We start from the raw sequence: 72089 nt of genomic DNA, 5'->3' as shown, positions 1-72089 counted from the left end.
GTGCTCATGTTATTAGTAAAGTTGAACTGTTAGAAAAAGACTGTGACTCTGCAGTGTTTAACCCCTTAATCCCATATGACGTACTATCCCGTCGATGTGCCCTGGGACTTAATTCCCAGGGACGGGATAGTACGTCATAGCGATCAGCGGCGCCCACGTGGTGAGCACCGCTGATCGCGGCCGGGTGTCAGCTGATTATCACAGCTGACACACGGCACAATGTGTCAGGGGCGGTCACGGACCGCCCCCGACACGTTAACCCCTTGCACACCATGATCAAACACGATCGCGGTGTACCGGGGGTTAAAGGGAAGCATTGGCAGGGAGGGGGCTTCCTCTGTGCTTCCCTGAGCAGCGCAATGTGCAGCGCTGCTGCGGGGGGCTCCTTCCCTGCAGGCCCCCGAATCCAAGATGGCGACGGGGACCTTCGGGGGCTTGCAGGGAGCTGACTTCCTCAGTGCCTGCAAAGCGCATGCAAGGAGGAAACCTGCACACTGCCTGTGACAGATTGCTGATCTGTCACTGTGATCTGTGATGTGACAGATCAGTGATCTGTCACAGGACAGTGATATCCCACCTGGGACAATGTAATATAGTTAAAAAAATGAAAAAAAGTGTTAAAATAATTTTTAAAAAAATCGCCAAATAAATTAGAAAAAAAAAAGAAAATATTCCCCCAATAAATTCATTTTTTGGAAATAATAAAAAAACAAACAATAAAAGTACACATATTTGGTATCGCCGCGTCCATAACGACCTGCCCTATAAAACTGTCCCATTAGTTAACCCCTTTAGCGAACCCCTTAAAAAATAAAAATAAAAAATGAAGCAAAAAATAATGATTTATTATCATACCACCGAACAAAAAGTGCAATAACGCGCAATCAAAAAGACGCATATAAATATCCATGGTACCGCTGAAAACGTCATCTTGTCCCACAAAAAACGAGTTGTCACACAGCATCATCAGCGAAAAAATAAAAAAGTTATAGCTCGTAGAATAAAGTGATGCAAAAATAATTATTTTTTATATAAAATAGTTTTCATTGCATAAAAACGCCAAAACATAAAAAAACGACCTAAATGAGGTATCGCTGTAACCGAACTGACCCGAAGAATAAAGCCGCTTTATCAATTTTACCACACGCGGAACGGTGTAAACACACACCCCCAAAAGAAATTCATGAAACGCTGGTTTTTGTTCATTTTGCGTCCCAAAAATCGGAATAAAAAGCGATCAAAAAAGTCAAGTGCCTGAAAATGTTACCAATAAAAACGTCAACTCATCCCGCAAAAAATAAGACCTCACATGACTCGGTGGGTCAAAATATGGAAAAACTATAGCTCTCAATATGTGGTGATGCAAAAACTATTTTTACAATAAATAGCGTCTTTTAGCGTGTGACAGCTGCCAAACATAAAAACTCGCCATAAATAGTACATCAAACCCCCCGTTATCACCCCCTTAGTTAGGAAAAAATAATAAAATTAAAAGAAAATGTATTTATTTCCATTTTCCCATTAGGGTTAGGGCTAGGGCTATGGTTAGGGCCAGGGTTAGGGTTAGGGCCAGGGCTAGGGTTAGGGCTAGGGTTAGGGCTAGGGGTGTGTTGGGGTTAGGGTTGGAGTTATAATTGGGGGTTTCCACTGTTTGGGCACATCAGGTGCTCTCCAAATGCAACATGGCGTCTGATCTCAATTCCAGCCAATTCTGAGTTGAAAAAGTCAAATGGTGGTCCTTCCCTTCCAAGCTCTGCCATGCGCCCAAACAGTGTTTTACCCCCACATATGGGGTATCAGCCTACTCAGGACAAATTGAAAAACAACTTTTGGGGTCCAATTTCTCCTGTTACCCTTAGGAAAAAAAAAATTGGGGGCAAAAATATCATTTTTGTGGAAAAAAATGATTTTTTTATTTTCACGCCCGGGCGTTATAAACTTCTGTGAAGCACTTGGGGGTTCAAAGTGCTCACCACACATCTAGATAAGTTCCGTGGGGGGTCTAGTTTCCAAAATGGGGTCACTTGTGGGGAGTTTCAATAGTTTAGGTACATCAGGGGCTCTCCAAACGCACATGACACCCGCAGACCATTCCATCAAAGTCTGCATTCCAAAACGTCACTACTTCCCTTCCGAGACCCGACGTGTGCCCATACAGTAGTTTTCTCCCACATATGGGGTATCAGCGTACTCAGGACAAATTGGACAACAACTTTTGGGGTCCAATTTCTCCTGTTACCCTCGGGAAAGTAAAAAAATGGGGACTAAAAGATCAAGTTTGTGGAAAAAATACGATTTTTTTATTTTCATGCCCGGTCGTTATAAACTTCTGTGAAGCACTGGGGGGGGGGTTCAAAGTGCTCACCACACAACTAGATAAGTTCCTTTAGGGGGTCTAGTTTCCAAAATGGGGTCACTTGTGGGGGTTTTCACTGTTTAGGTACATCAGGGGCTCTCCAAAAGCAACATGACACCCGCAGACCATTCCATCAAAGTCTGCATTCCAAAACGTCACTACTTCCCTTCCGAGACCCGACGTGTGCACATACAGTAGTTGTCTCCCACATATGGGGTATCAACGTACTCAGGACAAATTGAACAACAACTTTTGGGGTCCAATTTCTCCTGGTACCCTTGGGAAAAAAAAAATTGGTGACTAAAAGATGATGTTTGTGGAAATAATACGATTTTTTTATTTTCACGCCCGGACGTTATAAACTTCTGTAAAACACTGGAGGGGTCAAAGTGCTCACCACACATCTAGATAAGTTCCTTGTGGGGGGGTCTAGTTTCCAAAATGGTGCCATTTGTTGGGGGTTTCCACTGTTTTGGTACATCAGGGTGTGACGGACTCAGTTCCTGCTGAGCCCATTTTTTGAGTGGACCCTCTGGGTCGTGGCACCCACCCACCGAGGGCGAGCTAACCTTGTGAGAATCCACCCCCTATACAGGGAGTGTCAGGGGCAAGACCAAGGGGGTGAGCCACCACGACTGCTGGGACCAGACGGCCGGCTCAGGGGACACTAGACGAGTGTCTGACGACAAGGACGAGCAGGAAGCAAGACGAGACTAGACGTAGGTGCAATGTATCTTCATTAGAATAAGTCAGGATCACATACAGTGTAAACAAGCAAAACGTGCAAGGTGCGCGCGTGGGCACGCCAAGGTCCATAACATGGTACGTGCCAGGTGGCACGCCTAGGTACAGGTAATGGCATGATGCCATCGGACTCCAGACTGCTGGCAAACCGACAGGGTCCAGGGATCAGGCTGCGGACGTCCGCTCCGGACATCAGGCCGTAGTCATCTGGTTCCGGACCTCTGGCAACGGTCGGCAGGTTCCGGGCATCCGGCAGGCAAACCAGGGTCCAGGCAAGGAGGCACGAAGATATCCAGGCAGGGCGCGTGTTAGGGAACACGCCAAGGTCCAAGGCTAGGTGCGTGTGTATGTGACACGCCAGGGTTCAATGCTAAGTGCAAGGCAAGGTGCGTGTGTAGGGGACACGCCAGGGTTCAAGGCTAGGTGCAAGGCAAGGTGCGTGTGTAGGGGACACGCCAGGGTTCAAAGCGAGGTGCGTGTGTAGGGGACACGCCAAGGTTCACAAACGAGACAGGGTGCGTGTGTAGAGCCCGCCAAAGCATAGGATAAGAGAGTGCGTGTAGAGACATGCCAAGGCACAAGACAGAGTGCGTGTAGAGACACGCCAAGGCACAAGGTAAGACAGAGTGCTTGTAGAGACACGCCAAGGTACGACAGAGTGCGTGTAGAGACACGCCAAGGCACAAGACAGGGTGCGTGTAGAGACACGCCAAGGTTCAAGGCAGGGTGCGTGCTAGAAGCGACGCCAGGGTTCAAGGCAGGGTGCGTGCTAGGAGCCACGCCAGGGCACAAGGAAGGGCTGCGTGCTAGGAGCCACACAGGGACGCACACCTCACTGGCCAATGCACACGGCTGTAACGCCAGCACGAGGCACGACTAAGGCACAGGAGGGGGCAAAGGAACCTTCGTGCTAGGAGCCACGCCAGGTTCAGGGCAGGGTGCGTGCTAGGAGCCACGCCAGGGTTCAAGGCAGGGTTCGTGCTAGGAGCCACGCCAGGGTTCAAGGCAGGGTGCGTGCTAGGAGCCACGCCAGGGCACAAGGAAGGGCTGCGTGCTAGGAGCCACGCAGGGGGCACGCCACACTGGCCAGTGCACACGGCTGTACACAAACACGTGCCACTTACCACGGCACAGGAGACGGCCAAGGGGAACCCACGCCGGGGTTCAATGCAAGGACAAGGCAGGGAACAAGGCAAGGAATACAGGCAGAAACAGAGCCAGGTCAGAGCGAGGACAGAGTCTAGCAGTGAAGCCTAGGCAGAAGCCCAGAGCCGGGCCAAGGGAAGACCTTGGGACTAGACATAGAAACGAGCACTAAGGAGAGGAGAAATGGTGCGTGTGCCAGGGAGCACTACAGAGCACCATAGGAGAGAGCGAGGCAGAGAAAGCAAAGACTGAGACCATAGGGAGGAACACAAAGCAAGGAATAGCAAGGCAGAGAACACAGGGAGGACTACAAGTCAAAGCATAGCTAAAGCAAGACATGGCAAAACAGGAGAGGCAGAGAACACAGGAAGGACCACAAGTCAAAGAATAGCTAAGCCGAGACATAGCAAAACAGACCAAGACAGAGAACAGCAGAAGGACTACAAGGCAAAGACAAACATGGCACGAGAGACAACACAAGACATGGCACCAGACAAGAGGCGGAATACGAGCACGGAGCGTGTGCAGAGACGCACTACAGAGCAAAGTGCAAGGGCACAGAATAGAGGGAGCAACCCCACAGACCCAGAGCCTTGCAGGGAAGCAACACAATAATCAGGCCCTGAGCATAGGAAGAGGCGGCCTGATATAGGGCATAGCACCTCCTCCTCCAGGTCAGGACCAGGGGAGCACTTCCGGGATTCTAGACATGACGAGATGATAGCAGAACCAGACAGTGCAGGATCTTAGGAAACGTCACATGATCAGGGTTTCAGACATGACGAGATGATCACCGAACCAACCAGTGCAGGATCCTAGGAAGAACACATGATCCGGGATTCTAGACATGACGAGATGATTGCAGAACCAGACAGTGCAGGATCTTAAGAAACGTCACATGATCAAGGACTCCAGACATGACGAGAAGATCACAGAAGGCAGAGCAGAAACGCAGGCATCCTGCAGCTCAGACATGAGGTGAGTCTGCACACTGCTCTAGGGAACATGCAGGACAGCAGACAAAACATGCGCATGCACATCGCTCCAGGAGTTCTTGAGACAAACAGACATGGCAGACATGGCGGACGTGACACAGGGGCTCTCCTAACGCGACATGGTGTCCGATCTCAATTCCTGCCAAAAACGTCAAATGGCGCTGCTTCCCTTCCGAGCTCTGCCATGCACCCAAATAGTGGTTTACCCCCACATGTGGGGTATCAGCATACTCAGGACAAATTGCACAATAACTTTTACGGTCCTGTTACTCTTGGGAAAATAAAAATTGGGGGTGAAAAGATCATTTTTTTGGAAAAAATATGATTTTTAATTGTACCGCTGTACGTTATAAACTTCTGTGAAGCCCTTGTGGGTTCAAAGTTCTCACCACATATCTAGTTCCTTGGGGGGTCTAGTTTCCAAAATGGGGTCACTTGTGGGGGGTTTCCACTGATTAGGTACATCAGGGGCTCTCCAAACGTGACATGGCGTCCGATCTGAATTCCAGACAATTTTGCATTGAAAAAGTCAAACGGCGCTCCTTCCCTTCTGAGCTCAGCCATGCGCCGAAACAGTCATTCCCCCCCACATATCAGATATCAGCGTACTCAGGACAAATTGCACAATAAATTTTGCAGTCCAATTTCTCCTGTTACCCTTGGTAAAATAAAAAAAATTCAACCTGAAGTATTTTTTTTGTGAAAAAAACTTAAATGTTCATTTTTTTAAAATATTCAAAAAATTCCTGTGACGCACCTAAAGGGTTAATAAACTTCTTGAATGTGGTTTTGAGCACCATAAGGGGTGCAGTTTTTAGAATGGTGTCAATTTTGGGTATTTTCTATCATATAGACCACTCAAAGTGGCTTCAAATGTGATGTGGTCCATAAAAATAAAATGGTGTTGCAAAAATGAGAAATCGCTGGTCAATTTTTAACCCTTATAACTTCCTAACAAAAAAAAATTTTGGTTCCAAAATTATGCTGTTGTAAAGTAAACATGTGGGAAATGTTACTTATCAAGTTTTTTGAGTGCCGTATCTCTGTGATTTAAGGGCATAAAAATTCATAGTTGGAAAATTGCAAAATTTTTGCCAAATTTCCGTTTTTTCACAAATAAACGCAAGTTATTTGTATGAAATTTTACCACTAACATGAAGTACAATATGTCACGAGAAAACAGTGTCAGAATCACCAGGATCCATGGAAGCGCTTCAGAGTTATTACCTCATAAAGGGACAGTGGTCAGAATTGTAAAAATTGGACCGGTCATGAACGTGCAAACCACCCTTGGGGCTTAAAGGGTTAATGGAACCTGGAAATCTGAAGCTGGAGTGATAGAGACGGAAGGGACTCCAGCAACTGAAGTGAATACTCTACTGCACACATCACACAAAGAACAGAAATGACTTTGTATTTCATCTGTAGGGCGCCAGGTTGTGGGAACACTACAGCTTGTTGCCATGACTAACACCCTGGCCCCCTTACATACTCATGGATCAAGAGTAAAATTCGATCTCTAGCAATACAATAGCGGGTCCAAAATGCGTCTCTTTGCTCAGAATTAAAGCCAAGAGTTCGTCTGAAGCAAGAAGTCCAATGTACTGTCCCCACCCTGTATCTAAATATCCCAGCCTCGACAAAGTGGCTTGCTGATGCCTCCTGATATCTAGCACCAGGGGCAAATGCATCTCCTTTGCTTAAAACTTATTGGAGAATCCTTAAAGGTGTGAGAAGATAGAAAGCAGTGAATATGACTGTTCAAACTCACCGGCTACTCCTGGGCCTGAGAGAAGCAAAAGCATATTTTACGCTGACAAAAGGAATAGCAGCCATTTTAAATGTTACCTTAAAAAACCTTCCAAAATGTAATGTATTTATTTGTACGACACAATTTGGAGCATGCAGCTTTAATTAACCACTTAAACCCTGAGCCTTAGATGATATTATTAACTAATAATTCAAAGAAACCAGGGGCGCTAGCGTAATCCAGGATATTTGCTGCAAATAATAAGACAATACCACACTTTTGTCCAACTTAAAATTATTATAATAAAAGATATAATTTGTGCTATGTAAAACCTGTATTATAAGCAAAGGGAAGGAAAAAATTGCATTAATAGATATAAAAACCTTAGTTTTAATGTGATGTACTTTGTGCTGATATACAGTTAGGTCCATATATATTTGGACAGAGGCAACATTTTTCTAATTTTGGTTCTAGACATTACCACAATGAATTTTAAACATAACATTTCAGATGCAGATGAAGTTCAGACTTTCAGCTTTCATTTGAGGGTAGCCACACTAAAATTGGATGAAGGGTTTAGGAGTTTCAGCTCCTTAACATGTGCCACCCTGTTTTTAAAGGGACCAAAAGTAATTGGACAATTGACTCCAAGGCTATTTCATGGACAGGTGTGGGCAATCCCTTCGTTATGTCATTCTCAATTAAGCTGATAAAAGGCCTGGAGTTGATTTGAGGTGTGGTGCTTGCATTTGGAAGGTTTTGCTGTGAAGGAAACATGCGGTCAAAGGAGCTCTCCATGCAGGTGAAACAAGCCATCCTTAAGCTGCAAAAACAGAAAAAAAAAACCCATCCGAGAATTTGCTACAACATTGGAAGTGGCAAAATCTACAGTTTGGTACATCCTGAGAAAGAAAGCACTGATGAACTCATCAATGCAAAAGGACCTGGGCGCCCACGGAAGATAACAGTGGTGGATGATCGCAGAATAGTCTCCATGGTGAAGAGAAACCCCTTCACAACAGCCAACCAAGTGAACAACACTCTCCAGGAGGTAGGCGTATCAATATCCAAATCTACCATAAAGAGAAGACTGCATGAAAGTAAATACAGAGGGTTCACTGCACAGTGCAAGCCACTGATAAGCATCAAGAATAAAAAGGCTAGATTGGACTTTGCTAAAAAACATCTAAAAAAGCCAGCACAGTTCTGGAAGAACATTCTTTGGACAGATGAAACCAAGATCAACCTCTACCAGAATGATGGAAAGAGAAAAGTATGGCAAAGGCGTGGTACAGCTCATGATCCAAAGCATACCACATCATCTGTAAAACACGGCGGAGGCAGTGTGATGGCTTGGGCACGCATGGCTGCCAGTGGCACTGGGTCACTAGTGTTTATTGATGATGTGACACAGGACAGAAACAGCCGAATCAATTCAGGGTTATTCAGAGCCATACTGTGTGCTCAGATCCTGCCAAATGCAGCCAAACTGATTGGTCATCATTTCATACTACAGATGGACAATGACCCAAAACATAAAGCCAAAGCAACCCAGGAGTTTATTAAAGCAAAGAAGTGGAATATTCTTGAATGGCTAAGTTAGTCACCTGAACTCAACCCAATTGAGCATGCATTTCACTTGTTAAAGACTAAACTTCAGACAGAAAGGCCCACAAACAAACAGCAACTGAAAACCACCACAGTGAAGGCCTGGTGGAGCGCCCCACCCAGGGCCTATCGGGGTACTCGGTACCTGGCCCGTTGATCTCAATGGGAGTTGTCACGGAAGCTGTGACCCGGTCCGTGGCCCTGGGGCTCCATGGCAAAAAGGGGATGAATGAACAATGAAATGAAGTTTATGAATAGTTCGTGACGCCACCTGTGGTGTTCGGCAAGTGAGGTGTTAGGCCGAAGCTGCATGCAGATCCTCTGGGACTAGTGGTGGGTTGCAGCCAAGATGGTGAAGCTCCCCACAGGTGGAGCTGTAGTCCCAGGGCAGTGTAGATGTAGCAATGGAGGAGAGGCACAGGCGGTGTAGAGGCCGGTGCCCAGATGTAATAGTGCGGGGTGTAGTGATGCGGGAATAAGTGTAGGACACCAGGGCGTGTAGTTCCAAAGCTTTACTCACAGTCTGCAGTTCACACAGATGCCTGCCTCCGTGCTGTGTCCTCCGGGTCCTGGGCTCAGTCAACCTTCAACCTCAGTCTTCCCGCTCTTTATGTATTCTAAACTCCACCTGCCTCCCAGCACGTTTTGTGTTCCAAGCAGGGAACCACCAAAGGTGCTCTGCTACTCTCTAAGCAAAGAGCCGCAATGTGGCTTTGCTGAACTACTGTGTTGTGTGGGATGCGAGTGTTGGAGCATGGTCAGGAGTTCTCACCTTACCTGGATGGTGGGGCACCACACCTCAGGAGGAGGTGCAGTACCGCTGTGGCGACTGAAGCCTCAGGGGCGACACATTCCCCCCCGTTAAACACAGCATGTCTGCGGGCTGCAAAGCAAACACAGTTGGCAATATAGGAACATACAAAATTTTGGTAATGCTGAATAAACATCTCTTATACTAAACTTCCTAATATAGGAGGCACGGTTTCTTGAATGTTACAAACAAATTAACTGTCTAAACTTTTTAAATTACACTACCTAATGGAAAGTTCTATCTAAGCAAACTCAATATCAATTCACATTTTCTAGCAGCACATCTCTTTCCATTATCTTTCACATTTTCTACTTTTCACTATCTCTTCTAGATTTAGGACGACAACCGTAGATACTTGGTTCGTCACCTGTAATTTTCAATTCTGCATTCACATTCTCAACATCTTTATTCAAAAACTCTGTAAAAAATTCACTATGTCTCTTTCTCAATATACTTCTATAAAATCTGTCATTAATACTTTCATTATACACTATTACGTTCTAGCTTCTTATTCAGAGACTAACATTAAGCATTATTATCAAGTGCAAAGATAGACACTGGTCCGGCCATCGCGTCTGGAAATGTCCCTATGTCGAGGTAGATCGTCTTTCAAAAAGAGAGTCCTACGTAAAACCAAGAGAGAGCACCTAAAGAGGTGAAAACTATATACAATAACAGTTCTGGACCATTCAACGTTCATGATCTCCACAGTTCAAGTGTGAAGGCTGCCAACAAAACAGGGCAACTCTGGGAAAATAAACTAGGACATGATAACCAAAAATAGGAAACTGGTGCAAAAATAGAAAACAATGGCACAACTGTGCAAATACCCTCCTGGGCAACGAGATTCACTTTAAAGTAGCATTTGGACTAATTGTGGTCCCCTCCTGGGGTTTCTGGACTGGAACTGCTACCAGGGGTGAAGCTTTGGGTGTCTTCATCTTGTTGCTGGTTGCTTGCCAAAGGGCATGGTGGTGGCAACTGGTGCGATTGCCGCCTAGGGCATGGAAGATGTGGTAAAGGGAACCCATGATGCATATCGATACCCATCAACTGTTCCTCATGGGTAGATAGCTCTGCTGCTCTGGTGTGTGGCCTAGCGGCGGTGGACGCTGTCCGGTGGGACACTGGGGACGGCGGTGGAGATAATGGCGGCTCCGGGTCTGCAGGGGTCTCTGGTGGGACCTGCGCGGCCGCGTCAGGTCTGGGCAGGAGCTCCTCTTCTTCCACTTCGGCTCCCGGGGCCTCATACAACTCCTCCAGTGGTGGCGGCAGAGAAGGGACTCCGGATGCTGTTGGTGGTGTGGCAGCGGCTGCAGGCTCCATGGCGTCTGCCTGGGGAAGCTCCGGTATTGTAGCGACGGGTACCGATGAGGCCTACCTCCTGGGCATGCTGCCTGTTTAGCCTCCACAAGGCCTCCTGCCTCAGCTGCAAACGTTGGGTCAGCCAGGCAACCTCTTCCTCTAGCCGCCGGCGATTCAGCCTAGAAGCAGGGTCCGAGCCTTCAGCCATGGTGCCGGGGAGATCCAGCTCAGCCTCCCCACGCTCCACAGGCCTCCTTCCCTCTTCTTCCATCATGGCGTTCTGGCGTTCTTCTTCCTACCTCGGCCCATTTCCCTGGGCTCAGTCAACCTCCAGGCAAGATAGGATGCTCCCTTCCAACACTCCGCCAACATGTACCTTTCTGAACTTCTCCTCTATAGTGCCTTTAAGTGAAGCCCTCCTAGTTCTGAGTTACACTGGAGTGCCTCCTGACAGATGTTCCCAAGAACTATACTTGTACGGCAGACAGCTGTAGCCTGCTTCGGGGACTCCTTACTCCTGAGCTCCGGCTCACTATCCAAGTTGCTATTGTGCCCCCAAGTCTTAGATGGGAGTAGTGCATTTACAGCTCAATACTCCACCGGTGTCTGCTGCAGGACCTTCAGTATCCATACAACCTTGGGGACCGGGCCCCGGCCTTGTGCTTAGAACTTCTAGGCAGGGTTCTTCCTCTAACCCACGTCCTCTGTGTTCCCTTTTACTCCTTCGTTCCGTACTAATCCCTCTTTCTCTTAGAAGGTCAGGTTTCAGTCTAATGTCTTTCTCCTTCTTTCCTTTCCTGTGCCAGCAGGCTCAGATCACTGAGGCAGCAGCAGCACTCCATCCCTCTTCCAGGGATCCTCACTCCTCTCTGGTGATGTCCATGAGTTCAAGACTTCAGGCAGTCATTGCCAACAAAGGGTTTTCAACCAAGTACTAGAAATGAACATTTTATTTACAATTATTTAATCTGTCCAATTACTTTTGGTCCCTTTAAAAACAGGGTGGCACATGTTAAGGAGCTGAAACACCTAAACCCTTTATCCAATTTTAATGTGGATACCCTCAAATGAAAGGTGAAAGTCTGAAGTTCAACTGCATCTGAATTGCTACGTTTAAAATTCATTGTGGTAATGTCTAGAACCAAAATTAGAAAAATGTTGTGTCTGTCCAAATATATATGGACCTAACTGTATATTTTATGTACCATGAAAAAGAAATTGAGGATACAGCATAGATTATGCAGAACTCTAAAAAAGCTATTTTTTGTATAGAGAAGTGAGTCAGGCTTATAGGTATATTACCTTTAACATGTCCTGAGATGATGATCTCAACTTGAAGCAGCATTCTCACAGAGTATTTAGTTTCAATGCTGCGATCAGTGTTGTGAAGGCAGGTGCTTAGTTAGTGATCCTAGCTTTGGGCAACATCCTTACAGGAAAAATAAAAATAACAAGAAGGGTCATGTATGACCTTATGGGGCGCTGTCCTGGCTGGTGACAGACGTCCCTCCTAGAGTGTACCCCGCTGCCGCGTGAGTACAATGTCCGTGATTACAGCCAGCAAGGTATAATAGAAGCAGATACAGAGAAGCTGCAGGACCTTGCGTGACGTCACGGTCACGTGATGACTTACGTGACTGGCTACGGAGCGCGAGCAGGACCACAATCCAACGCCTTTCGGAATTCACTGATTCTTTCATAAGTAACGAAGGAATCAGTGAATTTTGAAACGTGTTGGATTGACTTTTAATTGTTTTTAATTGGTCATGTCTGTTTGTATCCAATAAAGTATTTTGTATATTGAGGTGATTCTGGTTGTAGTCTGTAGCTTTTCTTCCTATCATTCACTTCCACGCTGCGTTTATCTCCCAGCCAGGAAAAGGACATCTTCTGGGGAGTGTTCTGTGGTTACTTACCACTGCTCCTTTCATTTGTGGCGCCCCTGAGGCTCAGTCGCCACAGAGGTACTGCACCTTCTCCTAAGGTGTAGTGCCCCACCATCTAGGTAAGTTGGGAACTTCTTTCCACACTCCAACACCAGCATCCCACACACAGGATAGTTCAGCATTGACCACATTGCGGCTTAATGCTTAGAGGGTAGCAGAGCACCTTTTGTGGTTCCTTGCTTCATAACACGAGATGTGCTGGGAGGTGGGTGGAGTTGGATATAAAAGAGTGGGAAAGTTTAGAATTACAGGTCAGTCTGATGGGAGGTCAGATGAGTCTAGAGGGTCAGTCAGTCAGGAGAGACTGAGGATGGATCCCTGGAAGAAGGGATGGAGGAAGGAGTGCTGCAGCTGCCTCAGTGACCTGAGCCAGCTGGCACGGGAAAGGAACAGAAGGAGAAAGACGTAGAACTGCAACCTAAGCTTCCATAAGAGAGAGAAGGAACAGCGTGGAACGAAGGAGTAAGAGAACTGAGAGGAGTTGTGGGTTGGAAGAGGAACCCTGCCTATAGGTTCTCAGTGCAAGGCCGGGGCCCGATCCCCGAGGTTGTATTGACACTTATGGTTCTGCAGCAGACACCGGTGGAGTAGTTGGCTGTAAATGCACAACTCCCATCCAAGACTTGGGGCACAACAGCACAACAGCAACTGAATAGAGAGCCAGGACTTCAGAGAAGGGAGTCCCCGAGAGAGGCTACAGCTGTCTGTCATACAAGTAGAGTTGTTAGGAACATCTGACTGGAGGAACTTCAGAGTACCACGGTACTGGAGCTCTTCACACTACAAGGTGCAATAGAGGAGTCGTTCAGGAGAGGTACATGTTGGCGGGGTGTTGGAGAGGAGAATCCTGACTTGCCCGGGAGGTTGATTGAGTCTCTACCCCGGAGGACACGGCACGGAGGCAGGCACCAGTGTGTACCACGAACTGTGAGTAAAGGTTTGGAACTACAAGCCCTGGTGTCTTCCATTCCTTTGTGCGCCAACACCGTCAGCACTACTACATCTGGGTACCAACATTCCTCACACCGCCTGCGCCTATACACTGCCCTGGGGTTACAGCTTCACCTGTGAGGAGCTACACCATCTATGCTGCAACCCACCATCAGCCCCAGAGGATCTGCATGCAGCGATGGCTTAACATCTTGCTTGCCAAACACCACAGGTGGTGTCATGAACTATTCCACTTCATTACTACATCCCCCATTGCTTGGGTGCCCAGGGCCACGGACCGGGTCGCCGCCGCTGCGACACATCCCACTGACACCGGCCCAGTACCGAGTACCCCACAGCCCTGGGAGGGCGACCCACATTGCCACCCTCTGTAGATGTCTTGAATTCATAGTGCTGGCAGAAGCTTCGGCAGAAGTGACTGAGGCTCCTGCACTCTGCTTCCTTTAGAAGCACAGTGAGTGACGCCAGCGCTGCCCCACAGCTTCAATCACCGCTCTCAAATTGTCATCATTGGGTGGAAATAAAAGCAGCTGTGTTTTTAAAGGGAACCTTTCATTCTGAAAATGGTTTGTAATCTCTAGGCATCATGTTATAGAGCAGTATAACGTGTGTTTTAATTATTTATATGTCTACTCTTTCAGGGATTTTCGGTCCAGTGTGCAGTCTTATCAGCGACTGACAGCTTCTTTGTATATAAGCTTACAGAGATAGCCGTCAGTCATTGATAATGCCACCCCCCAGGATGTATATGACCTATTAATATGGGCATACAGGTAATAGAAATGTCACACTAGTCCTACCTGTACGCCTCATATTAATGGTCTTGATGCTGATAAATGTTATATTCTGTCTTTATGTTAATCATTTCTTCCAGGCTCCAGGGTGTGCAGTGCCTGGAAGAAATAAAAATAATAATAATAAAAAATAAATAGAACCATTTCTTGACCTGCTTTTCCAGATTTGTTTATTCTGCTTTCCAAAGATCGTAGTAAGGCTAGGCTCACATTTATCCTGCACTCTATGCTGAGCGCTTACACAGGGGATTCCATGTAAATCTCTGAAATATGTGATCCAAACAAAAGCCCCAGCGAAAGATTTCCTATAATGAGGCAGATAGAGGCACTGTGAATATTGTCTGGCCTATGTTCCAGCGGTGTCCATCTTTTTAAGTGTGCATAAAAGTGTAGTTGGCCACAGTTTTGTGCATTTCTGAAACAAAGTACTCTGCTGAACTGAGGTCAGACAGAGTCCAGAGTCCTTTGGGGCCTTCATATGAATCATGTCATTTGGAGTTTTATATGGAAATCCCAATGTAAGTGCTCAGCGTAGAGTGGAGGTAAAATGTGATCCAAAATGTTATGTAAAGTGTTCCCAATAGAAGCTTCAACTCAATCTACAAAAAGAAACAAGTCACCATTTATGTCCATCATCGGTCAATGGAAACATAGGGAATTTCCATGTTACTGCAAACACAAAGGTTCTGGACATGCAAAATGGCTCCTCACCTCCCAAAAGAAATCCAGAGAATTCTACACTCCCAAATCCTAAAGCCCCCTCCCTTCTGAGCTCCACAGTGTGCCTAAACTGCAGTTAGCATCCACATGTTTGGCATTTTTGTAGCAATGAGAGCCCACTTAATTTATGGGGTCAATATCTCCAGTAGTACGAACTGGGCACAATATATGGGCACTACAACATACTGGGCAGTACAATGTACTGGGCACCACAATTTATGAGCAGTACAATGGCAGATTTGGAATTTTCACTCAGCAACATCCATAGCTGCTGGATTCTGGAAAACTACACCTGTAGAAAAATACCCAGTGGGAAGTGTAATTTTCAAAATGGAGTCACTTAAGGGGGGATTTTGTTCTTCTGGCACTTAGGGGCTCTGTATATGGAGTCCACATACTATTCTATGAAAATTTGTTCTCCAAGAGTCTAATGGTGCTCCTTCCCTTCTCAGTCTCGCCTTGTGGCTAAGCAGTACTGTAGAGCCACATGTGGAGTACTGTCACGTTTAGCAGAAATTATGTGACAATTTTTGGTGCCATTTTTACCCATTTCCACATGTGAAAATGTAAAATCTGTGGCTAAAACAACATTTTCGGTGGTAATTATTTTTTCTTCATCGCCCAATAGAATAAAATCCTGTGACACACCTGTGGTGTCAATATGATCACTGCACCCTTAGACAAATTCATTGTAGTGTAGTTTGTAAAATGTGGTCACTTATGGGGAGATCTTCTGTTCTTGCCTCTCAGGGGCTCTGCTGATGTGTCATAGCACCCAAAATCCATAACAGCAAAATCTACATTATAATATGGTGCTCAATCCATTCTGAGTTTTCCACAGTGCCTGAAAAGTATTTTTCCGATTACATGTAGGGAATTGGCACACTCATGAGAAATTGCACAACAAAATGAGGTCAATTTTTTTTATCAGTCCATATCAAAATTAAAACCTTGAGGCTAAAACAACATTTTAGTTGTAAAAATGTAATTATTCTTTCTTCACCACTCAATGGTATAAAATTCTGTGAGGCATGCAGAATGTGGTGTCAATATCCTGACTACACCTCTTGATGAATTCCTTGAGAGGTGTAGTTTGTAAAGTGGGGTCACTTATGTTGCTTTTCTGGCACCTCAATGGCTCTACCAGTGTGACATTGAACCCTCAAACCATTACAGCAAAACTTTGCACTCCAGTAAGACATGCCTTCCTTTCTGAGATTTGCACTGTGTTTCAGAAGTAGTTATCGACCACATATGGGGTATTGACATACTCAGGAGAAATTGCACAACAAATTGTAATGTTCGTTTTCTCCTATTACCCCTTCTGAAAATTAAAAACTTTGGGCCAAAGCAACATTTTAATGGAAAAAAATGGTAATTTTCCATTGACTCAGCCCAGTGTCAAACAATACTGTGAATCGCCTGAGGTTTGAAAATGCTCACTGCACACTTAGATAAATTGCTCGAGAGGTGTAGTTTCCAAAATGGGGACACTTGTGGGGGTTTCTGGTGTTTTTTCATGTCAATGTCTCTTCAAATATGACATGGCGTTTGCAATCAACTCCAGCCAAATTGGCGCTCCAAAATTCGATAGCGTTCCATCCCTTCCAAGCCCTTCTGTACACCAAACAGTAGCTTTCCATTACATATGCGGTCATTGTACAGGACAAATTGCAGAACAAATTGTAAGGTCCATTTTCTTCTGTTACCCTTGTGAAAATGAACTTGTTGGGGGTTTCCAGTGTTTAGGCACTTCTGGTGCTCTGCAAATGCGACATAGCATCTGCTATCTTTTCCAGCCAATTTTGTGCTGCAAATTTCAAATGGCGCTCCTCCCTTCTGAAAACTGAGGGGCGCAAAAACAGTTGTGTTCCAACAAATATGGGATACCGATGTACTCAGGAGAAACTTCACAAGAAATTGTATGGTCCATCTTTTCCTGTTACCCTTGTGAAAATGAAAAACTTGGGGCAAAGCCAACATTTTTGTGGGAAAAGATGTATAGTTTAGTTTTCACGGTTCAGCAATATACAATTCTGGGAAGCAAATGTGGGTTCAAGGTGCTTACCACATTTTTAAATAAATTCCTTGAGGGTATAGTTTCCAAAATGAGATCACTTGTGGGGGGTTTCCACTGATTAGGCACATCAGATGTTCAACAAACAGGACATGGCATCTGCTATCTATTCTAGCCAAGTTTGCACTTCAATGGTCAAATGGTGCTCCTTCTTCTGACCCTTGTGAAAATAAAATAAAAAAATTGGGTCTAAACAGCAATTTTGTGGGGAAAATGTGATTTTTACTGTTCAATGTTATAAAAAACTGTTAAGCACTTGTGGGTTCAAGGTGTCTCTTGTAAGGGGATTCCACTATTTAGGCATATAAGGGGCTTCGCAAACTTGACATGGTGTCAGCTATCTATTCCAGCCGTATTTGCACTGCAAAAGTCTAATGGCACTCCTTCCCTTTCGAACCATGCCATGTGTCCAAACAGTAATTTTCCCCCATGTGTCAGGTATTGTCTTAAGGGCCTGTCACACTAAGCGATATCGCTAGCAATATCGCTATAACATCACTGGTTTTTGTGACGTTATAGCGATATTGCTAGCGATATCGCTATGTCTGATACTTACCTCCGACCGCTCCCCTGCTGGTTATCGCTGATCGCGCGAGAACGTCCTGGACCATGTCTCGTCGTCAGCTTCCTGCTGGGCTTCCTGCTGTGACGACGAGCGACGCGTGGACGCGGGCGGGAGGACGTCAGGATCGCCTCGTCTGACAGGTAAGTAGCGACCCCCGACCCCTGTGATGTCGCTGGTGAGATCTGCCTGTGTGGCAGCTCACTAGCGACCACTTAGCGATGTACCAGCGATCCTGACCGCGTCATATCGCTGGTCAGGATCGCTGGTACATCGCTAAGTGTGACAGTACCCTTACTCAGGAGAAATTGCACAACAAATTGTTTGGTCCATTTTCTCCTGATACCCTTGTGAAACTTGGGGCTAAAGCAACATTTTTGTGGGAAAAATTTAAATTTTCAAATTGTTTTCATTCCTATGAAGCACCTGAAGGGTTAATATACTTCTTATATGTGGTTTTGAGCACTTTATGTGATGCAATTTTTAAAATGGTGTCACTTTTGGCATTTTCTGTCACATAAGCCCCTCAAATCCATTTCAAATGGGATGTGGTCCCTAAAGAAAATGGTATTGAAAATTAAAATAGAAATTGCTCATAAAATCCTAAATTCCTAACAAAAAAAAATCATGTTTAAAAAATTATGCTTATGTAAAGTATGCATGTGGTAAATGTTATTTATTAACTATCTTGTGTGATACAACTATCTGTTTTAAGTTTCCAAAATTCCAATTTTTTTATAAATAAATGTAAACAATAATTAACTAAATTTACTGCTAACATAAGGTACAATATGTCATGACAAAACTATCTCTGGGAAAAGTTGATGTATTCCAGAGTTATTACCACATAAAGTGACACTGGTTAGAATTGTATAATTTGGCTTGGTCAGGAGGGTGAGCTAACAGAAGAATGTACAAAAAAAGCGTGTTTGTAGGCTTACTATAAATAACCCTTATAAAAAATAACTTTTATTAAGTATATATAAAAAAATTGACCCAAAAGAGTGAATAAAGTGCAAAGGTGCAAAAAAGGTGCTTAGGGCTAGTGACTAATCTGACAGAGGGTGGTCTGATCAGATGAATCAAATCCCAGAACACACTTCCCTGTCCACAGAGGTGGATATAACATCAATAGATTAATGCCTCTGCGTGGTCATCGACTATTCCTAACCTAAAGGGCGCGTTACACATAGCGATATCGCTAGCAATATCGCTGTAACGTCACTGGTTTTGTGACGTAGCAGCGATATTGCTAGCGATATCGCTACATGTGATACTTACCTCCGACCGGCTCCCGCGCTGGTTATCGCTGATCGCGCGAGAACGTCCTGGACCATTTCTCGTTGGGCGCTTCCTGCTGGGCTTCCTGTGGCGCCGACGAGCGACGCGTGGACGCGGGCAGGAGGACGTCAGGATCGCCGCGTCTGACAGGTAAGTAGCAACCCCCGACCGCTGCTATGTCGCTGGTGAGATCTGCCTGTGTGGCAGCTCACTAGCGACCACTTAGCGATGCACCAGCGATCCATATCGTTGTCGGGATCGCTGGTGCATCGTTTAGTGTAACGGCACCCTAAGAAGATTGACCTAAATAAGGGGCAGATAATGGTCAGTGAGAGCCCTAATAAAAATGCCTCAACTATAGAAAAATATTCGAATAGGAATGTATAGCAGGACCGATAAAATTGCAGAGCGAATCAGTGCAACACATACACACACAAAGCCGGTGTGACAAAGAGGTGCACTGTCCCTGTAACTGCAGCCTCATCTTTAGGACATTGATCCGCTATTAAGCACATGCATCTTTGAATCTCCTGATGAATCCAGATATGGGGGAAAACGCGCTGAGATCGTTACTCTGTATCTGATGAGGAGCATTGCCAACCAAAGATAAGTTACATGGTGACATTTTTGTATAAATAATGATTGCTCACTACTAAGTCAAATCAGTGAGACTAGATTATATTATCTTTTATCTTCTTTTGTACTGTTCCTTTATTATATAGTGAGTATGGAAAGTATTCAGATCCCTTTAAATTTTTCACTCTTTGTTTCATTGCAGCCATTTGGTAAATTCAAAAAAGTTCATTTTTTTTCTCATTAATGTACACTGCACCCCATCTTGACTGAAAAAAACAGAAATGTAGAACTTTTTGCAAATTTATTAAAAAATAAAAACTGAAATATCACATGGTCATAAGTATTCAGACCCTTTGCTCAGACACTCATATTTAAGTCACATGCTTTCCATTTCCTTGTGATCCTCCTTGAGATGGTTCTACTCATTCATTGGAGTCCAGCTGTGTTTAATTAAACTGATAGGACTTGATTTGTAAAGGCACACACCTGTCTATATAAGACCTCACAGCTCACAGTGCATGTCAGACCAAATGAGAATCATGAGGTCAAAGGAACTGGCCAAGGAGCTCAGAGACAGAATTGTGGCAAGGCACAGATCTAGTTCCTAAATGAAAAATGCCTAATACAAATGGGAGGAGTGCTGGCACCCAGCAAACAAAAATAAAAAATGAGGGGACAGATTATGCAATTACACCACAGGTGTAAAAGAAAAAGACAGTGACTGTACATCTAATATTCTACTACATCTTGTTACTATTATGATCAAACTGCATAAGCCCACTGCCATTGCAGTGATTGTAAAGAAAATACAGGCTGGAGGAGCGCTGCCAGGAAGGAGGTATCCATTAAGGTAAGTATGAAATGTTTTATTTCAACTATGGACAAACAGACCCCTTCATCAGGTATGATAAAACAGGAAAGTGTTACAATTCGACGAAACAGGCTCAATATACACAGTAAAAAAAACAACAATAATTATTATAAAAACAATATTAATAATGCAATATTAATATTGCATAATCCCACAGTATCTATTAGTTACTAAGATTTTTTTACTATGTGATTTGGAGCTGTAAGAATCATGTGGGAATAGTGGATGAGGGCAGGTATATCTCGCCCAGATACCTTTCCTATGTGGCCTAGTCTGGTCAGTATCGCACCTGGTGACTAATGAATAATGGGAGGTGGATATAAAAGGATGCCAGGTGGTTGTGTGAGTGTCTCAGCCTGGGAACACAGAGAGCCTGTCAGTGTGAGAGACACACGTGAGTGAAAGCAGTGCCCACTGCAACTGTGGTTTGGCTGGACGGGAGAAGCCCGCCAGTTGGTAGTTAGGTTGTCCATTGTTTAGTTAGTTACACCCGTATCCCAGCTCTGCGCCTGAGTTTCATGCTGAACGCACGTGACCTTTGACCCCAGCAAAGGCGATCCCCGAGTGTTTTATCACAGAGCATAGACATTATGACTTAGCACTATCTTTATTATGCTCCATCAAATAGTGTTTAGATAAAGTGTGGTTAATTATTCTGTTCCGTATATATGTCTGTGTTTATATCAGCTACTGTAGAATGTAATATGGACCATTATCAACAGAATAACACTGTAATGGTGTTTCAATATCAGCAAATGAGACGTGACAAGGGTTAACACTGAAGATGTTGTTGACTAGATGGGTTTACGAACTAATCCATGGTAGTACTATGTTACAATGTTTATGCTCGGAATCACATAGTAAAAAAAATCTTAGTAACTAATATATCCTGTGGGATTTTGCAATATTATATATACATTTTTAATAAAAGTTTTTTTATATTTTTTATTGTGTATATTGAGCCTTTTACATCACATGGAAACCCTTATAAAGATTGGGCTATTTCCTGTTTTATCATACCTGACCCTTACTTCCATGAATACCTCCTTCCTGGCAGCGCTCCTCCAGCCTGTATTTTTTTTTTACAGTCGCCAGTTCACAGTTCTGGTGCTCCTAAGTCCAGGAACCAGAGGGCATAGCTGCAGCCTTTTGGAGTAACTTTGCATGCGATTCCCAGTATTGTGTCTGCCTTCCACAACAAGAATAGGTGAGTGGAACCATCTACCCCTTCTCCTCAGCTTGTCTGATCTACACCAGGACAGCCTTCCTTCTCTTTTCTATGCAACATTATGACAACCTCTTTACTCAATTAAGTGGAGTGCTGCATGGCTGCTACAATGTGTGCTGGAACACCCAAGCTCAACTCACAGACATAGCACCACAGGAGAAATGGTGCAACACATCAAAAGAACTGATCTCAGAAATTTAACTTTCCATGTGGTTTCAGACAAGAAACTGAGTGTAAGTTGCAGTCTCTTGCTAGATTAAACATGCCTTTGCTTCAGTTTCCAAAAATTGATATGAGAGTCTTAATGTTTCCATGAAAGGTAACTTGTGGGGGCCATTGTTGCTGCTCTGCTTTGTCTGTAGGGTTGATGGAGGGTGTGAGGCTCAGGGTTTTTTCCCCATTTAGGAGAGCTGCTGTTGAGTACCTGAGTATCTCTTTCTGATTGTTCGGTGTTCCATTGGCAGTAGCTGCCATGAAATGTTAAAGTTAAAAGTGTCCTGTACTTTTATAATAATGGCATATCCTTAGGATATGTCATCAATATTTGGTCAGTGGGGATGGGAGTCGTGCCCCACACATTCACGTCTATTGATATGAATAGGTAATGGACATCCCCATTAACAGAGTAGGGCCCTATTGTATGACAGTGGGCTTATTCGCTTTAATCAACTTTGATTAACTAAGAACCTCAAGTTCATTTTTGAAAATGTAGACTCAGCCTCAGAATGTCAATGTATGATTTTTCAGGTGCAGTCCATGTCTTTTTTTTAGCGTTAATATGTTAAGACATTAACTTAACCTAATTTTCCTGAGTTCACCTAGGTGAAAGCCTCAAGTATCCTTTATCCTGAGTCCTTAGCAATAAAGACATGCTAAGTCTAGCTGTGAGCGGTCAGTTCATGCTTCATATAAGATCTTATTTTTTAGAGAAAAGTTTTAGTATAGTTTACAAGAACAATTGAAGAAACTTAAAAGAATCCTTCTAGTACACAAAGGAGGGTACATTCCAGGGTGAGAATACATGGCAAATGTCCTTTTCAGAATTCTTTAGTACTTTGGTGGATAAAATGTTATTTTTAGTGTGAATCTTTAAAGGTTTATCCAACCCATAAAATGTGTCCACAATATTAGTTTGCACATCAAACATCCTCCCACAGATCCCTTTAACTACAGTTGATATACTCTAAGCTAAATATACAGATTAATCCAAACACAACACACTTTTTAACTCTCTTGCAGCAATTTGTCATGCTTAAGCTTAATACACTGGATCTCTTAACTTTACACTATAAAAGGTGACAATTTTTATATTGCACTTACCAGCAGGACATGTTCATGCCGCTTATGGAGTTTAATATAAAAGATAGCACTTTATTTACAACGTAAACTGTCAAAGAGTTGGCTTTAAGGTTACAGAGCAGAGATAACGAAGATAAAAAAAATGCTTGCAAAATGATAAATATTTTCATTAAAAAAACTTTAAAACTCCAAAGTTCAAAGATATGTTTTTCACTCCTTATATCTTCTCCCAAACTAATCTAGTTTCAATTTAATTCCATATTTCAGAGCTGTCAGTGTTCGTACTACAGGTTTTCAAGCACAATCCATTTTTTATGAGGCTGATCTTGGCGACAGCTTTATTTCACAAAGCAATCTTAAACTTTGTCTGGCAGGAGATGGGTCACAAAAGGTCAAATATTCTGTGCTGGTAGGCAAAGGAACGTATTAAATATGGCGTTTGTTAAACTGATGGGACAACTTCAGGATGGATGACATGTGAATGTTTTGAAATGAGAACTATATACTCAAACTGGTTTCTGGACATGCCATAGATAGGCCTTAAAAGAGTGCAACCAGAAAGAACTGGTCAGTTGGTGTGAACAATAAAATCATGGACTTCAACAAAGCCAACCTTTTTTAGAGAAGCACAGAATGCTGGCCTTGATGTGTCTTCACGAGGTGTCTGAGAATGAGTTGCTAAGTTACTACAGTAGGCACATTTCTGTATATGCTACGCATATATCTACTCAGTTTAGGCCAGAGGAGGACAGCTAAAAAACCACTAGGTGTTCATTCTGCATCCCCTGCTCAGAACTTCATCTTTAAAAGTTCGAATGTGATGATGCAGAACAATGGTCATTATAGTAAACAAGAGATATGGAAACTTATCACATTACTCCATTTCTGTGTCCCTCATAGGCAATAATAGAAAGTGGGTATGCAACAATTTCCCCAATTCAAAAAAGAACGTAGAACATTGAATATATATCATGAAGTGAGGGGTTGTTTCAAGGGTCACATATGAGGCCATTATTATGTGCTAGGCTGACCATTATAGCTCAGGTCACTTTGTATACTTCTGCATCTACATTTCACCATTAATGGATCACATATATGACATATCCAAAGAGACACAGGAAATAGAAAGAGAATTTTTAAATATGGAGGAAAATAACAGGAAACCTGTCAATAGGCCTTTACACCCCAAACTAACATCATGTATGTAAAGTCCCCGTAATGTTGAATACATCCAAATTTTTGTTTTATAAGCCAATGTGCCCAGTTTACAGAAATCTATGAGCACATTTTTATTCAAATGAGCTGCAAATACAGGGAGCTTAGCCTGCACTTACACCTCTCCAGCCTCTTTCCTGCCTTCCCCATCCACCACTGTCCTCCTTTCAGTGACTGACAGTTCACCCTTTTCTGTGAAATACTCTCCCACCCAAGAACTCATAAAAGTGTGGCCATTCCAAGGATTGGCATATGCACAGTAAGTTTCTGATAACGATGGAGGAGCTGGACTATCCATCTTCTGCACATGCGCCTCATGACTTTAACAGTACTTTTTTTATTTTAATTCAATAAAATGTTCACATAGATAAAAGATGAGGTAGAAAAACTGAAATGTTTAAAATTTTAGCATTTCTTGCTCATTTTTTCATGACTGTGAAGAACCTTGACTGCAGCAGCAGAAAGAGAGGAAGGACAAAGGACACATCACTATTTGCAGTGGTGAGAATAGGTAGACCAAAGTCTCTATCCTAAAGGGGTTGTCCAGTCATGTTATATTGAAGACTTATCTGCAGGATAGGTCAACAATATCAGATCGATGGAGCTACGACACTTGGAATGAAGATGATCTGAATATCTATGGATAGGGGCAGTTTATCAATATGATGTGACTGAACAAATCCACAAGAACCCCATAGTCGTTAGACTAAAGTCTGCTGAATCTGCTAAATTTTAATTTGGCTGTGACTGTCCAACCATCTAATGCAGAGTTAGGCAAGCTAATAGATTTGAAGATCTCCCAGCTAAAAAACTGAGAGCATGTAGATGATGAGTTTTTGATCTACTTTCATTTGGGGTTGGTTCTGTGTGGCAGTCATTGTTGCTGTGGTGCTGTGCCTGTTGGTTGTTGTGGCCTGGAGTTATGGGGGTCAGCCTTGCAGCATGAGTGCTGTGGGGTACCAGGTCATTCACCTTACTGGTGCTTTATCGCTGCAGTGGAGGTTAACACTTGGCGTCATACCTTTAGGGTCAGGGTCACACTGAGAGGTTCACCATGACGTGGTGGTGGGCTTCATAGAGTCTGATAAAAATGCTAAATTAAGAACCTCATGTTAATGTAAGGGGAAGACCCGGACCAGGCCTACCTACTCCGTGACGGATCCAGAACTGTCGAGGCTGTCACCCAGGTTTCACGGGGGGGAGCTTAAGGCCCCCAGGGGTCCGGACCGACCTCTGCACCTAGGAGTAGGGGGCGTGGCTAGGATAAAAGGGCCATAGGATGCGGGAAATCAGTTAGTTGCCACGGGAACGTGCAGCGCGCAGGAGGGCAGTGTCAGGGCTCCTGCAGGATAGCCAACTGCCAGAGCAGGTCTAAACCAGCAGAGGCTAAAAGCCGCTATCAGAGACTGCTTACAACAATGTAACTGGTCCCTGCTGACATCGCTGACCGTGAGTGGCAGGATGCCCAGTTAGGACATAAGTTCTCTCATGCACCGACAGGAGAAATGGGACACCTGCTGTGAGAGGTTTCCCTTTGTACCTGAATCGAGTTGCTCGTTGTCCCTGTACACTGACAGGGGGACAGACTCTGCTCTGCCCGGCTCATTGTTTCCTGACTCATTTATCACCAACTGGACCACAAGGAATCACCGCCGCCACCAGGATCCAGGACGCCGTCTTTTCCAAGATCATACCGAACCTCTTATGCACCACAGCTTTGGCACCAACGTCCTCATCCTGAACAAACTGCATTCTGAAGTCGTCGGACTGATAAGTTTGCTATTCTTGAACTTCCCACCCTATTCTTCACACCCATTTCCCCTGAGTTACGTACTCTGTGTTCCTTTATACTGTTTTCCCTGAATTCTCCCGGCGAGGAGTATACCTGTTAAATTAAACCCCATGTTAACCCTTGCTCTGCCTCTGACCCGTTACTACATCTTCCTACCTGCTCACACTTGCCGTAGTCGGCAGGATGCAGTCTACTGGCACGGAGGGGGCAGACCAAGCGTCTAGGGAGGGCCCTCGGTCCAGCATTTCTCTGGGGCAATGTTAAGCAACCTACCTAAATTTAATGGGTGTAACACCATGTTGTGGAGCTAGTCTGAACGTATTAAAGGGATGATGAGAATGCACTCTATGATACCAGCCTTACAGGCGGAGGTCGCCATGATGGCCCTGGAAGGGGAGGTGAGGGATTCAGTGATGCTACGGCCCCCCAGACCATGGGATATGCTTGACAAGGTGTTATATATACTGGAGGAAACACATGGAGACCCCACAGATGTAGGACAGCTGCGCATGCGACTGTTTAGCCGGATTCAAAAAGTGGGGGAGATGGTGACACAGTTCATGAACGTATTGCAGGAAATACACACTGCCATATTCCGAAAAGACAGAGTGGGGGTAGGGTCGATTGACGTGGTGCTGCGTGATCAGTTAGTGACCAGGCTGAGAGATGCACTGCTGAAAGAGGCCCTGCGGAAGTGCTTGCGTGTCAACCCACACATGACTTTTGCAGAAGTTGGAAGTGAAGCGTACGCATGTGTGCAAGAACAGGGGATGACAGTTCCGGTGGCGGAGGTCCGGAGCAGAGAGGTGGCCGTGAATGCAGTGGCTGTGCCCGGATGGGTGGAAGATTTGTGGAGAGAAATCCAAGAAATGAGGGAAGACTTGACAAAAGCTAAAAAGAAGGTGATCTCGCTGAGCTCATCTGGGACCAGAGCTTTCTCAGAACCGTGACGGGGTGGAAGAGTGTCTAGATGGGAGGAACTTCCTTACTGCTTCCTCTGTGGAGAGCTGGGGCACATGGCCCGGATGTGCCCACAACAGGGGCAGCCTCTCCAGCGCCGCCCGGAGCCAGAACAGCCAGTAAGAAGAACCAGAAGTCCCACCAATATAGTTTCAATGTCCTTTAGTCTGGGCCACAATAGATAGACGGGCCGTACGCTGTCTGGTAGATACTGGTTCTGAGGTAACCACGATGCCCGAGAAGTATTTCAGAAACCATTTCCCTGAAGCGATGAGGCCTGGATGGGGACAGGTGATAAAGTTGATGGCCGCCAATCAGCTCCCCATCCCGGTCGCAGGGGTGGCATGGATGCAAATTAAAGTCTGCGGCAAAAACTTGGGCCGCAGAGGTGTGGTACTGACTTTGGGTGACACTGACCATGGATATACTGATACCCTGGGGATGAATGTGCTTAAGGAGTTCAGAAGTTTGCTTATCAACGAGTCCCCAGACCTGTTTCTGAGACAATGGAGCCCCCAAACACCTCAAAGGAAAATATTTCAACAGTTGATTCAGACAGCTCAGGCGCAAGATGTCTCCTGCAATGGAAAAGAGCTGAGCGGAGTGGTCATTCCTGCTGCGAACAGTCTTGAAATACCTCCAGGGCAGACCGTGCGCTCCGTCTCTGTCCGGGCCTGCACCCATCTGGAAGGAATGGAAGTACAACTAGAACCAGCTACTATAGAGAACCTACCACCCAGACTCCTAATTGCCCGAACATTGGCTACAGTACGAGATGGGAAGGTGTCTGTGAGATGTGTAAATTTGAGAGAGTACACACTGACATTTTTCCCCAGGCGTGAAATAACACAAATAGTCGGCATGCTGGAGGAGCTGATACCATCACAGACCTACAGTTGACGGTAAAAAACAGAAAACCCTTGGACTGTAGCAGTAGAAACTCATTCACTGTCGGAACCCCCACAGCAAAGAAAAGGGCAAAGAATCTTAGAACAAATGCGGGCTGAACTAACAGAGCTCACACAGGGACAGATACAGCAGGAGGAAGATGTACTCAGTTGATATCAAGTTGTATTTGCTCGTCATGAGGACAATTTTTGCTGTACCACTGCAATTGCTCTCGAGATCCCAACAGGTAATGCTGCGCCCATAAGAGAACGCTATCATCAAATTCCTCCACAGCTGTACTAGGAGGTGAAAGGAATGCTCTTACAGATGTTACAGAATGGTGTCATCTGGGTAAGTCAAAGCCCATGGGCTGCTCCTATAGTCCTAGTATGAAGAAAAGACGTCACTCTGAGATTTTGTTTAGACTATCGCAAGTTAAATGCCTGCACTGTGAAGGATTCATACCCGCTATCCTGGATTGAAGAGTCCTTATTGATGGAAGCTTGCATGGACTAGGAGCTGTATTGTCGCAGGTTCAGGACGGGAAGGAGCGAGTGCTTATGCAAGTTGTTCCCTTCATGAATCCGAACGGAATCTGGACAACTACAGTTTGTTCAAGTTGGAGCTGCTGGCGTTAGTGGGCTATGATGGAGAAGTTCGCGGAATACCTGTCGGGGTCTGAAGTTCTAGTGTGTACCAACAACAGCCCACTGGCCCACCTGGAGAATGCTAAGTTAGGGGCCCTGGAACAACGGTGGGTGGAAAGAATGGCTAAATACTGGTATAAGATCGCCTACAGAAGGGGAGCTGAAAACACTCACGCGGATGCGTTGTCCAGAGTGACACATGAGAAGCCTGGTCCTAGCCGAGATGAAGAACTTGAGACTGAAGAGGTTCCTGGGTTCTAGAGTCCTACCAGGATGTTGGCAGCCACGCAGGAGCAGGTACAAGCGGAGACCCAGGAAAATGTATTGGGACAGCCTCAGGATGAGTGGGTGCGGATTCAGCAGGAAGACGGAGATCTTACACAAATTTGGCAGTGGGTGGCCCGCAAACATCTGCCTAGCAAGAATGAGAGGTAGGCCCTGTCTCCTGGGACCCTACAAATTCTTCGACAATGGGAGAGATTACATCTAAAGAATGGACTGTTGTACAGGAAAATTCAATTACAGCGAGCCCTATCCATCACTTGGCAGGTGGTGGTTCCCGTGACCCTGTTGCACAAAGTGGCCTTGGAGGCATACGAAAAAGGAGCACATTTCGGCCAAGAGAAGACCTATCAATGGCTACAGAAATTAGTTTATCATCCCTTAATGACGATGAAGGTAGAAGAAGTGTGTCAACAGTGTAGAAGCTGTTAATTGTCCAAACCCTTGGAACAGAGGGCCCCCATGCAGACTAATCTGCCCCACTGGAGGTCTTGATGATCGACTATTTGACAATTGGGCTGGCCCATCAAGGGTATGAACACTGCTTGGTAATGGTGGATCATTTCACCAAATTTGCAGTTGTGACTCCCACCTGAGACCAAACTGCGGAGACTGCGGCCTATGCTATCTGTGAAAACTTTATCCAGGTGTACGACTGTCCGAAAAGGATACACTCGGACCAGGGAGCCTGTTTTCTAGGATGAGCGATGGAGGAACTACATTGTATGTACCAAATTGGGAAGTCTCGAATGGCACCCTATCATCCACAGGGTAATGGAGCGTGTGAGCGATTCAACCAGACTCTCATTCAGATATTGAAAACTCTGGAGGAAGATCGTAAGATACACTGGCCTGATTTCGTAGCAGAACTGGTGTGGGTATACAACAACCGAGTACATCGCACCACAGGGTATACCCCTTACACCCTGCTCTTCAGCAGACCAGGCAAATAGATCACAGAGCTGGAGCTGGACCCAGAGGAGGACTACCCATGGACGCGGTTGTCCACCAGGGTTCGAGAACATCGCCATCGGCTGCAACCACTACATCGCCTGGTACAGACCCGGTTTCAAGAGGTGGAGCATTCTGAGAAAACTCCTCTAAAAGGGACAGCTCTACAGGCCGGAGACCAGGTGTTGGTATGAGAGAAGCGCCCTCAAGATAAACTTGACTATCGATGAGAAAAAACACCTTACCCGGTAAAGGGACGAGTCAATTCTGAAGGACCCATCTACAAAGTCCAGCTTGAGGGCAAAGAAGATGCCCCCACTCGCACGGTACACTGAAACATGCGCCGCCCCTGCGTGTCCAGAAATCCTGCTTTAGAAGAAGAAAAACCCATTGTTGCCGAGAGCCCTCCCTTAGTTCATAGCGATTGTGAGGAAGAGGAATGTCCGAGGCTACCGATAGTGAGGCCGGAAGGAGAGCTAATATCTGAGACCCCTGGAACTTCTGAAGTTCCTGAAATAGCTGCTTCACTAGAACTGGGCACGTCCCCGCCCCCATCAGTCCAACCTGATTCAACTACTCAAGTGGATTTGATGGAAACTCCAAGTTTATGACGTTCTGAGCGTTCAACAGCAGGAAAACTCCCTAACCGGTATGATCAGGATCATTTTGTTTAGCGACAAATCGTTCAAGGAATGGGAGAATGTCAGCGCTTACTGCAGGAACTCTCGTCAGTGGAATGGCGAGCACAAAGAGTGAGGGAATGTAAGGAGAAGACCCATACCAGGCCTACCTACTGCGTGATAGATCCGGAACTGTCGGGGCTGTCACCCAGGTTTCACAGGGGAAAGCTTAAGGCTCCGGACCGACCTCTGCACCTAGGAGTAGGGGGCGTGGCTAAAGGGCCAAAAAACACATTTGAAAGGTTGACTCACCAAACCCTGACTAATGCACTAGGGAATTTTTTCCTTATGTGTGCTGTTCAGATTTAGTGTTAGCGACTCGCAAAATTTGGGGACCCTTGACGTTGGGTTGCGAGCTAATCTGCTTTGGCCAAAATAGTAACTAATACCCCATATCTTTTTATCTTTTTGCACTTTTTATCATTTTTGCAGGATGCAGCTAGACATCTTTATGTTGGCTTGTTTTTTTCTGTGTGATGCATATATATAGTGCTGAGCAGCCCACCTGCTAATACTATGGGCGTCATTAATAGGCTGTTCAGACACTTTGCACCACACTTTTCTGTGTGACTGATGTCCTATGCAAGCCCTATTTGTGTGCATTTTTTCCACTAGGCAGCCAGACCCTCTTGGGTTACTGGCTGTTTTCATCAGTGGTTTGCACCTGTGCTGCCCCAGCCTTTCTCAATGGAAGTCTGCTGCATTCTGCTAGTGCATTAGTTAGGGTTTAGTGAGTCAACCTTTCAAATGTGTTTTTTTGAATTTTTGGGAATTGTTTCCTTATGTGCGCTGTTTAAAATAAAAGGGCCACAGCGCGTGGGAAATCAGTTAGTCGCCGCGGGAACGTGCAGCGCGCAGGAGGGCAGTGTCAGGGCTTCTGTGGGAAAGCCAACTGCCAGAGCAGGCTTAAACCAGCAGAGGCTAAAAGCCGCTATCAGAGACTGCCGACAATGACGTACCTTGTCCCCGCTGACATCGCTGACCATGAGTGGCAGGACACCCAGTCAGGACTTAAGCTCGTGCACGCACCGATGGGAGAATTGGGACACCCGCTGCGAGGGGTTTCCCTTTGTACCTGAATCGAGTCACTTGTTGTCCCTGTACACTGACGGGGGATAGACTGTGCTCTGCCCGGCTCTTTGTTTCCTGACACACGGATCACCAACTGGTCCACGAGGAATCACCGTCGCCGCCAGGGTTCAAGACGTCATCTTTTTCAGGACTACACTGGACCGCTAGGAATCATCACCGCCACCAGGATCCAGGACGTCATCTTTTCCATTACCATACTGGACCCCTTACGCTCCACAGCTTTGGCACAAACGTCCACTTCCTGAACAAACTGCATTCTGAAGTCATCGGACATATAAGTTTGCTATTCTTGAACTTCCTGCCTTATTCTTCACACCTGGTTCCCCTGAGTTACGTACCCTGTGTTCCTTTATACTGTTTTCCCTGTTTTCTCCCTGCGAGGAGTATACCTGATAAATTAAACCATCGAATGCAGGGTTAGGCAACCTAAAAGAGGTGAAGACCTCTCATCATTTCTTTTGAGAGTCTGGGGACTTACATGGTACCAAAATTGAGGGAAAGAGCTGTTGCCAGGTTCCTAATATATGCTGTCCTTGGATGGATTACTTTTTAAATTAAATTAAATACTGCAGAATATGCTAGAAAATACCAGCCACAAATGACGTCATACTAGAGATGTCACCCATGCTGTCATATAATACATACCACACATAACATCATATTTTACCAGCTACAAATATCATCATACGTTTTCAGTTTCACATTCCGTCTGAAGTTTTCAACCCCACATGCTGTCAAATATTACTAGATGTACATGGCCAAAAACTAATCTGACACCCATGCACTAAACCTTACCAGTCACATATGTCATCATACATTTCCTTACACATATGCTGCGCTACAATGACTGACACATGTCCCCTCCCCATACACTGCTACCTACAGACATTTTCAGACACTGCTGTCCAAAGTGTCAAATTTACTTGGACAGCAAATGCAAGTATATCAAATAAGGAAATGGTTGCACTCAAATGCATTAAGGCATATCAAATATGAAATATGTGAAATACGAATAGCATAATGGCTTTTGTAATCTAGAAAAACATATGAGATACTTAGCACAAAATTTGACCAAAAGATGTGAGCCCATTCACCAACGTCAAGGTGATCTCATTGAACGGGTCCCTATACTAACTGCCTAGTGTGAACTAACCTCTGGCTAATAACATGGTAAAGCCTGTATTTATAGGAAGATAGGAACCAAAATGTGATTGGATGTAATTAAAATCACAGCCTGATGAATAGCCATTATGCTATTCGTATTTCACATATTTCATATTTGATATGCCTTAATGCAATTGAGTGCAAACATTTCCTTATTTGATATATAAGCTGTTTTTTGGTATGCACCTATTCAGACTAGTTCTAGATGTGCCGTCAGTTTTTTCTGTCATTTGTATGTTAGCTTTCTGACTGAGCACTCCGCCCTTCATCAGGCTGTGATTTTAATTACATCCAATCACATTTTGGTTCCTATCTTCCTATAAATACAGGCTTTACCATGTTATTAGCCAGAGGTTAGTTCACACTAGGCAGTTAGTATAGGGACCCGTTCAATGAGATCACCTTGACGTTGGTGAATGGGCTCACATCTTTTGGCCAAATTTTGTGCTAAGTATCTCATATGTTTTTCTAGATTACAAAAGCCATTATGCTATTCGGATTTCACATATTTCATATTTGATATGCCTTAATGCAATTGAGTGCAACCATTTCCTTATTTGATAGTTAGCTGTTTTTTGGTATGCACCTATTCAGGCTAGTTCTAGATGTGCCATCAGTTTTTTCTGTCATTAGCAAATGCAAGTAGTCAGGATGTCCTGATTTTCCCTTGTCCTGACCTCTCCAGGAGCCAAAAAATTTAATTTACTGTCCACCAGGAGCAGGCAGTCCACTGACTGTGTTGTATGGTGGGCAGACACAGTGGGGTATCAGTCATGTCTCTACTTTCTTTAGATAAGCTACCATCTGTCATCTGATACTGCTTGATATGGAAGGGCATAGAGACAGTGTTCACTGCAGAGGTCTGTGATCTATCAGGGAGATGTCAGTGATTTATTTGTTGACCGTGATTGACAGATTGTTGGCCCATGGTCTAAAGCCCCCGTTAGACACTGCGATATCGCTAGCAATATCGCTGTAAAGTCACCGATTTTGTGACGTTGCAGCGATATTGCTAGCGATATCGCTGCATGTGATACTTACCTCCGACCGGCTCCCCCGCTGGTTATCGCTGATCGTGCGAGAAGCTCCTGGACCATTCCACTTCATGCTGAGCTTCCTGTGGCGCCGACGAGCGACGCGTGGAGCCGGGCGGGAGGACGCAGGATCGCAGCGCCTGACAGGTAAGTAGCGATCCCCGTCCCCAGCGATGTCGCTAGTGAGATCTGCCTGTGTGGCAGCTCACTAGCGACCACCTAGCGATGCACCAGCGATCCTGACCGCGTCATATCGCTGGCCGGGATCGCTGGTGCATCGCTAGGTGTAACGGTACCCTAATGTGTATGGAGTCTCCAAAATCTCTCCCACAACAGATAATCTCAGGGTAGAGGAGGAATAAGCAGTTTTAATTTAAATGGGGATCCATATATTGGAAGATATTGAGCAAGTTCCTGTTGGGTCATATATTTAGCCACATATAAAAATTATTATCCATTTATTTTATCACAAAATTATACTTTGATGCAAAATTGCATGAAGGTACATGTGTATCTAAATTGCTGATTGGCATTTTGTCACCGTGCCAGATTTCTACTTTCAGAGAATATATGAAATGCAGATATAGTGTTTTTTGTTATTTTGTGATTTAGGTTTTAATTGCAGACTTCACAAGTGTGAAAATTGTCCAAGCTAAAAAGGTGTGGAGTGTCCAAAAGTCCCTGGAAACTAAAGAGTTAAGATTAATGGGGGAATTTATGGAATAATGTGTTTGTTAAGTATTTTCATTAATATGTTTTGTTTCTAAAATGTAACATATCTAATAAAAAATAGTGTGAGAGTTATAAGCCATACAATGTTACTAATATGTAGTTATAGTGAAATCTCCATGTTATATTCATAATATTAATGAAAAGAAATCTGAATTTGTCTCCTATCCATAACCCATCTCCTTGCACATAATTCCTCCTGAGATTTGTTCTCCTTTATCCTGTATCTTGCACACTTTATTGCCTTCATCAATATTACATTTCTTTGCCCCTTCCCCCACTTCTTCATAGATTGCTATTTGTGGTATAAAAGATTCTTCCTGGTGAAATAGTCCCTCAACATGTCTTTTTAAGTTTTAACCAAACTCCTCAATTCATCCATTTTATTGCTTCTTGTGACACTGTGTACTACTCACTATCAGCCTGGAAGTGAGAGAGAAGAATTAGTCTATCTTTAAGACATTTTTACATTACATTCTTAACCAGTCAGTCTGTGTTTGCTTGTATGAAAGATACATGGATACTTTTTAGAGATTTTTCTTTTGCAACATATGTCTTCATGAAAGTTTGAATTATTTTACTTCCTTTTAATGTTATCTTCTTAAGCAAGCACTACAGCGTGGACTGCTTCTATAAAGACATTCAAAAATGCATAAAATTATTGTGCAAAAATCAGACACCACTCATTTTTACATTTCCAGCCCAAACATTACATTAAAGGTATTCCTAATGTAAGTAACGGAAAAGTAGAAAACAAGTTTTTTCTTTTAAATAAAAAAATATTCGGAATTGAGAGTCCTCAGTGGTTGATACCTTTTAATGGCTAACTGAAAAGATGGTAACACATTGCAAGCTTTCGAGACTACTCAGGTCTCTTCATCAGGCATAGACTAATACAAAATCTGAAGAGTCACATATTTATGCACAATACAGCACAGAAAAAATGCAATAGATGAGACAAGTGACGTGAAGCAGAATTATGATTATGGGAGAGGGAGAAACATAAATATTGGACCAGTTCATAGATAAGGAATCCGGATGTTTTATTGCCCTCTGATTGGGGTCTCCTAATGTGTTGTGATGCCCCCACAAGGTCTTAGGAGCAAATTCCTTAATCGATGTAAAAAAGACATAAATCCATGCGACACATTCATTCCAGCATTGAAAGTTATCAACCACTGAGGACTCTCAATTCTGAATATTTTTCTATCTACTGGCTAACACGGTATGAAGATATACTTCTTTTAAATAGTAATTAATGACATTAATCCTTAGTGTTAAACATATTTATAATTTATGATAATTTAATCTCACTATACTCACAGATCCACTGCTGCTGTTTTTGTTCTGAGAATGGATTGGACAAGATGAAAGCTCTGGGAGATGTTTTCTAACAGAGTATATATGAGCAGCAGCACTTATACTCTAGTACAAACTAACAACTCCCACATTGTGCATGTCAACCCATCCCTCCTCTCCTCACATCATCTGACACACACATAGCAGTTTAAAAATTTGGACACACTTATTCATGCAATGGATCACCAACAGTGTCACCAACTAAGCACCCCTACGCTATCACTCCCCCCTCAATGCTTCACAGTGGACACCACATATGGAAACCATCTGCTCACCTTTTTTACATCTCACAAAGTTGTGGAGATTGGTACTAAAATATCAAATTTTGACTCAACAGACTATACGACACATTTCCACTACTGTCATGCGTAATCTATGTGTAGCTTGGCCAAAATAAGTCTCTTCATCTTGTTAATGGTTCTTAGTAGGAGCTTCTTTGCAACAATTTGTTTATAAAAACTTTTGAACTTGCAGTTTGTGCATGATTTAGGGGGTTCTTATTTGAGGAGCTCTCAATTTGTGGTTTCTTAGGCTTGTAACTCTGACTAACTTATCCTCTGCAGCAGAAGTAATTCTTGGTCTTCCTTTCCTGAGACAGTCCTCAAGAGAGGCATTCATTATAATGATTGATCATTTTCATGACTAAACTTGTTGATATCTTCAAGGTCCTACCAATTTTTTCTATATTTACAGATCTTCATAACTTAAAATAATGAAGGACTGTCATTTCACTTAGTTGAGTGTTTCGGCTTACAACAGTTGTAGAATAGGACTTAGAACTGTATAGAACTGTGAACTGTCTTTGCGAAATACAGGTAGTATGACTTTCTGAAGACCCATGATTCCACAAATGAACTTTTGATGAGGCATACCTGTTCATTGGAAGCCATTTACGATGACTAGCTGTTGAAGCTGCTCAAGACAATGCGAAGAGTGTGGACTCTGTCCTCAGAGTAAAAGGGGGGTACTTTGAGTAATCTAAGGTTTAACACATATTCTGGTTTGTTTCACATTTGTTCTTTTCTTCCTTGTTTCCATAAGTGTTCTTTAGTGGTTTTTCTGCCTTTAGTTTGACTCTATAATGTGCACATTCCAGTAAGAACAAGGAAAACCACTGCATGAATAGATGTGTCTAAACTATTGAACATTGCTGTAGCTTCCTGCTCTTCAGCTGAGATGCTGTTTCAGCTTTGTTAAATCCAAATTCACTCATGTCCATCCTCATAGCCAACAGGCTGGATAAAGCCGCAGTGCTTTCTCTATTCACACAACCCACACTGCTGTGTGTTTAAGATGGATTTTGCTTTCAGTAATGTGATAGCAGCCATTTTGAACTGCCTTCTGACGGCCTGTAGAGAAACCAAGCATAAATAATTAAATTATATAAAAATGCATATTTTCTGTTTAATAATTTTCTTCATTTCCCGGAAGACCCTTTTATTGTAATTGTCGACATCACTGAAGGAATGTTTCTCAAAGTGTTTGTGTGATAAGCACACTATGTGCAATGCATGTAGTGTAAATACCCTGCAAAACATTACAGGTAAATTCAGGAGAAATACAGCTCTGGCAAAAATTAAGAGACCACTGCACAGTTTTATAAAAATCTGCTTCCCTACATGTTTGTCAGCCATTCCATTCCAGTGTCAGTTGAATTCCAACCAGAGTACACCTCATTCTACTTAATGTGCTTCTGATTAGGTGATCACCTGAACCAAATCTTATTTAACAAAGGAAAGTATAAAAAACCCTACTGTGGGGTTCACAATCCTCTTGCAATAGGACAAGCTGGATGGCAAAATAAGGGCTAGTAATATCCCAAAAGAAATAGGAATGAAAAAATAACTTTTAACCATGCCAAAGCAGTTGAAAAGAAAAGTCTTGAGTGAGGAAAAGAAGGGCTCAGTTCTGGCTTTACAAGCAGAGGGATACAGTGAGTGTCATGTTGCCTCCATCCTTAAAATTTCTAAGATGGCAGTCTATTACAACAAGATCAAGCTGCAGACATTGGTGACAATGAAGCTACAGACTGGCAGAGGGCAAAAACGAATCTCCACTGACCGGGATGTCCGTCATCTTATTCGAATGTCACTCAGCAACCACAGGATGACATCAAGTGGCCTACAAAAGGAATGGCAAATGGCAGCTGGGGTTAAGTGCACGGAAAGAAAAGTTTGTAAGAGGCTTCTAAAGGCAGGGCTCAAGTCATGTAAAGCTAGAAAAAGCCTTTCATCAACGAGAAGCAAAGGAGAGCTAGGCTGAAGTTTGCCAAAGACCATAAGGATTGGACCATAGAGGTCTGGAGGAAGGTAATCTTCTCTGATGAGTCTAATTTTCAGCTTTGCCCAACACCTGGTTGTCTAATGTTTAGACGGAGACCTGGAGAGGCGTACAAGCCACAGTGTCTTGCACCCACTGTGAAATTTGGTGGATGATCGGTGATGATCTGTGGATGCTTCAGCAAGGCTGGAATTGGGCAGGTTAATCTTTGCTAAGGACGTATGAATCAAGCCGCATACAAGGTTATACTGGAAAAACAGTTGATTCCATCTGCTCAGGCAATGTTCCCCAATTCTGAGGACTGTTTTTTCCAACAGGACAATGTGCCATTCCACACAGCTAGGTCAATCAATGTGTAGATGAAGGACCACCACATCAAATCCCTGTCATGGACAGCCCAATCTCCAGACCTAAACCCCATTGAAAACCTCTGGAATGTAATCAAAAGGAAGATGGATAGTCACAAGCCACCAAACAAAGAAGAACTGCTTAAATTTTTGTACCAGGAGTGGCATAAGGTCACCCAAAAGCAGTGTGAAAGACTGGTGGAAAGCATGCCAAGATGCATGAAAGCTGTGATTAAAAATCATGGTTATTACACAAAATATTGATTTCTGAACTTTTCCTGAGTTGAAACATTAGTATTGTTGTTTCTAAATGATTATGAACTTGGTTTCTTAGCATTATTTGAGGTCTGCAAGCACTGCATTTTTTGTTCTTTTGACAATTTCATATTTTCTGAAAATAAATATAAAATGTATTGCTTGGAAATTTGAAGACATGTTGTCAGTAGTTTGTAGAATAAAAGAGCAATTTACATTTTACTGAAAAATATACCTATAAAGAGAAAAATCAGACAAACTGGAAATTTGTCAGTGGTCTGTTAATTTTTGCCATAGCTGTATGTGTCTTACCACAAAAATTTGCATTGTCGGGTTGTGGTGAAACCCTTCTTGTGCATGCTCAGGGTTAGAAGCACTGAACCATGCTATAAAGATGAAAAAACTGAGCATGCACCAAGGAATTAGCTTAGAGTTGTTTAGTCTGCACTGACTACGCTCATGGCCTTGAACCCATCTCTGCATCCTTGTCCTGTAGACCAAGAACTACTACAGGACGTAACCAATATTAACTCAGAAGTCATTAAAAACTTTGATAAGACGTGACTTGTAGTACTTGAGCAAATTATTTTCTGGAGAGCTCATTTAGAAAATAAATGTCAATTAATATTTATTGGATAATTTTGATTAACAGATTAACTTAATAGTTGTTTAACCCCTTCAAACCCTTGGCAATGGCTCCCGTAGTCCCGTAGAACCTTTCAGCAACAAAATATGGAATGGGCTCAGTAACTGAGCCCACACCTTACAGTATAGTCTCGGTGTGTTGTGCTGCATAGTTAGCACCTAAGCGTAATTAATATGATTAGAGCTAGCTCATATCACAACAATTTAACTTTTTAAATGCCATTGCCAAGCGTGAAAGAAGCATATAAGAGGCTTCAGTATAATGGCAGTCCATTCTGAGATCCATCAACCAACCGCCCCAAACCCTGTGCAATGTGATTGCAGAGTTGTCAATGAGTTGCCATATCAGTTATGGGATTATTAAGGACCTCTGTGTCTGGCGTGTTAGAAATACATTTAAAAATATTAATAAAAATTACAAATCATTCGCTTTTACCTGAACATAAGTATCAATGTTTAAAAAGTAATAAATAAAATTAAAAAATATTACCATATGTTGGTATTGTTGCATGCATAATTGCCCAAAGTAGTAAAATGTAAATTGTTTATTCCCCCCCAAAAAGCTGAAATTTCAGAATTGCCATTTTTTGTTGCAACACCTTCACAAAAAATGCAATGAAAAGAGATCAAAATGTTGTATATACCCCAAAACTGATACTTGTCTTATAAAAAAGAAGCCCTAACCCCTAGACAGAAAAATAGCTAAAGTTATGACTTTTGGAAGAATGGGAGTAAAAATCAAAATTACTGAAAAAAAAAATTGCTTTATGTAAAATAATGCTTATCCTGTAAAATACTCAGGACTAGTTACCAGATAAAAATGTAGTGGTTTATTTGGATTCTTCCATCAAAGTAAAAGATTATTACAGAAAAACATAAAAATAGATGAAAGAGAGATTGTCCATTAGTTCATAGCAAAGCTACATTTATTCTTCTTCTCTCCGGGATCCTGAATAGCAATTGGCTGCTGTCTCTCAGTTAGGCTTCTCACATAGCCGTCAAGTAATATCCCAGCTGTCTGTCCATTCAATGCTATATCCGTGCCGAGATGTCATCCTCGCGTCTGTGTCTCATGATGGGGAGGGAGCAAGAGCGACCTCTACAGTTAGCCATGAATTATATACGTCTCCTAAAGCACGTGGTCTCTACATATATGGAGCTGTCTTTCTACCATGAGCCAAGCTTAAAAATAGCCTATGTCATTTCAGCTAGCAATGTACAGAACTGGGTGTAATAAGAAATATTTAACGGATTATTAATATTTAACAATTCCCCCTTTTGAGGGAGACAGACATTAATTGGAACCCTCAAAATATAACAAGATTTTCTTTCTTCTTTTCTTCTTCTTTGACAAAATAATTTAATATTAATAATAATAATAATAATAATAATAATATCAGATTACCGTTATAAGTACTCAATGACATAATTGAGGTGGATTCATGTTATGGTAAGCCGTGAACAATATTCATATGCAATACGTATAATTATACTTCCCTAAGTCTAAATTGAAGCATCTCAGGTCCAGTCATCATCATCTGATGTCATCTGGTCGTCATTTTGATGTCTTCTGTCTTCTTCTTGGTTCTTTTTAAAACCACAGTTTTTCTCTAGCATATAGATGTTGTAGAAATCGTCTTGTATATCAAATCAAAGTCCATAATTTCAAATGTTAATACGAAAACAAAGTTTATAGATGCAGCTTTAATATCTGTGCAGTGTCACCTTTAAAAACCTGGGCTTACATTGGCTCGCCTTGGATATTCTGGAATCCTTCATCAGTATTGGTCTTTGAAAAGGTGTGACGTCTTTGGTCAGTAAAGCAAGGGTTAAAATGACTCTTCCTTGCTAAACATAGCACCATAACCAGTCCTTGTCCTAATGCACAGGACACATGTCAGGGTTGTAGCTTCCTGACAATTACCTTATTGTTCACCAGCCTTCATCGAAGCTTTTCAGGTGATTGAAACCTCTGGAACTTGGTAAGAACGTGATAACACAGTTCATCTCTGCATCATAGGATCATCGTCCTCTGGTTGTCAGGTTAGACACTTTAATTGTGACTGTCAGTGGTGGATACTGCACTTGTAATTAACACAGTTACTCAGTAATCATAGCTTTGTTACCTTCTTGGACTTCTGGATCGCGGCATTCTTCTTCTTGCAACTGATAAGAATCAATTTTAATATGAAAAGTCTTTATTAACGTAATTTCAATATCTTGCTTGAAGTCTTCTTTCCCTAGTCTATACCAAATCTGGTAATTTTCCTATCCTATAATATCACAGCGTACCATAGCAATCAGTAATATCCATATAATTATTATCAGAATTTGTACCATATATAGATTTCAATATTTGAAATAATAAACCAATAATAAGTGATAATACATTATTATCCATATTTTTTCCATGTGATAGAACATTTTTTTATGTCATAGGTGTAATTACCTTTTTCAACCCATAGGTGTCACTGTGTTTTATGTAACCAACGTTATCATCTTTATTAATAAGGAATATATTTATTATACTAATAATATGTAGGAATGTAAAGCCATGAACCAAAATAAGTATATATGAGTGAGCGAATGAATGAATAAAAGAATTGTTGCATATAACTCAGAAGTGAAACATTTTTCTTTGTAATGAAACCGTATCATTGTTATATTTAATGAAGCAAAATTCTATAGTAGATATTACTTTACTATTGTTGAAAGAAAAAATAAAAATGTAAGAATTAAAAATAAAAATAGAATAAAAAATTGAAAATTAAAAATAAGAATAAAAATAAAAATAAAAATGAGGCCTTTATGTTGATGCAGAGTAGTTATGTCTTCAGTAACATATACCCTTAATATTTCCATGATCTGGATTATTTCATAATTGTCATAAACTTGTGTTACCAAAATATTCAAATTATGCAACTTTGCATGTAATATTCCTCTTACTGTAAAGAAATGACTCTTTATAATACTTAATGTTATTATACCCAATACTTATACCATTGTACCTTATTTCTATTTGTTCTTTATTAAAATGTGCGAAGAAGAGGTATTAATCAAATGTGATGATGTAGTCAGGATCAAAAACATATTTTCCCCCTTAATACCAAAAAATATTGTTTCATGAAATAATTCATTTATCAAAACCAAAATTAAAAATAATTAATGTATAAATTATGTGAATTTATACTTGCTTATACCATTATTTGTCTGAAGATGTGTGACCATTAAAATTAATTTGAATATCATAAAATTATCCTTTGGAAAGATTAATTTGCATAAACCATTTTGATGTGCGATTGCACTTTGCACTTATCCACAATTAACTAAATCAAGAAATAATAATTACTATAGGAATATAGAAATATATGTTGTGTAGATAATATTTCATTATATATCCTAATATTCTAATAATTTAACTGATCTGCATATTCCTCCTAAAGATAAAAGCTTTTGGTTTTTTTTTTTTTCTCTCTCATTCAGAATCCTGAGGCCTCATACAAACGTATCACATTACTCGCTCAGCAGCTGCTCATACACTCAGTCACTGTCACTCAGACTGTGTCACATATTTAAGTTTAAACCAAATACCTCACATACGAAGGTGTGATGAATACACGTATTTTAACCCAAATTATCCTAATTATCAATGCATTGTAAACTATTTAAATTTAGTCTTAATATTTCTTTGAATATTCCCCAAATACACATGACATAAATATACAGTATGTATATGTATAGCTATACTTGACATTTAGGCCTGAAAAAAAAAATTCCATTGCTTTGCAAAAGTTGAGACCCCCTTAAAAATTATTTTCCTATGGAACAGGGACATAGTATACTGGTATTATTAGAACAAAGTTCAAATTTCACCTGCTGTGGTTGTCATTCAAGCCATGCAGTAAAAGCATTCACACAGAACACATTTAAAATGCAGTTAGTTATTTCCTTTTAAGGGTTAGATATAAAATCATGCAATTATTGCAACTTCCTGTGTAAATAAAGGCATAAATCCTTGTAAGAGAATTTTTCTGATTAAGTCCTGCTTTGAAATGAAAATTCTAAGGAAAAATAAAAGAGAAGGTTAATATCATATTCATAATTCTAAATTTTATTACTGGAGTAGATTTTAATTTTCACTAAAAAATACAGTTCTACAATCTCTACTTCTACAAACACTCTATATATACTGTATGAACATGTATATCTATAAAACTATAGAACTACAGGATTATACGCCATGAAATAATTACATATAACTGACTAATACATTGCATAACACTTTTACACAATATATATATATAATTACTTTTTCTAGCCAATTCCTACACCCATACTTATTTCTCTGCAAAAAATATCCTGAAAGGTTCTTGCCATTTTGAAGCTGATAGATTCTTGGAACAGAGTATTCAGTTTACAGGCCATGATTTCACTCACCACCTGCTTCTGGCTGTCAAATTTGGCCATCTTTGTTACAGAAAGAAGATCAGAACTTGGAATTTTATAGGGCTTAAACTGTGAAGTTTTTTCGGTGATCCTTTGCATCATTCCATATGGCTTATAACAAACATGTGATTTTCTTCGTTCTTCATAGATTTGATTTTGGGGAAAACTCATTTTAGAAGGCTTTGCTAATACAGGCTTCTGATAAGATTTTACTCTGCCTGTCTTCACAAAATTAGCACAATTTACTTTCCTCTCACGATTCTCATGTTTTCTAGCAAAATCAAGGGATTGCGCACATTCAAATAAAGAATCTTTTTGTGACGCAATAACACGAGATGCAGGATTTAGAAACCAAAATTTGCTTACAAAACTCCTTATGAGGGACTGTGTTTTGACATTCTCCATGACCGTTCTATACAAGCGGTGAAATATAGACATGAATGTGTAGGTACATTCCTTCCGACCAATCCTTAATTTTTGAAGAATATCAATATCTGGATGATTTTCATTTGATGAACAAAAAATCAAAATTTTTAATCTGTCTTTATCATTTAAATTCTCATGTGTTTCACCAGATATCTTTAAAGTCAATCTCCTAGCAAAGTTTACAGGGATCCACATTTTGAACAACTGATTCTTCTCCTCGTTAGATAAATCAAACTTGTCAACACAACTTTCAAAAACCTCAGAGTTTCTACAAACATGGATTGTGTTATCATATGCAGGAATTATTTTGCATATCTTTAGCAAACTTTTCCTTACTTTACTTCGGATTTCGGCCTGTGAGTCGTCTATTTTTAGTGGTACGTCTTTCCCTTGTACGTCCTCTACGTCAGTTCTGAAGTCTCCTCCTACTTCTCCATCTTGTTCCACGTCTGCAAGGTCACCTTCAATGGCCGCTACAGACACTTGATTACAGTCAATCTCGAGAACATCACAACAATCATTTTTGGATTTCTCTGACACAGATCTATGAAATATATCTACCATCTGTAGAATATTTTTTAATTTATCTCTTTCTCTGTTGAAAAACTTAGAATTATACTTCTGATTCGCCATTTCGCACTCTGCAATATAAGCTAAGCCATAATACTTCTGGATTAGACTTGTCTACAGACTTAAATTTCAATTTACTCTGCTTAGCAAGAGAATTAATGACATCCATTTTATCTTACCTTGAAATGTCTCAGCTTGTTCCTTTGATGGACAACGCTGGGCTCCGGTCTTCACACGTCTGCCTTCAGCACGTCTGGCACTTTGGCACTTGTAGTACTTCTCAATCCATCTGGCAATTCTTAGTCCTCACTTCTAGGTTCTATCTGAATCTTGAGTAGTGGAGTTCCTGATAACTTGCACATATGACTGACGTTAGCAAAGTCCAACCCCCTTTTGGGCAAGTTGAGGGAAATCCACAAAAAAAAATACAAAAATTCAGATCTGGCTGGCTCTCCAATGTAAAATAATGCTTATCCTATAAAATACTCAGGACTAGTTACCAGATAAAAATGTAGTGGTTTATTTGGATTCTTCCATCAAAGTAAAGGATTATTACAGAAAAACATAAAAATAGATGAAAGAGAGATTGTCCATTAGTTCATAGCAAAGCAACATGTATTCTTCTTCTCTCCGCGATCCTGAATAGCAAATGGCTGCTGTCTCTCAGTTAGGCTTCTCACATAGCCGTCAAGTAATATCCCAGCTGTCTGTCCATTCAATGCTATATCCGTGCCGAGATGTCATCCTCGCGTCTGTGTCTCATGATGGGGAGGGAGCAAGAGCGACCTCTACAGTTAGCCATGAATTATATACGTCTCCTAAAGCACGTGGTCTCTACATATATGGAGCTGTCTTTCTACCATGAGCCAAGCTTAAAAATAGCCTATGTCATTTCAGCTAGCAATGTACAGAACTGGGTGTAATAAGAAATATTTAACGGATTATTAATATTTAACACTTTAGTGGTTGAATAGTGTTAACATATTCTGAACAGAAATGGCCAGTTTTCACTTGTTTTCATTATGACTCATGATACAATTCCTATTCCATACATGCATCTTCAGGCCAACTTCATCTGATTCTACTTATTCAGTTTTGTCCAACTCTTGGATACTCTGTAGGCCAGTTCTTGCCATGCTTCCCGTTTCCCACAGCTTCTTTCACTTGCTTGATATTCATTCCCGTGTCATTCTTGATGGTATCCAGCAAATGAGCAATTGGTCTTCTGTTCCTTTTATCACTGACCATTCGTAGTAGCATCTCCTTTTCTAATTAGTCTTCATCATATATCCAAAATAGGTTAGTTTCTGCCTGGTGATCTGGCCTTCCAGGGAAAATTCTGGGTTTATATGGTCAAGAACATTTTTGTTGATGATCTCAGCTATCAGTGGTATTTGTAGAACTTCAGCGCCACAGCTACAAAAACATACATTTTCCTTCTGTCTGCTTTCATGAGTGTCTACATCTCACAGCCATATGTCACAATTGGGAACACAATTGCAGTGATCAGTCTTTATGTGACAGTGACTGAGGCATATTTGAACTTCCATATTTGGTCTAGCTCACCACGGCTGCACACACCAGTGTTGGTCAAGATTTGATCTCCTCAATAGAACTGTCACTAGGATTAATAAGAGACCCAAGAAAAAAAGCTGTTGACCACATCAATTTCTTCATTGTTCATCTCTATGCAGGGGCGGACACTGACAGCTTGGGACCCCTGTGCAAGAAATGTGTCTGGGCTCCCTCCTTTTATCTACGTATATATATATATATATATACTGTATATGTATATATACAGTATATGTATATAGTCACACACACACACACACACATGTATATATATTACATAGTCTCCTTTATTATGTGTATTGCTGTCCCTCATACAGTGCCCTCTCTTGCTATGTACAGCACCGTCCCTTACATATTGGATTACATAGAGCCCTGTTTTTTATTACATACTGTCCTCTCTTGTTAGATATACAATGCAATGATGGGTGTACAAAAATGTTGCTGTACCACAGGGCCCTTGTAGTGGAATTACTGAAAAAATTCCCATGTGAGAACTCTGGCAGCAGACGTCAGGGTTTGTTGTACAGCCAAGGAGTCCAAGCGAGAGAGACAGAAGTACAATCCAGCTGAGGCAGGAGAACAATGGCAAAGTTCTGGGACAGTTTTCTCAGACCCTCCCATTGTGCCGGCACAGAGGCAAGGGGTGCTGGCACAAGAAGTGCAATGTTTGGGAAGATGCTGTGGGAGTACCTTGCAGATCATACAAACGTCCTCCGTGATTCCTTTGTGCCTTTTAATTATTGGGTATCCAAGCTGGACATGTGGCATGAACTGGCTCCCTCTGCCTTGGAGGTCTTGGCCTGCCCTGCTGCCAGTGTTCTGTCAGAGCGGGTTTTTAGGCCGCTGGTGGAATTATGACATATAAGCGCTTCCGCCTGTCAACTGACAATGCTAACAGGCTGACTTTTATAAAAATGAACAAGGACTGGATTGGGCAAAACTTCTGTACACCTCCAAATGAAAACAGCGAAACATAACCTCAAAAACATTGTCTTTTTTTTGTGGAGGTGCATTCTCATGCACCTCTTCACAACCACATATGGGTATCCGCTTCCTGATTTGGTCTGTTTGGTGTTATCCTCCTCCTCCTTATCTTCATCCTCCTCATCCACAACCAGTAGAACACGAGGGTAAACGTATTCCGTGATGCAAAAGTCATTCAATTTTTTTGCAAGGGTGTTTTTATGATGCTCATTACTAATTTGAAACCAAAACAAATGTTACTCCCCCAGGAGGGACTGTCAGAAAAATGAGATGTACGTATATTCTCCCCATTTATTCTTATATTTACTATTTTTCCTATCTGTGGAATATCCTCTTATGACCTATTGTATACTGTACCTCTCCAATATAAAAATAGAGAAATCCTATTATATTATACTAGCTATGAACCCGTTCTACGCCCGGGTGGTGAGCATTTTTATTGGTATATGGTATGTGCTGCCACCCGCCTATCCTGGTATGCATGGCACCCCTCATTCCTATCATGTTATGCATGGTACCCTCACCCCCCCCAATCCTGGTATGCATGGCACCCCATTCTTCATCCTGGTATGCATGGTCCCCTCACCCCCCAATCCTGGTATACATGGTACCCCTCATCCCCCAAACCTGGTGTGCATGGTCCTCTCACTCCCGTATCCTGGTGTGCATGGTCCTCTCACTCCCGTATCCTGGTATGCATGGTCCTCTCACCCCCCCTATCCTAGTATGCATGGTCCTCTCACCCCCCTATTCAGGTATGCATGGTCCTCTCACTCCCGTATACTGCTATGCATGGTCCTCTCACCCCCCCATCCTGGTATGCATGGCCCCCTCATCCCCCAATCCTGGTATGCAAGGTCCTCTCACCTCCCCTATCCTGGTATGCATGGTCCTCTCATCCCCCAATCCTGGTATGCATGGTCCTCTCACCTCCCCTATCCTGGTATGCATGGTGCTCTCACCCTCCTATCCTGGTATGCATGCTACCCCTCACCCCCCTATCCTGATATGCTTGGTCCCCTCACCCCCATTCCTGGTATGCATGGTCACCTCACCCCCTCTTTTCCTGGTATGATATGCATGGTCCTCTCATCCCCCAATCCTGCTATGCATGGTCCTCTCACCCCCTTATCCTGGTATGCATGGTCCTCTCACCCCTCAATCCTGGTATGCATGGTCCTCTCATCCCCAAATCCTGGTATGCATGGTCCCCTCACCCTCCTTTCGTGGTATGCATGGTCCCCTCACCCCCATTTTGTGGTATGCATGGTCCCCTCACCCCCCTTTCATGGTATGCATTGTCCCCTCACCCCCTTTTCGTGGTATACATGGTCCCCTCACCCCCCTTTCGTGGTATGCATGGTCCCCTCACTCCCCTTTCGTAGTATGCATGGTCCCCTCACCCTCCTTTCGTGGTATGCATGGTCCCCTCACCCCCATTTTGTGGTATGCATGGTCCCCTCACCCCCCTTTCATGGTATGCATTGTCCCCTCACCCCCTTTTCGTGGTATACATGGTCCCCTCACCCCCCTTTCGTGGTATGCATGGTCCCCTCACTCCCCTTTCGTAGTATGCATGGTCCCCTCACCCCCTTTTCGTGGTATGCATGGTCCCCTCACCCCCCAATCCTGGTATGTATGGTCCCTTCACCCCCCCCTTTCATGGAATAGATAGTTCCCTCACTCCCCTTTCGTGGTATGCATGTTCCCCTCACCCCCCAATCCTGGTATGCATGATCCCCTCACCCCCCAATCCTGGTATGCATAGTCCCCTCACTCCCATTTTGTGGTATGTATGGTCCCCTCACCCCCCAATCATGATATGCATGGTCCCCTCACCCCCCTTTTGTGGTATGCATGGCCCTCTGACCCCCTTTCGTGATATGCATGGTCCCCTCACCCCCCTATCCTGGTATGCATGGTGCCCTCACCCCTATTAAACTACACACATACAAAAAAACAAAACATTTATACTCACCATTTTTTCCTGTGCTCCAGCGCTGTCACGTTCTGCTGGAGGCCAGGGGAGGAGTGGTGCCGGAGTACACGCATGCCCATAGCGCTGTCCGGCACCATATTGCTGAAGATGCACTGCAAATGTGTCTTCAGTGAAATGGCACCGGATTGCGCTATGCGCATGTGCGATTCCGGCCGCACTCCTGCCCCGGTCTCCGGCAGAAGAGATGACGATATGCAGTGTGCACGGTACCGCCATCTCTGGTGCCATACACACTCCTCACCTCTGGATGCCTCATTCTGTCTGGAGCCAGACTGCACAGTCGCGTCGCGCTTGCACAGTCTATAAAGGCTTCGGACAGTGTGACGCTTACGGCGTTATATTATAAATTATTATTTATATCCCTGTCTCTGAGCTGTTGCTAGGGACAAATATCTCGTTGAACACATTCTGACTTCATATCTATGAACCTGTGTTAGCCCCTCCTTTTTGTTATTTTCTTTCATAGGTGAATTCACATTTTTTATTTATTTGTTTGATTTCAATATGATTTATCATTATGTCTCCTCATTCTACACCACTAGATGACCAGGGTTAATGGGTTCTGTGCTGCTACAGCCTGTCAAATTTGTGGCAAGGGTGTCTATGATGCCCATAAAATATTTTTAACAATTTTACTCCTTTAGGGGGAAATGTTTGTCAGCCCATGCACTTAGTGTATGGGCATTACGAGTCTAAGAGACCCGCTCCTTTAAATTGGGCCTAGATTTTAATGAGACCTTCCTCCAAGTCTCATCATCCACCGCCACTAGATCACCAGCGTTAACTTGTTCCATGCTGCGACAGCCAGTGTCGAATTCCGAACAAGGGTGGTTGGTTTTGCTGGTCGTAAGATACTTGTTATGGAAAAGTTTGAGGTGTACCCCACAGGGGAAAATGTTTGACAGCCAATACACTTAGTGTATGGTGTTATCAATGGGTCACCGAAGAGGAGAGCAGGCCCAGGCTAAGCCACAGAAAACCAGAGAGGTTGGTAACTAAGTGTATTGCAGACCCCTGATCCTATCCACACAACTAGCAGTAGCCGTGGAGCGTACCTACGATGATCCTAGACGCCTCAGCACAGCTGGAGAGCTAACTAGGCCTAAAGCAAGAAAGGGGAAATCTAAACTGCCCCAGAGCAGACTCCAAAGGAATAGATAGCCCCCAAACATATATTGTCGGTGAGACAAGATGAAAACACAAACGCAGGCAGGAAAATAGACTGAGCAAATGATGGGGCCCACACTGACTAGACAGGACAGGAAAGGAAAGACACTGTCTGCAATCACGCAAAAAACCTGCAAAAAGTCCAACACGTCTGATGCACAAAAACACTGAAGTCGCACGACTTCGCCCCCCTACTATACAGGGGACAAAACAAACGGGCACAAGCAGTAACATATGTGCGGTGATTCAGCACAGCCCAGGCCGGAGCTGGCTGACCCACAGAAAACAGAGACAGACAAAACCAGATCAAATGCAAACAGAATAGCAAATGAACCACTTAGTTGAACATGCAGGGACAGAGCTGGAGACATCAGACCTCAGGAGGCACAGGAAAAAAATCACCAGCAGGGATAGTGGGAGTCGGCTGTCTTAAATCCCAATCTGAAACCCCAGATCTCCAATTGTCATCCTCATTATCAAGTGACAAGCCTCTGTCAATCATATCAGCTCCATTACCTGCAGTAACCGCCAGAGGGAGCCCAGAAAGAGAACTCACAACCCCTCTGTCAATCAGACCAGCTCCACTACCTTCAGTAATAACCAGTGGGAGGCCAGAAAGTGAATTTACAACAGTACCCCCCTTGAGGAGGGGTCACCGAACCCTCATCCACGCCACCAGGCCGTTCAGGATGGGCCCAGTGAAAAGCACGAACCAATTTTTCGGCATGAATGTCAGAAGCAGAGACCCAAGAATTATCCTCCTGGCCATAACCCTTCCATTTGACCAAGTACTGGAGTCTCCGTCTAGCCAAACGAGAATCCAATGTTTTCTCTACCTCATACTCCAAATTGCCTTTAACAAATACAGGGTCAGGAGGTGCCGACATAGGAACTACTGGCTCCACAAACCTCTTCAATAAAGATTTATGAAACACGTTATGGATCTTAAACGTAACTGGAAGAGCCAATCGGAAAGAAACGGGATTAAGGATTTCCAAAATCTTGTAAGGTCCAATAAATCTTGGCTTGAATTTTGGAGATGCAACCTTCATAGGAATATTCTTTGAAGACAACCAAACCATATCACCCACTTTAAACTGGGGACCAATGGACCTATGCCGGTTGGAAAACCGTTGGACTTTTTCCTGAGAGTGGGACAACTTATCCACCACTTGGTCCCAAATCTGCTGCATTCTCTCTACCACAGAGTCCACACTTGGGCAGGCCGAAGATTCCACCTGCCCTGAAGAAAATCGAGGATGAAACCCAAAGTTACAGAAAAAGGGCGACATCAAAGTGGCAGAACTAGCTCTATTGTTTAGCTCGAATTCAGCCAAGGGCAAAAATGAGACCCAGTCATCCTGATCAGCAGATATGAAGTATCTCAAATAAGACTCCAAAGTCTGGTTTGTTCTCTCAGTCTGCCCATTGGTTTGAGGATGAAATGCAGAGGAGAAAGATAACTGAATTCCCAGTTTGGAACAAAAAGCTCTCCAAAATCTTGAAACAAACTGGACTCCTCTGTCCGACACAATGTTCTCAGGAATCCCGTGCAACCAAACCACCTGTTGTAAAAACAAGGGCACCAACTCAGAAGAAGATGGCAACTTTGGGAGTGGTACAAGATGGACCATCTTAGAAAATCTATCACAAATCACCCAGATAACAGTCATTCTCTGAGAGACAGGAAGATCGGAAATAAAATCCATTGAGATATGGGTCCATGGCCTCCTGGGCACCGGCAGGGGCATCAACATCCCACTAGAACGAGAACAGGGCTTTGACCGAGAACAAGTCCCACAGGACTGCACAAAATTCCTGGCATTACAAGATAAGGCAGGCCACCAAAAAGACCGACTCACCAAATCTCTGGTACCAAAAATACCTGGATAACTATCCAATGCGGAGCAATGAATTTCAGACATTACTCTTTTCCTCCACTGGTCAGGGACATACAATTTTCTCCTAGGGGAACGTTCAGGTTTGTCCTCTTGAAATTCCTCCAGGGCACGTCTCAAATCGGGTGAGATAGCAGAAAGAACTACACCCTCATTTATAATGGTAGTAGGCTTGGTCACATGAAGAGAATCCACAAAGAAACTCCTAGAAAGGGCGTCCGCCTTAACATTCTTAGTGCCCGGAAGAAAAGAGACCACAAAATTAAAACGCATGAAAAACAAGGCCCATCTAGCCTGTCTAGGATTCAAGCATTTGGCCGATTCCAGATAAATCAAATTCTTGTGATCGGTGAGGAACACAACTTGATGTCTAGCTCCCTCCAACCAATGTCTCAACTCCTCAAATGCCCATTTCATGGCCAACAATTCCCGATTCCCCACGTCATAGTTACGTTCAGATGGGGAGAATTTTCGAGAAAAGAAGGCACAGGGATTCATCTTAGAAGTCACCGGATCATTTTGGGACAAAACGGCTCCTGCACCAATCTCAGAAACATCTACCTCCACCTGAAATGGGAGTGAGACATCAGGTTGCCGTAGAACTGGAGCAGATGTGAATCTCCGCTTAAGCTCCTGAAATGCCGAGACTGCTTCTGGAGACCAATTCACCACATCAGCGCTCTTTTTGGTCAAATCAGTCAGTGGTTTAACAATACCAGAAGAATTATTTATCAATTTACGGTAGAAATGAGCAAAACCCAAAACTTCTGGAGAGTCTTCAAAGAAGTGGGCTGCACCCAATCATTAATGGCCTGTACCGTGACCGGGTCCATTTCAATAACAGATGGGGACAAAATGAATCCCAAAAATGAAATCTTCTGTACACCAAAGAGCAAAGAGGAACTTCGATCCCTTAACATACAGAGAATTTTCCCTCAAAATCTGGAACACAGTCCGGACATGTTCCACATGAGAATCCCAATCACTGTAAAAGATCAAAATATCATCCAAATAAATGATCAAAAACTTATCCACAAAGTCCCGGAAAATATTGTTCATAAAAGATTGGAAGATAGAAGGGGCATTAGTGAGCCCAAAAGGCATCACCAGGTACTCAAAATGTCCCTCTGGAGTATTAAACGCCGTCTTCCATTCATCCTCGTGCTTGATGCGAATAAGATTATACGCCCCCTGTGGTCAAGCTTGGTAAACCAACAAGCACTTTTAACTCTGGAAAATAAATCAGAAATAAGGGGAAACGGGTACTGATATTTAACAGTGATTTTGTTAAGGGAGCGATAGTCAATACAATACAATATAAAAAAACCAAGCACCTAAAGGGGAAGAGGATGGTCTAATATGACCCTTCTCCAACGAATCCTTGATATAAGATCGCACAGCATCATGTTCGGGTACCGATAAGTTGAAAAGCCGACCCTTGGGAAATTTACACCCGGGCATTAACTCAATTGCACAGTCATAACTCCTATGAGGAGGCAAAGACGCAGACTTACTCTCACTAAATACATCAGAAAAATCAACCAAATAGTCAGGAATATCATGAGACTGGGAAGAGGTGGAGAAAACAGGAGTGTCACTAAGAACACATTGACAACCCCAACTCACCACAGACACAGATTTCCAATCCAAAACAGGATTATGAGTTTGCAACCAAGGAAAACCCAGAACAATAGTATCATGCAAATTGTGCAACACCAAAAATTTACAATTTTCTTGGTGGCCCGGGGCGACCCCCATTCTCACCTGGGTCCAAAACTGGGGTTTATTCTCCGCCAAAGGAGTAGCATCAATACCCCTCAAAGGGATAGGAGTCTGCAGGGGTATCATGGGAAAACCACAACATTTAGCAAAGTCCAAATCCATCAGATTCAAAGCTGTTCCTGAATCTACAAAAGCCTTAGCGGAAAATGTAGACAAGGAGCAGATCAGGGTAATTGCCAAAAGGAACTTAGGCTGTACACTGCCCACTACAAATGTGTGTACAAAACGTTTCTCTTGTTTAGGACAGACAGAAATAGTGTGAGAGGTGTCTCCACAAAAAAAACACAGCTTATTACGCCTTCTAAACTCCTGACGTTGCGCCCTAGACAAAACCCTATCACATTGCATGGGTTCAGACGTTCGTTCGAAAGGTAGCAACGCCTCTCATGTAGTTTTACGTTCACGTAAACGCCGATCAATTTGAATGGCCAATGACATAGAGTCGTCTAGACCAGAGGGAACAGGAAATCCCACCATAACATCATTTTTACGCTTTCTGCCAAACCCTTCCGAAAGAGAGCTGCTAGGGCATCGTCATTCCATTTAGTAAGGACCGCCTACTTTCAGAATTTTTGACAATATAACTGCAGAATCCTGACCCTGGTTCAATGCCAATAAGGTTTTCTCAGCTTGATCAATAGCATTAGGCTCATCATACAACAACCCCATGGCTTGAAAAAAATGCGTCCACATTAGCCAGAATAGGATCTCCAGGTGTAAAAGAAAAGGCCCAATCCTGGGGATTGCCGTGCAGCAGGGAAATGATAATTTTAACCTGCTGCACAGAGATCCCCGATGAGTTAGGTTTCAAAGCAAAAAATAGTTTACAATTATTCTTAAAATTCAAAAATTTAGACCGATCCCCAGAAAACACATCAGGAGTAGGTATTTTTTTTCAACAGCAGGTGATTAATCGAGATAGGCAGAAATTCCCTGCAATTCTGCAGCGAGCTGCTCAACACAATCAGACAATTGCTTAGTCTCCATTTAGGGAAAAAAATCTCCTCCTGCAGCCCCAGAACAAAACAAACATATAAAAAAAATTTTGACACTTTTTTTTTTTTAATTTTTTCCTCCTTTAGAGTACCCTAGAGTCTACAGTTAGGCTGGTGATTCTGTTATGAATGGGTCACTGAGGAGGAGAGCAGGCCCATGCTAAGCCACAGAAAACCAGAGAGGTTGGTAACTATGCGGATTGCAGGCCTTTGATCCTATCCACACAACTAGCAGTAGCCGTGGAGCATACCTACAATGATCCTAGACGCCTCAGCATAGCCGGAGAGCTGACTAAGCCTAAAGCAAGAAAGGGGAAACCTAAATTGCCCCAGAGTAGACCCAAAAGGAATAGATAGCCCCCAAACATATATTGTCGGTGAGACAAGATGAAAAAAACACAATCGCAGGCAGGAAAATAGACTGAGCAAATGATGGGGCCCACACTGACTAGACAGGACAGGAAAGGAAAGACATTGTCTGCAATCACACAAAAAACCCTGCAAAAAGTCCAACATGTCTGATGAACAAAAACACTGAAGTCGCACGACTTCACCCCCCTACTATATCAGCACTCTGGTATATTCTGAAAGCAGAGCAAAAAGAGACCAATCTAACAGGGGACAAAACAAACTGGCACAAGCAGTAACATATGGGCAGTGATTCAGCACAGCCCCAGCCAGAGCAGGCTGACCCGCAGAAAACAGAGATAGACAAAACCAGATCAAATGCAAACAGAATAGCAAATGAACCACTTAGCTGAACATGCAGGGACAGAGCTGGAGACATCAGACCTCAGGAGGCACAGGAAGAAAATCAGCAGCAGGGATAGAGGGAGTCGGCTGTCTTAAATCCCAATCTGAAACCCCAGATCTCCAATCGTCATCCTCATTATCAGGTGGCAAGCCTCTGTCAATCATATCAGCTCCATTACCTGCAGTAACCGCCAGAGGGAGCCCAGAAAGAGAACTCGCAACCCCTCTGTCAATCAGACCAGCTTCACTACCTTCAGTAATAACCAGAGGGAGGCCAGAAAGTGCATTCACAACAGTATGGGCATTCCAAGTTTAGTAGACCCGCTCCTTTAAATTGGGCATAGTTTTTAATCAGGCCTTCCTCCACGTCTCATCATCCGCCACCACTAGATCAACAGCGTTATCGTGTTCCGTGCTGCTACAGCCAGTGTCGAATTCCGAACTGTTATGCCGCTCTCACCACGTACCTCTGCAGCTTGTGCATGCTGCCCGACTTCTTCACTTCCGGTCTCGCGTCCGGCATTGAGATCCCATAGGGTGTACGCGCTTGAGCACAACCCGCAGTTCTGACTGCTCCTGCACAGACTCTGATGTCTCTATGGTCCTGGAGGACTTGACCTGGAAGTCCCAGCGAGCATTTGCTATATCAGGCCGCCTCTTCATGTAGGCGGAGCCTGATTATCTATTTTGCTGCCTTGCTAGGCCTTCTTGGTGTCTGCATGGTGGCTCTCTGTACTCAGGTCCACTACCTTGTACTCTGGCATGCTTCCCAGCACGTGTTCTGCTCTCACTTGTACTCAAGCATGCTTCCCAGCACGCGCACTGCTCTGTCTTTTACTCAGGCGTGCTTCCCAGCATGCTCTCTGCTCTGTCTTGTACCCAGGCGGGCTTCCCAGCACGCGTCCTGCACCATCCTGTACCCTGCGTGCCCCCGTGTACGCGCTGTACGCACTTCCATACCCAGCGTGCCCCGAGTACATACTTTACATATTCCTGTACCCTGTGTGCCCCCATCTTCACCCTGCTAAACACGGTCTCTCGTGCCTCCTTCGAGCCGGCCACCTGGTTCCAGCAGTTGTGGTACTTTATTCTCCTGGGCCTGCCCCTGACGCTCCCTGTATAGGTGTGGTCCTCACTAGGCCAGCTGGCTGGGGTGGATTGGTATCACAGCCCAGAGGGTCCACTCCAGGAGTTGTCACATGAACAAGGGTGGGTGGTTTTTGCTGGGCGTAAAAGACTTGTTATGGAAAAGGTTGAGGTGTACCCCACAGGGGAACATGTTTACCAGCCAACACACTTAGTGTATGGGCATTACAAGTCTAGGAGACACGCTCCTTTTTAATGGGACATTTTTTGTTAAGAGGCCCTCCTCCATGTTTCTTCCAAGGGGAGATTGGGGTTATTGGGGTGCATATGACTTGGTAGCAGGGCAGGCCTTGCAGTCAATGCATAAGAAAACAGAATGGGAGTACAAAATGAATAATGTGAACTGGATTTTCCTGTTCCCATCCACTACCTGGGTTCAAAGGCATATTGGGGTTCAGATGACTTTGCAGCATGGCAGGCCTTGCAGTCAATGCATAAGAAAACAGAATGTAAGTACAAAATGAATAATGTGAAGTGGATTTTCCTCGGCCCATCCAGTATGTGGGTTCAAAGGCTTATTGGGGTGCATATGACTTTGTAGCAGGCAGGCCCTGCAGTCATTGCATAAGAAAACAGAATGGGAGTACAAAATGAATAATGAGAAATGGATTTTCCTGTGCCCATCCAGTACCTGGGTTCAAAGGCATATTAGGGTGCATAAGACTTCGTAGCAGGGCAGGCCTTGCATTCAATGCAACATTTTTTATGGAAGCCATCCTGGACATCTCGTGAACGAGGTATTGGGGTGCGTTGTAATTCTTGGCAGCCCATCCACTCACTGCATAGGCTATAAAAGTTTAGGAGACCCACTGTTTAATAGTAGCCCTGTAAAGGGAATCTGTCACCCATATTTAGTGATATCATGTAAAGATATCACACAATTGCGCGTCCCATAAGGATTCTATTAGGGCTTTTGACTCCTCCGACCCCACACCTTTGAGGCATAAATACCTTTTTTATCTTGTTGAGGATGTTTGCAAATCGCCGCGGTCTGGTCCGATGGGAGTGGCTTAGTCGTCTTTTTCCCGCCTCCTTGGCTTGCTGCACGTAATCTTCATCTGTGAATAGCACAGATAACGTTGGTTTCCGCGCTTACGCATTGTAAAGGCCACTGGCGCCTGCGCAGTATACTTTCAAAGCATATAGTCACTACTGCGCATGCGCCGGTATTTTCCAGCATGGTCTATGCCCCGGAAGTGTATCCTGCATGTGAAGACTTTCGGGGCATAGACCACGCTGGAAAATACCGGCGCATGAGCAGTAGCGATTATATGCTTTGCCCACAGTTGGGCAAAGCATACTGCGCAGGCTCCGGTGGCCTTTAGAATGCGCAAGCGCGGAAACCAGCGTTATCTGTGCTATTCACAGATGAAGATTACGTGCAGCAAGCTGAGGAGGGGGGGAGAAGGCAACTAAGCCACGCCCATCGGACCGGACAGCGGCGATTTGCATACATCCCCAACAAGATAAAAAAGGTATTTATGCCTCAAAGGTGCGGGGTTGGGGGAGTCAAAAGTCCTAATAGAATCCATATGGGACCCGCAATTGGGTGATATCTTTACATGATATCACTAAATATGGGTGACAGATTCCCTTTAAGCAGATTATTGCTGCCTGATGCCCATGTAAAAATAGGCTCTGTGACTTTAAGAGTCCCTCCTTCATAAATGAAACAAGATATGTCAGTGTCAGGAACACCGCACTGTACTTGCTCACTGAGCCAGTGCGCGTGTCCTGAGTGTCAGCGCCGGTGTGCAGCCTCCGCTGAGCAGTGACTCACCCGCAATGTAGGGGTACCGGGGTCAGGTACAGCCAGAAAGTACCGATGCACAGGACCTGTGGATGCTGAAGTTTAGGAAGCCAGCATAGGACCTATGGTCATGTGAATGGTCATGTGACTGCAAGGGGGCGGGGCTTAGCGTCCTGCACACAGAGAAGGAAGAGAACTCAGAGTCCAAGCAAAGCAGAGGTTATGCACAGTACAGACCAGCGAGGTACAGGAGAGATAAACAGATGGGAGGTCAGACAAAGCCAAAGGTCATACACAGGATCACAGTACAGTACCAGGGAGGAGACAGAGCGGATAATCAGGGCCAAGCAGAGGTCAAAACCAAACAGACATATAAGGTACCAGGCAGAATCCAAAGCAATATCCAGGGAACAGACCGAGTCATACACAGAGAATCAAGTAACCAGAACACAGCACAAACACACTCAGGGGTCACCACACAATGCCAAGGGCGAAAGTATAACTGACAGGGATGGGAGCGTCCTGAGGCTATAAGAAGCCTCCCCCAGAACCAGGGAGAGGCCACAATCATAGCCCCAGGTGTGCAGGTAAGCCTGCACCGGGATCACAACCTTTAACCCCAGAAATGCCAGTCATCAGCACTGGTTCCAAACATTAACCCCACGTGTGCGAGTCAAACCCGCACTGAGATCATGACAGTACCCCCCTCTCAACAGGGGGCCTCTGGACCCCCAGGCTTGCCCGGGTACTTAGCATGGAAAGCCTGCACCAGACGATCAGCATGCATCAACCGGGCTGGTACCCAGGACCTGTCCTCCGGTCCATACCCCTTCCAATGAACCAGGTACTGTACCGACCGCCGTACCAACCTGGAATCTACAATATGACCAACCTCGTACTCCACCTGCCCCTCGACCAAAACCGGAGGAGCAGCAGACTCGGAGTCTCCTCGTACTGCTTCAAAAGGTTTCAGTAGAGATTTGTGGAAGACGTTAGGGATCTTGAAAGAGGGTGGAAGGCACAGCCTATACGCCACTGGATTGATTTTTTCCACAATCTTGTACGGGCCAATGAATTTGGGTCCCAACTTGGCTGACGGAATCTTTAACTTAATGTTTCGCGTGGAGAGCCAAACTTTCTCTCCCACCCGAAACATGGGACCAGGTGTTCGTTTCCTGTCCGCGAAAAACTTATACCTGCCTTGAGACCTAGATATACGCCGCTGGACTTCTGCCCATGTATCTTTTAACCGCTGAACAGAATCCTCAGCCCCGGGACACCCCGAATCCAGACGAGAAAACTCACCAAAATGAGGACTGAACCCATAGTTAATGAAGAAAGGGGACCTACCAGTGGATTGACTCACCCGACTATTGAAGGCAAATTCAGCCAACGGCAGTGCATCGCACCAGTCATTCTGTCTAGCAGAGGTTAGACACCTGAGGATCTGTTCCAGGGACTGGTTAGTGCGCTCCGTCTGCCCATTGCTCTCAGGATGGTGTGCAGACGAAAAGGACAGAGACATACCTAATTTTTTGCAGAAAGCACGCCAAAACTTAGCCACAAACTGCACACCACGATCAGACACCACATTCAGGGGTACCCCATGCAACCGGATCACATGCTGCACAAACAACCTGGACAACGTCTCAGCTGACGGTAGTGCGGACAGGGGTACGAAATGAGCCTGCTTAGAAAACCTGTCCACCACTACCCATACCACTGTATTACCCTTAGATGAAGGGAGATTGGTAACAAAATCCATGGATAAATGAGTCCATGGCCTTTCGGGCACTGCCAAGGGTATCAGCTCCCCTGCCGGCCGGCTATGAGAGCTTTTAGAACGAGCGCAGACCCCACAACCAGCAATGAATTTTTTTATGTCCGAACCAAGGGTAGGCCACCAAAAGATCCTAGCCACCGCCAGACGTGTGGCTGAAATACCAGGGTGAGCACTCAGCTTGGATTCATGGAACTCCTGCAAGAGTTTCAGGCGAAGTTGCTCTGGGACAAACAACTTCCCCTCCGGCTTGGCCGCCGAGGCCTGCGACTGGGCCCCCAGAATCTCCCGTTCCAATTCAGATGAGACCTCTGCTATCACAACCCCAGGGTGAAGAATGGAGGACGGTGGCTCAGGGGGCGACACCGGCTGAAAACTGCGTGATAAGGCGTCAGCCTTGACATTCTTAGACCCTGGACGAAATGTAATCGTAAACTGAAAACGGGAAAAAAAAAGTGACCAACGGGCCTGTCTGGGCGTTAGTCTTTTAGCAGACTCAATGTACGACAGATTTTTGTGATCCGTGATCACCGTAACCGGGTGACTGGCCCCCTCCAAAAAGTGCCTCCATTCTTCAAACGCCAATTTGACCGCAAGAAGCTCTCTATTGCCTACGTCGTAATTTCTTTCCGCAGCAGAGAACTTCTTGGAAAAGAAAGCACATGGCCTGAGGTTGGTTAGAGTGGCAGGCCCTTGGGACAACACCGCCCCCACCCCCACCTCAGAGGCGTCCACTTCCACGACGAATGGTTTGGACGGATCTGGCTGCACTAACACAGGAGCAGACATAAAACATTTTTTCAGCGTTGCAAAGGCCTCTTTTGCGAGCGAGGACCAATTTCTCACATCCGCACCTTTGCATGTTAGATCCGTGAGAGGTTTGACCACTTGCGAAAACCCCCGGATAAATTTGCGGTAATAATTGGCGAACCCCAAGAAGCGCTGAAGACCCTTAAGATCTCGGGGTTGCACCCAATCCGCAATGGCCTGCACCTTCTTGGGGTCCATGCGAAAACCCTCACCGGATACAATTAACCCCAAAAAGGACAACTCTTGTACACAGAATACACATTTCTCCAATTTGGCATACAAATGATTTTCTCTAAGCCTTTGGAGCACAGTTTGTACATGTTCCAAATGAGAATACTTGTCGGGGGAATATATCAAAATATCATCTAAGTAGATAACGACCAAACGACCAATGAGATCCGAGAATACCACGCTGATGAAATTCTGAAATATGGCAGGGGCGTTGGTAAGACCAAACGGCATGACTAAATTTTCAAATAGTCCCTCGGTCGTGAGGAACGCGGTTTTCCATTCATCCCCCTCCCGGACCCTTATCAAATTATATGCCCCCCGAAGGTCAAGTTTAGAAAACCACTTTGCCCCTGATAGCTGGTTACATAAATCGGGAATCAACGGAAGGGGGTACGTATTCCGTACAGTAATTTGATTAAGCTCCCGGAAGTCGAGACAGGGACGTAACCCGCCATCTTTTTTCTTTACAAAAAAGAAACCTGTGTCACGTTTCCGCCAGACTTAGGGCCTGCTGTTCCGGTCGCGGCCTCTAGGAGGCGCCAGACCGCCACTTTATCGTCAGACTCAGGGACGGCTGTTCCTGCCTCGGCCACTGGACAGGGCCGTGGTTCTGTTACGTCAGGCTCACAGCCTACTGTCCCGGCTTTAGCCTCTAGGAGGCGCCGGTCTGTCACGTCGCCATTAAATTCTGGGTCTGCTGCTCCTGTCGCGGTCACTAGGAGGCGCCATGGCTCGCCCGGGAGTTATGGTGCTGACAGAGTAAGCGCACCTGCGCAGGCATCTGGTGGACGCAGGCTCCACCCCTCTGTCGTCATCAAGAGGTTACTGCATCTCCATCTGGCCTGGTCCTGGGGGCGGTACTGATGACATCATCAGTCCAGGAACCTATGAGGGGTGACCTGATCCCTGAAATACCTTGGGACTGGTCTTGCAAGCCGCCGGATATATTCTTGGTTCCCCTGTGTGTTACTGTGTGAATTGCTTTCTGACTGACTGACTTTGGCCTGGACTTCTGACTCTCCTTCTGCCTAACGATTCTGTACCTCTGCGACTCTCCTGGTTTATGACTTTCGGCCTGAATCTGACTCTGCTTCTGCCTAACGATTCTGTACCTCTGCTACTCTCCTGGTTTATGACTCTCGGCCTGAATCTGACTCTGCTTCTGTCTACCGTTTTTGTACCATTGCTGCCCGACTGGTTTAGACTCGCATATCTCCACGTTTGTGTCCTGTATTGGAACACCTTTCTGGCGACCTTCCTGCTCTGGTCACTGCTCCTATTCAGACAGCGCCTCCTGGGCTCTGCTATAAATCCAGATCCCTGTATAGGGGTAAAGGGTATCAGTGTTTCTCGGGGTGTTGCCTGGCTGCAGCCCAGACCCGCAGGCGGACGTCACATTATATCCGGCCATATAAAAAAAAAACTGCTTCTTGTGTATATATCCAGCATATACAAAAGCAGTCTCCCTGAACTTTTTTTTTTCTCTCCCTTCTTCTGACTGAGCTGATTTCTGGCCTAAACACCTGGTTCAGTGCACAGCCTGAAGGAGCACTTTCATCTTCCTGCACCAGTATGCTGCAGTCTGGAGCCTTCAGAGAGAGAGCTGAGCGTCAGAGATCCACACTCCTGAGACATCGGCCTCTGGGCAACTCTGGCTATGGTTGCCCAGGGGCACAGGTATTGCCCGCAGATGCGGCTAAAGTTTTATTGCCTATTGCCCTTTCTTTTGGTCAGAAATCTCAGTGTGTGAACGCATATGTGGATTGTGGATCTGAAGGGAATTTTATGGATTCTTTGGTTGCTAAAAGTCTCGGTGTACCCCTATTAAGACTTAATGCCCCTATAAAAACTACGGCTATTAATGGCACATCTATTGTCCAGGAGGGGGTTAAATTTGTTACTGACAAAATCACAATGTCGGTGGGAGCATTGCATACCGAGGTTATGTCATTTTTTGTGATGGATAATTTGTCTGCTGCAGTCATTTTGGGGATGCCATGGCTACGCCAGCATAATCCAGTCATCGACTGGCACCTAGGCGATGTTATACGCTGGAGTTCACACTGTCAGGAAAACTGCATGTCGCTAACAGTAAACCAAGTTAAAGTTAAACCCCTCCACATACCGTTTGCCTTCAGAGATTTTGAGGATGTCTTTTCTATTGCAAAATCTGAAAAGCTACCCCCTCACAGAAAGTATGATTGCCCTATAGATCTGATTCCAGATGCCCGTCTCCCAAAAGGGAGAATATTTAATCTCTCAGGTCCAGAGCGTCAGGCTATGAACGAGTACATAGCTGATAGCTTAAAAAAGGGGTTTATTAGACCGTCCATTTCACCAGTTGGAGCTGGCTTCTTCTTTGTAGAAAAGAAAGATGGTGGTCTCAGACCCTGCATTGACTACCGGGAATTGAATGCAATCACTATAAAGAACCAGTACCCGCTTCCACTCATCCCTGATCTTTTTAATCAGCTAATGGGAGCCCGTTGGTTTACTAAACTGGACCTCCGGGGGGCATACAATCTAGTCCGCATAAGAGATGAGGATGAGTGGAAAACAGCCTTTAATACCCCTCTTGGCCACTTTGAGTACCTGGTAATGCCCTTCGGACTCAGTAACGCACCTGCCGTGTTCCAGCACTTTGTAAATGACATTTTCAGGGACATTTGTGGGGTGTATGTCGTCGTGTATTTAGATGACATTTTGATTTATTCTGCTGACCCTGTGACACATGCTCAGCACGTTCGCTCTGTACTGCAGAGACTGCGAGAACACTCCCTGTTTGCTAAACTGGAGAAATGTGTTTTTTTTGCGGAGGAGGTACAATTTTTAGGATATGTGGTTTCAAGCACAGGCTTCCGTATGGATCCTGCCAAGATCCAACCTATTAAAACTTGGGTGCAACCCAAGTCGCTAAAAGCGCTGCAGCGATTTTTAGGGTTTGCAAATTATTACCGAAAATTCATCAGGGGTTTCTCCGAAATTGCTAAACCACTCACGGATTTGACCCGAAAAGGGGCAGACGTGACCAATTGGAACCCTGAGGCAATTCAGGCTTTTGCTACGTTAAAAGAGTGCTTTGTAGCCAACCCAGTTTTGGTTCAGCCTGATCTGGACCGCCCGTTTATTGTAGAGGTGGACGCCTCTGAGGTCGGAGTTGGAGCAGTGCTGTCGCAAGGCACTGCATCACTCACTCAGCTTCGCCCATGTGCCTTTTTCTCCCGCAAATTCTCTGCCACTGAGAAGAATTAAGATATAGGTAATCGGGAGTTATTGGCGATCAAATGGGCCTTCGAGGAATGGCGCCACTTCCTCGAAGGCGCCAAACATAAGATCACTGTGATTACAGATCACAAGAATCTGACTTACCTGGAGTCAGCTAAAAGATTAAATCCTAGACAAGCGAGGTGGGCCTTGTTCTTCTCTAGGTTTGATTTCTTAATAACCTTTCGTCCTGGTACCAAAAATGTGAGGGCTGATGCTCTCTCTCGAAGTTTCTGCCCCTCACAGGCTGAGGACTCGGAGCCAGTTCCAATACTGGCCAATGGTATTGTTGTGTCGACTGTGTCTCTGGACCTTCTGGAGGAGATCCGTAGGTCCCCAGAACCAGCCCCTGACTCGACGCCCCCCCAGAAATTGTTTTTGTTCCAGCGCCGTTTCGCCTACAAGTTCTGAAGGAGTCGCACGACTCCGTCCTGGCAGGCCATCCTGGGGTCAATAATACCGCCAGGCTTGTGACTAGGAGTTTTTGGTGGCCAACGGTAGTTAAGGACTGCAAGGATTATGTACTAGCTTGTGAAATCTGTGCTCGCGCCAAGTCCCCTCACAATCGGCCTGCCGGCTGGCTCCAGTCCTTGCCCGCTCCAGAGAGTCCATGGACCCACATCTCCATGGACTTCATTACTGACCTACCACCCTCAGAGGGGAAGACATGTATCTGGGTGGTGGTGGACAGGTTCAGTAAGCAATGTCATTTCGTTCCCCTCTCTGGATTACCTAATTCAGAAACTCTGAGTAAGTTGTTTATTGTTCATGTAATAAGGCTGCATGGCGCTCCAGAGAATATCGTGTCCGACCGAGGTACCCAGTTTGTTTCCAAATTCTGGAGAGCATTCTGCAAACGTATTGGTATTGAATTATCCTTCTCCTCCGCTTACCACCCTGAGACCAATGGTCAAACGGAGCGTACCAACCAGGCTCTAGAGCAATATCTTCGCTGCTATGTCTCGGAACATCAGTCTGATTGGGCGGAACATCTCCCATTAGCTGAGTTCGCTCTAAATAACCAGTACCAGGAATCTATCAAAACCACCCCGTTCTTCTGCAATCATGGTTTGCACCCACGTTTTGGTTCATTTTCGGCCAAGATGTCGGAGCTTCCGGGAGTAGAGAATTCCATACGTCACTTAAGGACAATCTGGTCGGAGGTGAGCACAAACTTGAAAGGGTCCCAGGTCAGGCAGGCTTCGGCCGCAAATAAACGGAGGTCCACGGGGCCGCACCTAGGAGTTGGGGACAAAGTTTGGCTGTCTACCAGAAACATTAAGCTTAAGGTGCCATCTGCCAAACTGGGGCCCAGGTTTATTGGTCCCTACGAGATATTAGAAGTAATTAACCCGGTAGCCTTTCGTTTAAGGCTCCCTCAGTCTTTTAAAATTCCTAATGTTTTCCACAAATCCCTTCTCAAGGTGTACCGCTCCCCAATTCATCCCGTCCAGTCCCCTCCTCCTCCAGTTTTGGTCAAGGGTGCCTTGGAGTACGAAGTCCAGGGCATCCTTGATTCCCGTTTAGTGAGAAAGTCTGTGCAATATTTAGTTCATTGGAAAGGCTATGGCCCAGAGGAGAGGTCCTGGGTCCCCGCTAGTGACATTCATGCCAAGGGGTTGATTAGAAGGTTTCACCTCCTTCACCCTGATAAACCGGGTTTTGAGGGTCCGGAGGCCCCTCTTGGAGGGGGGGGTACTGTCACGTTTCCGCCAGACTTAGGGCCTGCTGTTCCGGTCGCGGCCTCTAGGAGGCGCCGGACCGCCACTTTATCGTCAGACTCAGGGACGGCTGTTCCTGCCTCGGCCACTGGACAGGGCCGTGGTTCTGTTACATCAGGCTCAGAGCCTACTGTCCCGGCTTTAGCCTCTAGGAGGCGCCGGTCTGTCACGTCGCCGTTAAATTCTGGGTCTGCTGCTCCTGTCGCGGTCACTAGGAGGCGCCATGGCTCGCCCGGGAGTTATGGTGCTGACAGAGTAAGCGCACCTGCGCAGGCATCTGGTGGACGCAGGCTCCACCCCTCTGTCAGTCATCAAGAGGTTACTGCATCTCCATCTGGCCTGGTCCTGGGGGCGGTACTGATGACATCATCAGTCCAGGAACCTATGAGGGGTGACCTGATCCCTGAAATACCTTGGGACTGGTCTTGCAAGCCGCCGGATATATTCTTGGTTCCCCTGTGTGTTACTGTGTGAATTGCTTTCTGACTGACTGACTTTGGCCTGGACTTCTGACTCTCCTTCTGCCTAACGATTCTGTACCTCTGCGACTCTCCTGGTTTATGACTTTCGGCCTGAATCTGACTCTGCTTCTGCCTAACGATTCTGTACCTCTGCTACTCTCCTGGTTTATGACTCTCGGCCTGAATCTGACTCTGCTTCTGTCTACCGTTTTTGTACCATTGCTGCCCGACTGGTTTAGACTCGCATATCTCCACGTTTGTGTCCTGTATTGGAACACCTTTCTGGCGACCGTCCTGCTCTGGTCACTGCTCCTATTCAGACAGCGCCTCCTGGGCTCTGCTATAAATCCAGATCCCTGTATAGGGGTAAAGGGTATCAGTGTTTCTTGGGGTGTTGCCTGGCTGCAGCCCAGACCCGCAGGCGGACGTCACAACCTGCCGCTACAGGTGAGACTGAAGGACGTATGTGTCCTTTGCGCAGACTTTCAGTAATGTACTCCTTCATAGCCAAGCGCTCAGGACCAGACAAATTAAACAGACGGGCTTTGGGTAATTTAGCCCCCGGGACCAGCTCAATAGCGCAGTCAAAGGGTCTATGTGGCGGTAACGTCTCGGCCTCGCTTTCGGAGAATACATCTTCAAAGTCCTTCAGGCATTCCGGAATACCTTCCAGCTCGACAGATGATACAGACACAGATTTAACTGGTTCAACCAGCAGTGCGGATTTATCACATAACTCAAAATCATTAAACCCCCATTGAACAATCTCCCCTGTTTTCCAGTTAATAACTGGGTTATGGCGTTGTAACCAGGGCATGCCCAACACCAACCCTGCAGGTAGATTGTCCAGCACAAAACAACTTATGTTTTCCACATGAATAGCGCCCACTCTGAGCGAAAACACATCAGACATAAAGCGAATTCCCTCCTTAGTGAGGGGAGATGAGTCAATGGCCATCACCTTGATCGGAACCTTGAGCCTAACTGTCCCTATCTTGCAGTGTGTGACCAATTGGGAGTCAATGAGGTTAATAGATGATCCGCAGTCGACGAAGGCTGTAGAGGAAAAAGAACTACCGTCCACAAATAGTTCCACAGGCAGTAATACTTTAGAAAACGAGGAAAATGGTACCTGAGGGTCTGAGCAGCCTCCCCGTTGACTACCCAGACCTAGTCGTTTCCCGCCGACCGGGTTTGAAGACGGGCAATTCGGGCACTCCCTTTTCCAATGTCCCGTTTTACCGCAGTAAAAGCATAACTGCTTGTCCTTCCGGCGTTTCCTCTCCGTATCCTTCAGGGAGAGGGCGCCTACATCCATGGGCTCAGGGGCAGTCTCTTTTCCACTGGGGAATAATGGAGTATCCACCTGCATCACCCCTCTGGCCCGCAGCCTGCGGTCCATCCGGACGGCCTGGGTCATGGCGTCCTCGAGAGAGTTAGGTGGGGGATGTAACGCCAAGGCATCCTGCAGCCGCTCGGACAAGCCTCTGCGAAAGAGTCCTCGGAGAGCGGCGTCGCTCCAAGAGACCTCTGCAGCCCAGCGGCGGAACTCAGAACAAAACCACTCAGCTGAATGTTTCCCCTGACAGACACTCATCAACATATCCTCTGCCAATCGCACTCGGTCAGGTTCATCATAAATGTGCCCGAGGGCCTCAAAGAATGCGTTCACTGACATACGTTCAGGAGCAGAGGAAGACAGAGAGAAAGCCCATGCTTGCGGAGCCCCCCGAAGTAGGGAAATAATGACCCCCACCCTCTGGAACTCATCCCCGGAGGAGCGGGGCCTTAGAGAAAAAAAAAGCTTGCATCCTTCTCTGAAAGACCTGAACTCCTTTTTGTCCCTGAGAAAAAGTCTGGCAATTTGACCGGAGATTCGGGGGACGCTAATGACACATCCCTACCCCCAGAACTAGAAGCCCCTGCATCGACAGCCCCCTGCACAGTAACCACCAACTGTTGCTGGGTCTGGGCCATCGTGCGTTGTTCCACATTGAGCTTATGGAACATTTGGGTCAGGTGCTTGACCTGATCAGACAAGGCTTGTATGGGATCCATGAGGATAACACACACTTTTTTTTTTTTTTTTTCTGAAGAAAAAAAAACTGAAATGGTCAGTTATAATGTCAGGAACACCGCACTGTACTTGCTCACTGAGCCAGTGCGTGTGTCCTGAGTGTCAGCGCCGGCGTGCAGCCTCCCCTGAGCAGTGACTCACCCGCAATGTAGGGGTACCGGGGTCAGGTACAGCCAGAAAGTACCGATGCACAGGACCTGTGGATGCTGAAGTTTAGGAAGCCAGCATAGGACCTATGGTCATGTGAATGGTCATGTGACTGCAAGGGGGCGGGGCTTAGCGTCCTGCACACAGAGAAGGAAGAGAACTCAGAGTCCAAGCAAAGCAGAGGTTATGCACAGTACAGACCAGCGAGGTACAGGAGAGATAAACAGATGGGAGGTCAGACAAAGCCAAAGGTCATACACAGGATCACAGTACAGTACCAGGGAGGAGACAGAGCGGATAATCAGGGCCAAGCAGAGGTCAAAACCAAACAGACATATAAGGTACCAGGCAGAATCCAAAGCGATATCCAGGGAACAGACCGAGTCATACACAGAGAATCAAGTAATCAGAACACAGCACAAACACACTCAGGGGTCACCACACAATGCCAAGGGCGAAAGTATAACTGACAGGGATGGGAGCGTCCTGAGGCTATAAGAAGCCTCCCCCAGAACCAGGGAGAGGCCACAATCATAGCCCCAGGTGTGCAGGTAAGCCTGCACCGGGATCACAACCTTTAACCCCAGAAATGCCAGTCATCAGCACTGGTTCCAAACATTAACCCCACGTGTGCGAGTCAAACCCGCACTGAGATCATGACAGTCAGTTTATGTGTCACACACCACATGGCCAGCAAGGGTTGGTAAATGTTGCAATGACATTTCCCAGTAAATGCATTTGTTTTGGTTGGAAGCAATGTAAAAGTTGAAAAACGCTATAAAAACGCTGCGTCTGAACATAGCCAAAGTGGTGGAGGAACATTTTGGTCTGGGGTTAATTATTTTGCCTTATATACAAGTTATTAACCTGGAAAGGATGTACCTTAACATATTTCCCAGCAAAATCTGTTTTGGTTTTGTTTTGGTATGTTTTTTGGTGCAGCGGTAAACATGGCACAAAACTCTGACAGCATTGTTTAAAGCTGTGAACTAGGAGTCAGGAATGCTTCCAGGGGCGATCCCCATGATGTCCCCATGTCATTTGAGCAGTGTTTCCATCAATTTGAGATGTTTTTAGATCTTAAAAGGACCCCCGGGGGGGGGGGATCGGGGCAAAAATGCTCGGGTCTCCCATAGACTTACATTCGGCTCGTTGTTCTGTCCGAGTACCCGAGTATTCCAATTTGATCGACCTGAACAACGCCCATCACTACCATTAATGCTATGTGATGATGGTGTTGTAATTTCCCAAGCATCTTGACTGTATAAGTTGCAAGAAATAAACCAGTTATGGAACTTTTGTAACAGATATAATAAAGATGATAAAGCTAATCTGAAGGCCTTTCCCACTTTGTGTGATTTTATTAAGTAATGAAGAATGATGGTTCTCATTGCTATTTTTACTAGAGGTTCCCATGGTTTAATATCTTACATGCACTCATCTTCCTGATTTCAATTAGTAGTTTTTCCTACGTGGATAGTGCTCAAAGAACATAATTACAGTATTCAGTCTATTATGTCATGATGTGTGCCCATTGTATAATGTAAAATGTGGAAAAAGTAAAAACTATAGTTGTCATTTACACAAAACTTTTTGAAACAGTTTTTGTTACTTAACCAGAGAGATCACTGAATTTTCTCTAAATATAAATATTTTTCTCACTAAAATAATGTTTGCAGTACAGGCCTTCTTCCTGGAGTTCTTTTTAGTTTGACATAAGGACAAATTTTGGACTAATATGATTTCTAAATTTCTCTGTTCTAGACTAATTCTGATATTTCAGTGTTAAAAAGGTAAGCAACAAACAGTACTGGCCACACGTGCATGCAAAATTCACATGTAACCTAAACATTTTCTCACCTATTAAACTTAATTTCGTCACTTTTATGGTGTTTTAACTACAAATTAGTATGCTATTTTAACAATTTAATTGGCAACGTGTTGGACATCAGGGACATCAGTAACTAAGCATCCAATAAATAGGCCCAGTAGCGATTTGCTGTGTTTTGTCTGTTTATTAAGTAGACACTGTAAATCAGACACTAACAGCATAAGAATCAGTCCAAAAACAGTGACTGTATAATCGGGGGGGGTTCAAAACCCAAGTTGCTTTGGAAATGTTATGCAACAGTAGGGAAAAGATCCAATCGATGGCTGATTCAATGAATATTTAATAAGCCTGATGAAAAAATTTCAAATCCCGAGACTTTTGCATTAATTCTGGTGCTGATTTATCAAGACGTTATAAAGAAAGTGCATTTTTCATGTCTTTGGATTGGTTTTTCCGTATGCTTGAGGGATGACTCCCTTAGGGTATATTCTCTAGGATCAACCTCATATTATTTTTCGTATAATACAGGTTAGACGCTGGAATTTTAAGCCTTTTGCTGTCCCAATAAATACAAATTAGCTTCCTAATTTGATGAATTTCAGTAAAAGCGCCTGTAAAATGAACATGCAGAAGCAAAGAAAAGCTCTCATACAAATGTGCTTTTATATATTAGATTAATCATTTAAAATGCTTTTTTTGGTGCTTGCTAAAGTAATAGAGAGGGGATCTTTGATCAGGAAACCACCTCTATTAACCATGCAATCTTTCCTCCATAGAAAAGGCACCAATGTTCATCAATGTCAGTAGAATTATTGAATTCAATGAAAACTACAGGCAAAGAATAGCTCTCTGTAACTTAATGTACCCCCCCCCACTGTGTCCATAGAAATCATTAATTCCAGTCGGAATCATCCAATGCTTCACTATAAAGGTACTGTC

The 72089-nt window shown here is 44.3% G+C and overlaps 1 protein-coding gene across 1 annotated transcript; it reads left to right on the top strand.

The window, feature by feature from the left end:
- The first annotated feature begins 28795 nt into the window (after nt 1–28795).
- Nucleotides 28796–71116, top strand: LOC141085748 (uncharacterized). Its single transcript, XM_073571281.1, has 6 exons — nt 28796–28953; nt 29032–29200; nt 29575–29749; nt 63991–64640; nt 65531–66034; nt 71084–71116. The coding sequence occupies exons 1-6, from the start codon at nt 28796–28798 to the stop codon at nt 71114–71116; spliced, it is 1689 nt and encodes a 562-aa protein (XP_073427382.1).
- Nucleotides 71117–72089: the final 973 nt, after the last annotated feature.

The sequence above is a fragment of the Dendrobates tinctorius genome, unplaced genomic scaffold (genome assembly GCF_039654945.1).
Source record: "Dendrobates tinctorius isolate UK_male_01 unplaced genomic scaffold, ASM3965494v1 ptg000029l, whole genome shotgun sequence".
In the NCBI taxonomy this organism is placed as follows: domain Eukaryota; kingdom Metazoa; phylum Chordata; class Amphibia; order Anura; family Dendrobatidae; genus Dendrobates; species Dendrobates tinctorius.
Note: the sequence above shows the minus strand (reverse complement) of the source record. Positions and strands in the feature narration are given on the sequence as shown.

Excerpts from the sequence above, each read along its gene's own strand:
- LOC141085748 (XM_073571281.1), top strand. The coding sequence starts at position 28,796 with ATGTTGGCAGCCACGCAGGAGCAGGTACAAGCGGAGACCCAGGAAAAT. Across the intron at positions 29,201-29,574 it reads ATCCCTTAATGACGATGAAG|GGTAATGGAGCGTGTGAGCG; the intron begins GTAGAAGAAGTG and ends TATCATCCACAG. Across the intron at positions 29,750-63,990 it reads CCTGCTCTTCAGCAGACCAG|TTGGAGCTGGCTTCTTCTTT; the intron begins GCAAATAGATCA and ends CCATTTCACCAG.